The sequence below is a fragment of the Bufo gargarizans genome, chromosome 3, assembly GCF_014858855.1.
Source record: "Bufo gargarizans isolate SCDJY-AF-19 chromosome 3, ASM1485885v1, whole genome shotgun sequence".
Taxonomy (NCBI): Eukaryota; Metazoa; Chordata; class Amphibia; order Anura; family Bufonidae; genus Bufo; species Bufo gargarizans.
In genome coordinates, this window is record NC_058082.1 from 190,492,467 (window position 1) to 190,564,555 (window position 72,089).

General features: G+C 42.1%; 1 protein-coding gene across 1 annotated transcript; it reads right to left on the reverse strand.

Annotated features, from left to right (window-relative positions):
* Positions 1-6,596: 6,596 nt before the first annotated feature.
* On the reverse strand, positions 6,597-51,200 carry ANKRD10 (ankyrin repeat domain 10). Its single transcript, XM_044283894.1, has 6 exons — positions 50,925-51,200; positions 46,144-46,296; positions 44,525-44,616; positions 15,818-16,056; positions 10,750-10,833; positions 6,597-7,260 (listed from the first exon to the last, which is right to left on the reverse strand). Exons 1-6 carry the CDS (start codon positions 51,123-51,125, stop codon positions 6,821-6,823), a joined length of 1,209 nt encoding a protein of 402 aa, XP_044139829.1. The 5' UTR covers positions 51,126-51,200; the 3' UTR covers positions 6,597-6,820.
* Positions 51,201-72,089: the final 20,889 nt, after the last annotated feature.

Sequence of the window (72,089 nt, forward strand, 5' to 3'; positions counted from 1 at the left end):
GAGACCCTGAACCCTTCTGCTAGCCCACCTACTTGAGGTCCCTCCACTTACCCTCCCTGTCAGAATCCCAAGTAAACTCTTTAAATCAACCCCCCCCCCCCCACCTTGGAGGAACTCTCCCTAGCAATTAAATCCCTACCAGCCCATAAGGCCCCTGGCCCAGATGGGATTCCTAACTTTACTAGCAATTCCAAGATGTCCTGGCACCGCACTTATTGAACACCTTACAACACGCAATAGAGGAGGGTGGCTTCCTGAAAGAAATGTTAGAAGCAGGTATTGTTACACTCCCCAAACCTGGTAAATCCCCAGATGTCCCACAAAATTTTAGACCCATCTCCCTACTAAATTGTGATGTGAAAGTGTATGCAAAAATCATAGCCAACCGTTTAACGGGTATGCTCCTGATCAATGCGTTCGACAGAGTCAACTGATCCTTGCGTTCGACAGAGTCAACTGATCCTTTGCCTTTTCCGCCCTGCAACACATGGGGATTGAAGGGATGTTTCTGCGAGCCATTAAAGCACTCTACTTCAACCCTTCAGCTTTTCTTAAATAACACGCAGTGTGACCCATTCAATATTACAAATGGGACCAGGCAAAGATGCCCCCTCTCCCCTCTAATATTTGTACTGTCCATAGAACCCCTGGCACAAGCCATACGATTAAACCCAGACATCCAAGGAATTAAGATAGGGGGTCGCATACATAGCATCTCGCTATATGCGGAAGATATAATCTTGTCTCTATCTAACCCAGGAGTAGCCTTAAAAAAAAAAATCTATGGCACTCATTAAGACATTTGGAGAATTGTCATATCACAAACTTAAAGAGGACCTTTTATCGGTCCAAACATTGTAAGATAACTATCAGGCTGTGTAGAGCGGCGCCCTGGGATCTCACTGCACTTACTATTATTCCAGGTAGCCGTAACTATGTCCTCTTCTTGCATACTATGTCTACTGCCCTGAAGTCCAGGTCTCAGACTGAGCTTTCCTGGGTGGGGTGAATTGCAGCCTTTCAAATAATGACTCTGCCCAAATTGCTGTACTTATTTAGAGTCCTCCTGATTTTAGTTCTTAATTCCTTTTTTGTCAAAGCCTCCAAAATACTTAAATACTTTATTTGGACTTGATGTAGACCAAGAATGGCAGCATCACTTCTACAGAAAAGGAAACAATGTGAAGGTCTAAGTCTGCCAAACCTTTATGATTATTATTTAGCTACGCAGATACATCAGGTAAAGGGCTGGTGGGTAGATACTAGCAAACATTGGGTACACATTGACTCTATTGCAATCGCCCCAGTCTCTCAGAGAACAGGCTTAATGACCTCTCTCCTTCCAATGACCTCCTCCCAACTTTAACATTAACCCTTTCTCATGAATGCCGCCTGACAAAACTGGAAAAAATTCCATGACTTGACATGCAGATCACCAACCACCATTATGAAATGGCTTCCACTTGAATCTTTAGATCTCCTTGTCCTTGACCTAAGTTCCTGGATATTTTCAGGGGTTATAAAAGTGGCACAACTAGTATCACCTGAGGGGTTATATCCTTTCTCGGAAGTTCATGACCGGTTCAATAATTCTCACAGACACTGGGTCCAATCAGAGGGATCTGCAACAGCAAAACTGAGCTGTCATTTACTAGTGGTCTAATCACGACAACAGTGTCTTCTCTAAGGCTCATCTATGTTATGCTAGGGGACAAGAAGACCTTTGAAAAATCCACTTCATTCCTAACATGGGAGACAGAACTTGATGAGACTCTCACAGCCCTAAAATTGGCAACTCAATATCCGAGATGTGCCTCACATTTTGAGTCTTGGATGAAAACCGAAAACCGTCCTTAGAAGGCACTTTATACCAGAAAGAATATCTTGTGTTCCCTGGATCATCCCATCTATGTTGGAGGAACGGTGGAGGTAGGGGAACCTTAATGCATATCCTCTGGTCCTTTCTGCTAATAACACATACAGTGAAAAATGGCAAAAAAAAATCATATTTAGCATGGCTGGATCTTAACAAGGTTCCAAGTAGAGCTTCAACATGCAACAAGAAGAAATGAGAGTGAGACAAAACATTTTTTGAGCATTCAATTAATTAAAAATAACGATTAAACTGAAACAGGCTGTTTTTCAGCTGATCAAAAGTTTAGGACCACACTTCCCCCAAAAAAAACTAAACCCCCCCAAAACAGAAATCCAACTTCCAAACATGAACCCAGTAATGAGTAGCTCCGCCGTTATTGTTCCGTTTTGTTGCACTGGAATAGCCTTATGCTATAACTACTATGATTTAACATTTACATGTTCTCTGTTGTTACTATGAACCTTTAAGAATGTACTACTTTTGTATGCTCTACCTAAAAATATAAATTTATTGTTCATAAAAAATATTAAGAATGTCATGTAACAATCACAAAAATTTGTGCTTACACAGTGCCAAGATCTGCTTTTTTGCTGGAACCACTCCTACGAGGGGTGTTTAAGAAGTTATGAACCTGAATATGAAAACATTTTCTGAGAAAATTGAACTTACTACTTTTTAATGTAATCCCCCTTGACTTCAAGACACGTATTCCACTTCACCTTCAGTGATTGGATGCCCTCAGAATAAGAGACTTCTTGCTGCTGCAGGAACCCTGTTACCAACGCTTTGACTGCATTATCATCAGGAAATAGTTGCCCACCCTGGCACATTGTCGTACACCTGCTGACAACTTCCCACAGCGTTTGTTTGATTGCCTCACGTAATGCCTTCATTGTTGACGCATATGTGTCTCCAGTGATTGCAGCCTTGTGTGGCATGAATTCTAGTAATAAAACGCCTTCTGTATCCCAAAAAACTGTTGCCATGATCTTTCAAGCTGACTACTGCGCACAACATTTCTTTGGAGTTGGGGACCCATTGTGCTTCCATTACATGCACTCTTGTTTGGTCTCAGGATCATGCTGGTGGACCCATGTTTCATCACGTATAATAATTCGAAAATAGAAATCTCCTGGATTTTCTGTAAGCATATCTAAAATTCTCTCGGTTAAATTGCTGGCAGCAAGTTTTTTGCCGTGGCAACCACCAGGAACTGACCTTTGACATAATCAAAACATGAATTATACTGGAAACTATGACAACTGAAATTCCTAATACATGAGCTATAACACTGACTTTGACCTGATAATTTGATACAATCATGGCCTCCAATTTATAGCACATTTCCTCCGACGATACTTTGACAGGTTGACCTGAACAGGCAGGTCATCTTCAAATTATTTCTTACCCCATTTAAACTGCTTGGCCCAAAACTTTACTTGATAGTAGTGAGGTGCATCATCACCATATACAGCAATCATCCTTCTTTAGGCTTTTCTTCCTTCGTAAGGAATTTAATCACGGAACAAAGCTCCAAATCCTTCACTTTCTTTGTAGATTTGTACTGTACTGCACTTGCCATCCTGTCACTTCCAGTGCCTTTATCAGACTGAAGTGCTACTGTGTGTGTTGCATGTCCAGACATGTCTCAACCTGCACACTAACAGAACATGCCGGGGTAGATAACTTATTGAACACCCCTTGTACCATATTAGAGTCAACCTGTCACCTCTTCTGACATTTGTTAATTAGTGACTGCTTGTAATCCCATGCAAGCACATCTCTGAAGCATATATTCTTATGATTCAATAGTGCAATTTCGCTATTATTTCTGCTAGAAGTGTATGAATGAATTGGATACCACTTACAGCATTAGGTCAGTGTCATCTAATACATTCCATAACTGTAAGGGTTACATAGCATCATAAATCAATATAATGCTATGTGACACTGGCAGCGCTGGATGTTCAGGCCGGGTGCTTCGCTGCAAGTCTGCAGCGAGACCCTCGCTCATGTGCAAGGGGCCTAAGCCCCCCTTTCCCAGACGTTACTCCACTCTCTATATGACCCCTTTATTGGAGTAAGGCCTCATGCACATGATCATATGTATTTTGCACTCGCGGTTACCGACAAAATGGACAAGAATAGGACACGTTCTATGGTTTTTTTGCGGGCCGACAGAATGGACATTTTTGCAGCTCCCATTGAAATAAATGGTTCTGAATCCAATCCGCAAAAAATATAAAACGGATGGAAAGCAAAATTACAGTTGTGTGCATGGGGCCTTACTCAACAGGCTAACCTCGCCCGCTTTCCCAGTTAGAAGTGAAAAAATGCTGCATGCTTTTTGCACAAGTCTGTCCAAAATGTCACAAAACTCTATTTTGTGGCTTTTTGATGCCAGAATTCTGGAGGGTTTCATAAATTGCATCCTAAGTTTCACACATGGAGGCTGTAATAGGGTGTAGACATGGGGGAGGTTTCAGCATTGTATCATGGCCTAGAAGCTTTAGCTAGGAGACTTGCCACCTATTCTAATTACCATATGCAATATTCTATAATCCAATCTAACATTATGTAATACCTACCACCAATAATATTTAAAGCAGCTCAGGTGACTGAAGACGTTTGCATGTTTATTTCAGCATTTCATTACTGAGCATAAAACTGAGGGGGGGGGGGGGGGGGGGGGCACACAAAAAAAATGCAAAACAAAAGCTTTATGCAGTAGCTTAATTTTTTTATTAACACAAATCTCAGGGCACATGCTTCCCCTCTGCAATGCTGAACTGTATATAAACTGAAAAACAATCAATGAGAAAAAGTCAGTTTCTGCGTAAAGAAAATGTGTATGAGCCACTAACTCAGAGGAGAGGAAGTGTGTTTAGAACACCGAAATTTAGCATAACGAAGACTGGACTTACAGTCTTATGTAGTCAAACACATGGCTTGATATATTTTTCATTAAGGTCTCATTCATATCATCCATAAAAAAAATAAAAAAGAGAAAACAATGTAAAGCAGTGTGTTCAGTAAAGTACACTGTCACAATCCAGGAGATGAGTAAGTGGCAAAATTAGATGTAACAAAGCATTTGCAGCAAATGTTGATACTCGGGGGCTTTACACAAATACAAAATGAAAATGATTTCAAGCTGGTTATAAAGAAAAATGTACAGACAGAAGCAATGACAAAACGGGTCTAGATACAATGCAACTTTGTTCATGCCTGGTCCTGTTTGTGGCTTATACAGAAAAACAATGATCAGGACTTAAGTGAAACAGCACATAGATCCAAATGAAAGGTCACCTGCTTTTCTGGAATTGGTACAAGCTGTCATTATTGAGCCTATACTCTTTTCCACCCAACAACAGTTATATTATTGCAAAGTACAAATCATATTCCCTCGTTCAACCGTAGACAGTACAAAGGTCTCTAGAAAAAAAAAATATCAGCTACAAACACAAAAAGACCTCTTCACAATAAAAACCTATATAACGAAATGTCAAGTTTACCTTCAGCAGAAAGTATTTAAACATTAAAGAAATGGAAAAGCTTCACGTTTTAGAAGCCATCTTTTCAAAAATATACACTAACTCTTTAAATTCAACTTGAATTGATTCCCTTTTTCTTGCTCTAAGAAAGTTTCAAAAAGGTAGCTTTTTGCTATTTCTTAACTTGTTTGGTTAAAATAGGCTATTAGAAAAAAAAAAAATGGAATGGGTAGGCTAACAGTATACACCTAGGATGGGGCGAGTAGAGTTAGGGCAATCTTTCCTATAGGGGGAGAAAAAAAAAAAAAAAAAAAAAAAAAAAGACTTCCTAGATTAAAAAAAGAATTCTAGTTGCATTAAAAAAAAAAAAAAAAAAACATTTTAATGCCTAAAACTGAGTCATATTTGACAAAGTGGAAAGAAACAAGTATTTTTTTTCATAGTGTGACAGTGTTGCTCATGCCTCTTACACTGTCACATATAGTAACATCTGGACGCCCATCTTATGGCGCACTGTTTTGGAAGCTAACAGCTTGTAACTTGCATACATATCCTGTTTCTGAAAGTGCTTCTTAGTTTCCATAAGAAACTCTTCTGTGTGCAGTCATTTATTAAAAGCTGTCAACTGCAACTGGCTACATAGGGGCAAACATTTCAAATAAAATAAGAATTGTACTCAGTTATGTTGCCTGTTTACGGCGCTGCAGGTCTCAAAGTGAAGTGGGTCCTTTCCACATAGACAATCAGTAAATCATAGTGAAGATCAAATAATCCAGAAGGCATGCAAAAATAAAGGCAGTCATGCACAGCGTTCAGATATAGACTAACATCGAAACCATTAACAGGGATTCCTTTGGCTTCCACCTCTATCCTTCTATAGGGACCAAAAGTTGCACAAATAGTGAAGAACCACCAACAAAAAGTACAATAAAAAATGTATTTACAAAAGGTTTGTAGGCATATCAAAAAGCTGCATCAGCCCTCGTGTCTCTGCCCGACCTAGGTTTCGCTTCACCAGGGGCACAGACACGAGGGTTGATACAGCTTTTTGATATGCCTACAAACCTTTTACCTTTTGTGAGTATAATCAATTATTTATTGCACTTTTGTTGGTGGTTCTCCACTATTTGCGCAACTTTTGGTCCCTATAAAAGGATCAAGTTGGAAGCCAAAGGAATCCCTGTTAATGGTTTCGATGTTAGTCTATATCTGAATGCTGTGCATGACTGCCTTTATTTTTGGATACCTTCTGGATTATTTGAGCAGCGCGGTCTTCACTATGATTTACTGATATAGGCAAACATGCTGACGTACAATTTTTCCCACGCAATTAGAAAAAAGTATATATAAATGGGAGACAAAGATAATTTTCTTTGTAACAGTTTGCATTTTAGATGCCAGGTTTTAGGAATAAACTGGTTAACCTTTCTTGCACATGGATATATAACCATTAAAATCCCTGATACTGGTGAAGTGTGCTTATGAATGTACTTTTATATCTATGTTCAACATTGACCGACTCAGAATGTTCCCGAAGACTACTATACTCTGGTAAGCTTTCAGCAGAGTCTCCAAATCCATGGTAATATCCATACTGTAAGATGTCAGCAGCCCCATCACCCAAAGAAGGCCTAGGATTCACCCAACTACTAGGGCTCCCATTAACATGCAAAGAGCCGCAGGCTTGAGGACTGATGGCATCAATGTTATTTTCAGCAAAAGTCCCATGCTCATCAGGGCTCTCTGTCTTGCCATTTGTGACCGTGACATTGTTGATTTCTTGAGAGAACTGAAGGCATTTTGCAGAACTTGTTTCCATGTCTCCAAGGGGTGCATTAAATCCATTAGTTGCTTGTCCATTTGTTAATGTAGTGGGGCTACCATTCATATCTGTATCAAGAAACAAACCTGTCACAAGTCTTGAAAACTCTTATAGAAAGCTGTAACTGTGTGTAACAGGTTATGGCCCATGTCTACAAATTGTTCAGGTATATAAATAGTATAATCGCATTAAACTGCTGACTGAACTGATTTAGCTTCTTCCATTTATGGCTTGATCTATTGTCTAATTATTCAAGTCAAATTTCTAGGACCCGTTTTTGTTCAGGGAGACAGGGGAAGACTCCAGGGGTTGTCAACTTCCAAGGCCAAACAACCCCTTTAACTTTTTCCCTGCCAAGGATGCATCTTACATCCTTGCAGGATGGCTGGATCTCAGGCTGAAAAGGTCCGTGAAAGATATATACAGCTTCAGCTTTCATTCCTAACCAAATTTCTAAATGCTCTAACTTGCAACTCATCTTGGCCAGAGCCTCAATCATATTTTAAAGTTGAGATTGTCAGCTGTAAAACAAGACCTGGCATAAATTTTTAGCTGTTACATAGCCAAAGATAAGCCAGCAGAAACTGGCACTACACTGTTCAGCCAGCTGAGATGTCAGTCAGCCAACGTGGAGGAGGAGAGGCGCTTCCAGCAGGGGAGTGCGGACAAGCTGCATAAAGAGAGACGCACAGTCTTCTCTCGCATGTGTAGCTGTACATTTCCCCAAGGGGAGAATAACATGGATTTCTGTCATCAACCCCCTATACTCATGAATCAGAGAGCATACTTGTCCTCTGTCACATATTGAAAAGGGGGGGGGGGATTAGTGCTTGCTCATCTATTCATGTCTCTCTGCCTAATAATACTGTTTAATGACGTCATGTCCCATACGTTTACCAAAGCCTGGATCACAGCGCCAAATAAGCTGCACCGCAAATACACAAACATCAATAAAGCTTATACTGTCCATACCCTTTCTATGGAGTAAAATATACAGACTGCTTTTCTAGTGACACCTGTTACACACAGCAATAATAGTGATATCTATTATCACGAGAGAAACATCTAATCCATTTCTGACAGATGGAAAAAAAAAAATCTGTCAGAAGACATTTTTGCTCATTGACTGTTGCAAAAAATGATAGTTTTGAATTACTGTAGGTATACAAATATAAAAAACAGTATTCAGACAGGTGTAATACAGGGACTTTTTTGTAACAATATTATGGATACAGCACCTGGACCTCTTGCGGTTCATCAGAACTAGAAGTACAGAGCTCTAACTTATTTTCTGATGAACTACAGGAGGTTCAGATCTTGTGTGTATAACATGGGAGTAATAGAGTACCCATATTACACCATTCTGAAAATGTCTTGCGAAAAGTGGTCATGGAGGCTGTATACATTGATGACATATCCTTAAGATGGTCTGACACCCAGCAATCCCGCTGATCAGCTGTTTGAAGAGGAGGCGGCGCTCCGTGCGAGTGCTACTACCTCTTCAATACACTGCTCATCGTCTCGGAAGCACAATGTAATTACAAGTACTTGCTCAATTCACTTGAATGGAGGGAGTACTTGTAATTACACTACACCACCGCTGCAAGGGAGCCAAGGTGCAGAGTAATGAAGGGGAAGCAACGCTCTAATGGAGCGCTGCCTCCTCTTCAAACAGCAGATCAGTGGGGGTGTCGGACCTCCACCGATCAGATATTTATGACCTATCCTGAGGATAGGTCATCAATATATACTACCTTCACAACCCCTTTTGCATTTCTTTAACACATGAGGCACATCATTTATACATATGTGTATGAACTGAAATCTTAGTTTTTGCAGACTTCATTTTATTTGCATAAACACACAAATAAAATTTTAGTCCTATTTCTATTATTTTTTGCTACAAAGCTGCATGAAGGTGGTTGTTTGTATTAACTATTAAGTTATTTTTATACAAGGTATCTTTTGCACACAGTTTTTTGCTGTATACAGTATACATTTTTAACAAATATGTAGATCATATTTTTTACATGGCGTCTATTCCAGTTTCTTAAGAGCACAAGCTTTTGTTGATGTATGGGCTTGTAGTAGGAGATTGGCATACCTTAATATATTACGTTGTTTTTATGTTCAATCCGCTTTGATGCGAGTTTTCGGGGCAAAGGCTTGGTTTGATGCATTTTTTGTTAATCATTTTTTTTGTTCAAAAGTTACCTGAAGGTGGACACGGATGTCAACTGTGAAGGTAACTGCAATTATGAGGTGTGCTTTCAAGAAATATATAGGTTATTGGGGTGCACTTTTAAATGACTGTAATCCCTGTGTTTTATAGGTTGCCACTTTTTCTAGCTTAAAATCAGATTTTTTGTTTTTCCAGTTCTGGTGATTTTGTTTGTAAATTTAGGCGTAACTGGACTGTATGTAAGATGTGTGAGCCATATCATTTTCTGCTTGGGTCACACTTTTTACCCCCCAAATATCAACTTTCATAAAAAAAATAAAACATTTACTTTGACTCATAGTTTCATAAAGGATGTCCATGTGTGTATAAAGTGATGAGTGGTATTTAACAATGTGCTGGGTGTCTATTTTCAAAATATATATTTAGGGAGGGGGAGAAAATTTTAGTATGATTTTTTGGGCTATCAGAGGTGCAAGATGTCCAAACAACTCTGGCAGCAAAAGGGTTACAATGTACTGCACAGTTTGTTTCTACTGGGGAGCTCACATGGACTTTGAATCTTCCCTCTACAGATGAGAGAATAAGGTTTTCTGCAATTTCCCACATATATTACTTTAACTACTTTAAACAGCAGTATATGTACATATTCAGAAGACTGATTAAAAAAAAATAAAAAAAATTCTACCTCAATAGATATAATGATGGCAAACTAACATATATGTAATGCCTGTTCCAACAAAATGAAGCCTAGACCCACCTTCCAAAGGATTACACTGGCTGGAAATTAAAGTGCAACTCCAAGCAAAAACTGAAAGCAGCTCAATTTAACTGGATTCTTTCACCGTATCCACATTAGACCAATACACAAACGTTTTAAACCAAAACAGGCGCACTCCAATTTTGTACCCATTTTAATAACCACAACATTCATACCATTAAAAGCAAATGTCCAATGTGTATATATACTCATAAATTTACAGCTTGTTCCAAAGAAACTGAAGAAAATTACATAGTAGTAGTTGGAACCTGGAAATTGCATAACAGATCTATATAAACAGATCTATAATACTTTAAAGCAAGTACTGTATAGTTTAATGCTCCTTTTTTACCCGGTTATATAGATCCCTCCGAAAGTCTGTATTATGTTTTAGAACATATGAAGTTATGATACAATCAGAAGGATGATAGAGATACCATTACTTCATACATGAAAGCTTTTAGAAATAAGCATATTGGCTGATGCAACGAAAAGGCGTTTGCATTGGAGACACTGTGCAAATATTATTTACTGGGCTAACAGATGCGTTCTCCTGTGGTTTCAGATCTTCAACCAGTTGTGTGTTGCAGCATCTGTCAGAAAACTGCCCAATCCCACCTGATATCTCGGAGTGATTTTCTACATGCATGCTCTCGTCTTCTACCCCTCCAGCCAAATCAGCCCGGATATAAATGCTGCCTCCTGAAAAACATTAATGCAAACAAAGTGAATGAAAGGAAAAATGCAACAAACAAAACCAGCACACTTTCTGGCTTTACATTTTAACAACACTGTTGGCAGGATCCACAAAGCATGTCTAAGCACAGTTTAGAGAGGACTCGGCCCCGACATTATCATATAACTAGCTGGCTGTGTAGGGCATACTGAAGGTATGTTATAACGCTTACCATGTTTCCTACGCGCCGCTCTGGTTTCCCACCTGGTATTTAAATCATACCAATGGTACAGGGAGGAGGAGACAGCCCTATTTCTCAGGAGGCGTCTCCTTCTCCCTGGCGGTGATGCTTTCCGCTGCGATTGGGCAGCTAACAGCCATGGAGGAGACTCCCCTGAAAAAAAAAATTACATACCAGGCAGGAAACCAGAAAGGGGGGGCAGAGCGGGTGAACAGAGCAGCGCATAGGAAACATACTAGGTGTCTTAACATCCTTTCAGTATGCCCTACACAACCCGCTAGTTATATCATAAGGTCAGGACCGGTGAAAGGTCCTCTTTAATCTCTTGGTGCCAAATGATGTGCATTTATGTCACCTGCAGGTTGTATTTGCTGCCGTATGTGTACATGTACATAATTAAGTTTATGCTAGCACATGAGCAATGAAATCCTATATGTGCTGTGGACTTCGGCAGTCTGGTCAGGCATAGAAACATACTGCCAGAATTCACTTTATCTGGTATATATGCAGAAAAGCAACCGGACAAAAAAAATATACTACTCGACTTTTTCCAGCCAAAAGCCAGCATACATACCAGAAAGTGGCCGGATCCCATTACAGTTAATGTGAATCCGGCGGTGCATGGTGGTGTCCAGCTATGCTGGATACAGTGAACGCTGGAAGTCTGTTCCTTCACAGGAACAGACTGCCGGAGTTTACAGCGCGTATGTAAACCCAGCCTAACATTTAAAAGGCAGATCACAAAGCAACCTGCCACAGATCGCAAAGGGCAGCACAAGTGAGGGCTCATTCACATCATAGCTTTCCATTCTTCTGGTCCATCCCAAGAACAGAAAAATAAAAATTAACTAATTCTAACTTGGGCTCCATTCACACATCCGCAATTTTATTCCGCATTTTGCGCAACGGAATTGCGCACCTATTTACTTCTGGGTCCGCATTTCTGATCCGAAAAAAAAATAGAACATGTCCTATTCTATTAGTGCCGGCGATGTGCGGTCCGCATAATGCGGAACGCAAATTGCCAGTCTCCGTGTTAAGCGGATCCGCAAAACAAACACGGATGTGTGAATGGACCCTTATTTTTAGGCATTTCACGCATTAAGGCTTTTTCGCTTATTGTATAAAACTGATGTCTGATGGAACTGACACAAACTGATACAACAAGACGATCAGTTATTTTTGACTGATCAGAAGAATGAAAAACTCAACGTAGATGTGAACATATCCTTCGGTTAGGTGCACACCACCTGACTGCTATACAGTTAAAGCTTTCTTCACCCCATCTGTCACTTAGGGCCCATTCACACGATCGTATGAACAGATCCGCAACCGTTCCACAGTATCGAATTGGGCAGCAAAAGATGCGGGCCCACAGAAAAATGTAGAACATGACCTATTCTAGTCCACAATTGCGGACAATAGGCATTTTCTATGCTAGTGCTGGCCATGTGCAGTCTGAAAATTGCGGAACGCACACGGGCCGGTGTCCGCAATTTGCGGATCTGCAAAACACTACTTAAAGCTACTTTCACACTTGCGTTCGGAGCGGATCCGTTTGGTGTCTGCACAGACGGATCCGCTCCTATAATGCAGACGATGGGATCCGTTCAGAACGGATCCATCTGCATTATATTTCAGAAAAAATTCTAAGTGTGAAAGCTAGTCAGACGGATCCATCCAGACTTTACATTGAAAGTCAATGGGGGACGGATCCGTTTGAAATTGAGCCATATTGTGTCAACTTCAAACGGATCCGTCCCCGTTGACTTACATTGTAAGTCTGGACGGATCCGTTTGGCTCCACACGGCCAGGCGGACACCCGAACGCTGCAAGCAGCGTTCGGGTGTTCGCCTGCTGAGCGGAGCGGAGGCCAAATGGTGCCAGACTGAGGCATTCTGAGCGGATCCGCATCCACTCAGAATGCATTGGGGCTGTACGGATGCGTTCGGGGCCACTTGTGAGAGCCTTCAAACGGAACTCACAAGCGGAGCCCCGAACACTAGTGTGAAAGTAGCCTTAGAACAAAAAAAAACAAAAAACAGATCCGATATTTTGAGCATCAGTCACGATCAGTTTGTTTCACTTCTGTCACTGATCAATTAAGGGCCGACAATTAGGCACTCATTACCGATGCACCGCCGATTACTCGATGAACGAACAAAACACTAGTTCATCGGGTAATTGTCCAGCACAAAAGATCATCGTTCCTTCAAGACAATCTGCTAGATCGTCATCCCATGGAAAGGGACCATTATTTTTGACGCAAGCAAAAGTCCTGCATGCAACTGATCTATGATAGAAGTGACACAAACTGATAACTGATGCTCAAAAAATGTAAAAAAATAAAAATAAATCAGTCATTTTTAGTGCAAACTGATATCAACTGAGCACAATTGATGCTTAAAATAAATTTTTTATGTGCCTCCTACAAGTCAGAAGAACGGAAAGCTTAAAGAGGACCTTTCATCAGAATTAAACTTCTAAAGTAACTATGTAGGCATGTAGAGCGGCGCCCAGGGACCCCCCTGCACTTACTGGTATACCTGGGCGCCGCTCCGTTCTCCGGTAATTGCCTCCGGTATCTTTACAGTTAGGCTCCACCCAGGGGAACCTGCCGTCGGCTCCTTCTCCCATGCTGCAGCGCTGGCCAATCACAGCGCTCAGCTCATAGCCTGAGAGAGAGCTGAGCGCTGTGATTGGCCAGCGCTGCAGCATGGGAGAATGAGCCAACAGCAGGTTCCCCTGGGTGGAGCCTAACTGTAAAGATACCGGAGGCAATTACCGGAGAACGGAGCGGCGCCCAGGTATACCAGTAAGTGCAGGGGGGTCCCTGGGCGCCGCTCTACATGCCTGCATAGTTACTTTAGAAGTTTAATTCTGATGAAAGGTCCTCATTAACAGTGATATGAACTTAGCCTAAGGCAGGGTTCACGTGTGTAGTATATTCCAGCACTTTGATCCGCCATATACAGTACAGACCAAAAGTTTGAACACACCTTCTCATTCAAAGAGTTTTCTTTATTTTCAGGACTATGAAAATTGTAGATTCACACTGAAGACATCAAAACTATGAATTAACACATGTGGAATTACATACATAACAAAAAAGTGTGAAACTGAAAATATGTCATATTCTAGGTTCTTCAAAGTAGCCACCTTTTGCTTTAATTACTGCTTTGCACACTCTTGGCATTCTATTGATGAGCTTCAAGAGGTAGTCACCTGAAATGGTTTTCACTTCACAGGTGTGCCCTGTCAGGTTTAATAAGTGGGATTTCTTGCCTTATAAATGGGGTTGGGACCATCAGTTGCGCTGTGGAGAAGTCAGGTGGGTACACAGCTGATAGTCCTACTGAATAGACTGCTAGAATTTGTATTATGGCAAGAAAACTTTGAAAGTGTCCCCAAGTGCAGTCACAAAAACCATCAAGCGCGACAAAGAAACTGGCTCACATGCGGACCGCCCCAGGAAAGGAAGACCAAGAGTCACCTCTGCTGCGGAGGATAAGTTCATCCGAGTCACCAGCCTCAGAAATCGCAGGTTAACAGCAGCTCAGATTAGAGACCAGGTCAATGCCACACAGAGTTCTAGCAGCAGACACATCTCTAGAACAACTGTTAAGAGGAGACTGTGTGAATCAGGCCTTCATGGTAGAATATCTGCTAGGAAACCACTGCTAAGGACAGGCAACAAGCAGAAGAGACTTGTTTGGGCTAAAGAACACAAGGAATGGACATTAGACCAGTGGAAATCTGTGCTTTGATCTGATGAGTCCAAATTTGAGATCTTTGGTTCCAACCACCGTGTTTTTGTGTGACGCAGAAAAGGTGAACGGATGGACTCTACATGCCTGGTTCCCACCGTGAAGCATGGAGATGGTGTGGGGGTGCTTTGCTGGTGACACTGTTGGGGATTTATTCAAAATTGAAGGCATACTGAACCAGCATGGCTACCACAGCATCTTGCAGCGGCATGCTATTCCATCCGGTTTGCGTTTAGTTGGACCATCATTTATTTTTCAACAGGACAATGACCCCAAACACACCTCCAGGCTGTGTAAGGGCTATTTGACCATGAAGGAGAGTGATGGGGTGCTGCGCCAGATGACCTGGCCTCCACAGTCACCGGACCTGAACCCAATCGAGATGGTTTGGGGTGAGCTGGACCGCAGAGTGAAGGCAAAAGGGCCAACAAGTGCTAAGCATCTCTGGGAACTCCTTCAAGACTGTTGGAAGACCATTTCAGGTGACTACCTCTTAAAGCTCATCAAGAGAATGCCAAGAGCGTGCAAAGCAGTAATCAAAGCAAAAGATGGCTACTTTGAAGAACCTAGAATAGGGCATACTTGTTTCACACTTTTTTGTTATGTATACAATTCCACATGTGTTAATTCATAGTTTTGATGCCTTCAGTGTGAATCTACAATTTTCAGTCATGAAAATAAAGAAAACTCTTTGAATGAGAAGGTGTGTCCAAACTTTTGGTCTGTACTGTATACTAATATTAATAATAATTATTACTATACATGCAATTTTTTGGTCCATCCAAAAGCCAGCATATATGCTTGAAAGCGGCCCAGTCCCATTACATTGAATGGGGATCTGGAGGTGCACGATGGTATCCAGGTATGTCAAAAACAGTAAACTCTGGCAGTCTGTTCCTCTTCCGCATATGTGAACGCGGCCTAACTCCCATGTCGCGTGTTTATAAAAACTGCTGTTTACAATTTGTTACACAAAACAGTGAAGTAAAGTAATTTCTGACCTTCAGTTCTAAGCTTCTTGATGGCATAAGCCTCCAAATCATTGAAGGAACGCTTGCGACTTATTGTGCCTCCATTAAAATGATTAGGGGAGTTGACTTGGTGGACTCCATTTAAGGAGTTGCTGTAATAAAAACCGTTCAGCTGACTGTTCTGGAGGTTAAGGAGAAACTGCGCACACTCTTGAAAGCCCTGGGAGTGTGCAAGGTCAGCCGCTGTCAAGCCACTGGCATTCCTAAAGCTGCATAACAAAGAAGTGAATTAGATACCAATTTTGCATATGGCGAGCCCTCAGTGGCTAACTATCTGAGGACTAAGCAACCATACATCATACATACTGTAAAGATCTATAGTTTCTTTAATTTTATCTAGCCAGGCCTTTCCTTTTCCAGAAGATTTCAGCTATATGTAAGTTACGTAAAATCTCCTTTAAGCATAAACATTTCTAATTCTAAAGAAAATACATAAAATGATAAATGTTTTCTAAACTCCTTTTAACGATACAAAAGTCTTAGAATCTCTAAAGCATAAAAACAACTGTCTGCTATACCTATGCTACAATCTGACAGCAGAACGTCTATTTCTATTACCTAAGGCAGATTGTCTGTGGCATTTCCCATGTCTTGGTTTGTTTGAAAAAGGGTTTAGATCAAATGCTGGGGGTCACAATATGTTACACAGAGCTTGTAACTCCTACTGGTTGGAAGCTGGGCAGCACACACAGGACACCTTCAAGCCTTTGATGCTAAGCATGTCCAAGATCACCCACATCTGGAATCTAACAAGGATTTTATCCAGTGCCATAGTTATATTGAGAAGGCCATCTAAATCCGCCCGTCATTCTGGCTAATCAAGACGTAGAAAAGGTTGAGAGTAAAACTTAGTAACCTCAAGAATAACCAAATAACCATTTATCGACGACCATTGATTAGAATGACTTTAATATCCACCACTGCTGGAAACCAATTGCACGGCCAAAGCGAGCCAAAAGCTGCAGATCAATGGTATGAAAAGGAAATGGTGCAAAACATGACTTAAAGGGAATGTGGACCAAAATGTTTTTTTCTGCCAGTTAAAACCGGATAGCAACAAATACTCATTTTTTTGTCTGTTTTTATTTTCTGATTTTCTGTACAGGATTATGTTGGCTGCCATCTTACCTGAGCTGCTCTCACTAACATTTAGAGATATGCTTTACGGCAGCTACATGGGCCATAGACACAGTGGATAGGAGAGGACCTGAAAGAGTTTTCATGCACTACCAGTGCAGAGGTCAGGAGGGAGTAGATAAGCTGTGATCACCATCTATTGTAAATGGTGGCTCCTGTGTTTATATATACATACACACACACCCATTCTGCCATTGTAATCCTGTCAGTAATGATAAGCAGATAACTGCAGTAAAATGATCTGTATAGACCAAAAAGTGACACATAATATTAGACCTAGTGGCCAATGTAAAAACTGCAGGCTTTAATTTTTTTTTTCAATGTAGATATTGACATAGAACATGAAAAACTAAAAATCATTAAAAAAAATCTATAAATTAATGTTTTTAGCTTAAACACTTGGTCGTTTTCTGATGACACATTCCCTTTAAGCAGTTCTACATAGGGCACCAACATGTATTCCATATAGTAGGCATTTACTTCGATGTGCGTTACTCTAGAATGGCCTTTATAATTTTCATCTTAAGTTCAAAGTGATTCCATTCAATAGGGCTTTAAACCGCATCACAATGAATAAGCCAGTGATTTTTAGTTTCTAATTTAAGTATATACTATGGTAAAGCTACAAGAAAAAAATTACAGCTTTTGATCCAATCTCTAAACGCGGCCCTAAGTCCCACTACCAGGATCCCATTCTAGATATAGGAGCAGATCTCAGAGGCCCATAGATGAGATGAGACATCTCCTTTCCATTCATTTCTATGACTATCTCTGGAACTACCGTAGAGATGAATGAAGCAGCAGTGTGCATGCCCGACCTGCCCCTCCATTCATTTGCAGGTTCTCGGGAATGGTGGTGGTCCCAGCTGTAGGACCCCCAGCAATCTAACAGTTATACCATATCATGTGTATAGGAGATATAACAGAAAGTATAGCATTTGAGAAGTTATAACGTACAGTCTAGCATCATATTAGAAGCAATGCCCATGGTTAAAGACTTTAAATTACTATTGGTTTCAATTATTAGCGAGTCAGAGTAGCAGTTCATGCTTTAAAGAGGCTTAACGTAATGTAATTGGTAAGCACAGCCAATGGTTGGCTATGAAGCATAGGTTTTGGTCACTGACTATACACAAATAACAGACCCTTTTCTTCCCATCCCCGGTTAAAAAAATTAAATAAAAAGATTCTTGTATGTCTAATTTTTAGTTGCACCCAGACATGATGGACTAAAAATACAATCCTACATTATTATGACCATCCACACAAAAGCCTACAGGCTTGATCAGGGAAATCACAATGCAAACTAGCTTCTTAGCGTTTTCAATCATGTACTCAAACAGAACTCAGGTTTTACACCGTCACATGGTAGGTTAACAGTGTGCTTCTAGGGGTATCTCCAAGATACTTAGAGCATATAGAAGAGGCAATACAATGACATTACAATTCCCCACACACAGGTCTATGCGAGGCTACAGCTGTACACACCTTTTACTACATGAAATGGTAAGAGCGATAAAAATACAAGTAGCTGCGCAGGGTAGCTAATAAAACAAACTGCAACAAGCACAGAAGAAAGCAAAATGAAAAACAAAACAACCAGAAGCGTCCATGATGAATTTGGGGGAATTGGACAATTACACAGGGTTCTGGAGGTCAGGAAATCTGAAGGATATTGTCCTTGTTGTGGGCCTACAGAATAAAATGTTATATTGTGTTTGAGGTTCTCTACTATGGGCACATCCGCCCACAAGAGCCCCTTTTAGCTGGTGAAAGTTGTACTAGCCTTGCCACTTTGGAAACATCCAGTTTACACACAATTTCGCAGTGTTCTCCCTGGTGATGTCATTGGGCTAAAACACTGCAATTAGACGTTAGGTAAAAGTCTATAGTAAAATGAGGAAGTGTCTAAATGCATAAGGGGAAATTTATTATGCTAAATACGCCACAGTTCTGGCTTCATCTGCTCCAATAACTGGCATACCTGCTTTATGTCCCATTGATTATGCATATAAGACACATACTGCACTCTGTACTACAAGGGGCCATGGTATACAGGAAAAGGGGATATCCCCAGGACAGGAAATCAGTATATGATTGGTAGGGGTCCAACTCCTGGCACCTCGCCGATCAGCTGTTTGAAGCTACTACTTCCACAAAATTAAGGCTTATTCACATGACCATGCAGTGTTTTGCGATCCGCAAAACATGGATGCCGTCCGTGTGCCTTCTGTAATTTGCAGAACGGAACAGAACAGAAGGCCCCTTATAGAGAAGCATATTCTTGTCCGCAAAACAGACAATAGGACATGGCTCATATTTTTTGCGGGGCCACAAAACAGAGCAATGGAGTGCTATCCGCATCTTTTGCAGCCCTGTTGAAGTGAATGAGTCAGCACCCGAGCCGCAAAAAATGCGGCTCTAATGCAGAACCAAACCACGGTCGTTTGAATGAGCTCTTACACTGTTCTCTCGGGGACGCAGTGTAATTACAAGCGCTTTTTTTATTCACTTGAATGGAACAAGCACTTGTAATTACACATAAAATGACACTAAGTAGTGCTCGTACGAGCGCGGCCTCTATTTCAAATAGCTTAGGTTAAGTTCACATCACGCTTTTCCCATGAGTTTTAGGTCTACAAAAATGTATATGTTAAACGGATACCTCAGACTGATGCCATACAGTGGCATCCATTCACTGCAGAGTTCCATTTTACAAAAAAAAATAAAAAATTCTGTTTTTTACCGGACTGTGCAGGATACAAGAACATGGTGTGCTGTGTTTTTGTATCCTTTTTTTCCCCTAACATATACGGCAAATGAAGGCATAAAACGTGATGTGAACCCACCCTTATTGGCAGAGGTGGCAGTAGTAGCCCCCACAGATCAGATACTGATGCACTATTCCGAGGATAGGTCTTCAATATGTACTGGCTGCACGACCCCTTTAAGTTGCACCAATGTGTCAATTATGGAGCAAAGGAAGCTAGTGTAAAGTCATTTATCATCCGGTATAAGCCAATTTGATAAATTTGCTGCATCTTTACACTGTTTAGTTGACTGAGCTCATTGATTGCTGGGTATGCAGCGATGGGGAAGGCAGGGACCTGTCTCTGTCTTCTCTATGGGGGGACATGCTGTCACTGATAGCAGGCTCCCCACTCCTGCAGCTTTAAAACATCATGCAGAAATATGTGCTGACTGCCGTCAAGATGTACAGTTGTGTTCAAATAATAGCAGTGTGTTTAAAAAAGTGAATAAAGCTCAAAATCCTTCTAATAGCTTTTATTTCCATACACACAAATGCATTGGGAACACTACATTCTATTCCAAATCAAAACATGAAAAAAAAATAAAAATAATAATTAGACTAGTTAAAAAAAAAAAATAGCAGTGTTTGTATGCTTCTTTACAAACTCAAACATTCACTATATAAACTAAAAAATGTTTGGAGATTTTCCTTTCCTTTGAATAACTTAAAACTAACATTTAGTTGTATAACCACTGTTTCTGAGAACTGCTGTACATCTGTGTTGCCTGGAGTCAACCAACTGCTGGTATTCCAGCCCAGGATGATTGGACTACATTCCACTCTTCTTCTTGGTTTTGCCTCAGAAACTGTATTTTTGATCTCACCCACAAGTTTTCTATTGGATTAAGATCTGGGGATTGGGCTGACCACTCCATAATATCAATCGTGTTCGGTCTGGAACCAAAATGTTGCACGTTTACTGGTGTGTTTGGTTGTCGTCTTGTTGGAACACCCATTTTAAGGGCATTTCCTCTTCAAGTACTCTGATGTATTGAAACTGATCCATGATCCTTGGTATGTGATAAATAGGCCCAACACCGTAGTATGAGAAACATCCCCATATCATGATGCTTGCGCCACCATGCTTCAGTCTTCACAGTGCACTGTGGCTTGAATTCAGTGTTTGGGGGTCATCTGACAAACTGTCTCCGGCCACTAGACCCAAAAATAACAATCTTACCTTCATCAGTCTACAAAAGGTCTCTTTAGGCCAGACAATGTGCTATTTGGCAAATTGTAACCTCTTCAGCACGTCTTTTTTTCAACAGTGGGACTTTGCGGGGGCTTCCTGCAGATAGCTTGGCTTCACATAGGCATCTTCTAATTGTAACAGAACTCACAGATAATTTTAGACCTTCTTTGATTGTTGGCCGAGTCCTTGCCATTTGGCTATTCTTCTATCCATTCGAATGGTAGTTTTTCGCTTTCTTCCATGTCTTTTAGGTTTTGGTTGCAAAGTAGCCCATCATTTTCTGCACTTCATTCTAGGTTTTCCCCTCTCCAACTTTTTAGTCAAGATACACTGTTCTTCTGAACAATGTCTGTAACGACCCATTTTCCTCAGAATTTCAGAGAGAAATGCACTGTAACCAGCATGTACAACATTTGCTGCCTTCCTTAAATAAGGGCAATCATTGCCACCCGTTTATTAAAGAATGAATGACCTCACTCATTGAACTCCACACTGCTATTATTTTGAACATGTCCCTTTCAATTAGTGATTCAATTACACAGAATCAGCAGCATGCCATGACTGTTGGGTCTGTTGAATTTATTTTACTCTACTACACCTGCTAGTAAATTATTTGCCATGTAGAAATATCATTTCTACCAAAAACAGTGATTGATCAGGTTAGTGATGTCTGACTGCTATTATATTGAAATGGTTAAAGAGGAGTGTCTCATGACATGTATTTTAGTAACTATTGCATTCCCTATGAAATCACTGTGAAGCCTATTTCTTATTATATATGTTGTAAGATTTCTCTGTTTTGCCAACTATAAATTCATAAATAAACTGACAATGGGTGTTACCTTTTCCCCCACTGCCAGCACTTATTGGACAGCGTCAGACGGGTACACACCTCCATTTGTAGAGTTATTCATGAACTTCTAGTAGGAATAACAGATGTACAACATATGAATAGATGCTCTCAGATTGTCCTTTCATGAGGAATACACCTGCGTCCTTCCAGATTCCTCCACGGCATCTCCCCGACGTGCAGATCACAACATACGGCATTGGTTGGGTGGGGGGGGGGGGTGTAGGTCAGCGTCGTGGCCTGCTATTGGCAGCAACCCATCCCCCCCCCTCCCCCCCTTAGATGTTGTGATCTGAAAGGGAGATGCAGTGACAGCCATGGAGGAATCTGGAAGCGCACAGGTGTAGGTGGCCAGGTAAGTATTCTCTGTATGTTTGGTCCGCAAAATGCCGAACGCACATTGCCGGTGTCAGTGTTTTGCGGTAGTTGTATTTTTTCAACAGCTGGAGAGCCAAAGTTTGCCCATCCCTGGCCTAGGGCTGTAATGGCTACCCTCCGGCACTGCAGCTGTGGTAAAACTACTCTCAAGATGCACACTTCTATTGACAGTTCTCAGAAATCTATAGAAATGAATAAAGCATGCTGGGAGTCGTAGTTTCACCACAGCTGGCGTGCCAGAGGTTAGCCATCACTGGCCTAGGGCTTTATACTGTTAGAAGATTTGTGACTGTATATTTGAACTGTCTCATAATCCTGCTACTAGCAACGAGTTAGTATAAGAAGTGGGATATAGGATGGTTTTCTTCCACAGATGTGTCACTGACACGGAAATGCGGACAAGGCCTTAGTTTAAACCACAAAAATGTCCAAAATAGGACATGCACCGAGTTTCTCAGATCGGGCCAAAAAAAAATAAAAAAATTCATTAAACCTGTGAATAGCCCCACTGATTTGTGTGGTCAGTGTGCTGTCAAGTTTTTACAATGGACAGCACCTGGAAGAGAAAACCAGTTTTTGTGGGAAAAGGTTCTGTATAAAAAGTACTTCTATTAATTTCTGCTCATTCTGAGGTAAGGAGTCCACTGTTCTAATCAGTAATTTCTGTATACACATTTATATGACTGTCATTGAGTAGAGCAGGCAATTAAATGTTAGTGTCCTTCTAAAGGAGACAGGGGTTGTAAGTCAAACTGAAAGTGCAACACATACAGTACAGACCAAAAGTTTGGACACACATTCAAAGAGTTCTCTTTATTTTCACGACTATGAAAATTGTAGATTCACACTGAAGGCATCAAAACTATGAATTAACATATGTGGAATTATATACATAACAAAAAAGTGTGAAACAACTGAAAATATGTAATATTCTAGATTCTTCAAAGTAGCCACCTTTTGCTTTGATTACTGCTTTGCACACTCTTGGCATTCTCTTGATGAGCTTCAAGAGGTAGTCACCTGAAATTGTTTTCACTTCACAGGTGTGCCCTGTCAGGTTTAATAAGTGGGAGTTCTTGCCTTATAAATGGGGTTGGGACCATCAGTTGCGTTGTGGAGAAGTCAGGTGGATACACAGCTGATAGTCCTACTGAATAGACTGTTAGAATTTGTATTATGGCAAGAAAAAGCAGCTAAGTAAAGAAAAACTAGTGGCCATCATTACTTTAAGAAATGAAGATTAGTCAGTCCGAAATATTGGGAAAACTTTGAAAGTGTCCCCAAGTGAAGTCACAAAAAACATCAAGCGCTACAAAGAAACTGGCTCACATGCGGACCGCCCCATGAAAGGAGGACCAAGAGTCACCTCTGCTGCAGAGGATAAGTTCATCCGAGTCACCAGCCTCAGAAATCGCAGGTTAACAGCAGCTCAGATTAGAGACCAGGTCAATGCCACACAGAGTTCTAGCAGCAGACACATCTCTAGAACAACTGTTAAGAGGAGTCTGTGTGAGTCAGGCCTTCATGGTAGAATATCTGCTAGGAAACCACTGCTAAGGACAGGCAACAAGCAGAAGAGACTTGTTTGGGCTAAAGAACACAAGGAATGGACATTAGACCAGTGGAAATCTGTGCTTTGATCTGATGAGTCCAAATTTGAGATCTTTGGTTCCAACCACCGTGTTTTTGTGTGACGCAGAAAAGGTGAACGGATGGACTCTACATGCCTGGTTCCAACCGTGAAGCATGGAGGAGGAGGTGTGGTGGTGCTTTGCTGGTGACACTGTTGGGGATTTATTCAAAATTGAAGGCATACTGAACCAGCATGGCTACCACAGCATCTTGCAGCGGCATGCTATTCCATCCGGTTTGCGTTTAGTTGGACCATCATTTATTTTTCAACAGGACAATGACCCCAAACACACCTCCAGGCTGTGTAAGGGCTATTTGACCATGAATGAGAGTGATGGGGTGCTGCGCCAAATGACCTGGCCTCCACATGTATTAATTCATAGTTTTGATGCCTTCAGTGTGAATCTACAATTTTCATAGTCATGAAAATAAAGAAAACTCTTTGAATGAGGTGTGTCCAAACTTTTGGTCTGTACTGTATACAGACGCGACATTGGACATGTGCATCATTATATTCTAAAAAAGTGGCAAGGACATTGAGCACTGGCCGTTTTGTGTTTAAAACAAGGAAATTTTGCAAAAAAGGAAAAATTAAACAGGAAAAAAATGACTGACAGGAAAAGTGAACATGGATCGTTATATTTCCTTAAGATTTCTCTCATGTGTGTACTAGGCTCCAGAATATATATCTATCTCTTCTAGGGACAGCTGGATGAGAAATAAGACATCGAGCAAAGCTAATAGTAGTTTGCTAAGGGCTTTGGTAAGTCTTGTTTTGGGGCCTGGATCTTAATGGAATGATGGGCAGGCTGGTAGTGTGGCCTGTCATCCCTATCCTGGGCAGCACAAGTTTGCTTTGTAAACTCAAATCCAGCTAATTCCTGGGCTAAATGTGCACCATGGAGTGAAAGGATCTGAGCAGACAGAACCTGTCTGAGGAGACCGTTACTAAGGTTGCTATTCTCAAAGTAGACATCTACCTCTGGTGAGGTAACCTGTGTAATACCCAAGACCTGGGGGTACTACAACTGGTTTGTAATGTCATATTTTGTAATATTCATGTCACATTTAATGCAATACACTTTGTTTACCAGCAGATGAGGGTACAGTTGGCAGTGTTTGGCATCAGGAATGGAACTTACCATTCTATTCCTCCCCTCTTGGTAGGAGAGGCCTAGTCTGACTTCCTACCAAGGGTAGGGCAGAGGTAGTTGGGGTCAGTTGAAGCTCAGAATATAAAAGCTAGGGAGCATGCAATCCATCTTCCACTCCTCCAGGCCATGTGGACGACGGATGCAGCTCACCTAGGTCGTAATTGCCCCATGGACACTGCATTCTCCTAGGCCACTACAGCGTATTTGAGTCAGCAGACTGATCACGCAGTCAACCCATCAAGGCTATGCTGCAAAGTGGTGGATGACACGTTCAGACACCATCGGCAGTTCAGGACAGGCATAGTTGGAAGCCTGCATTATACAGTGGACAGCTACAGGTGCCAGAGTAAAGCCAAAGGGAAGGGAATCCAGATAGAGACAGCATCAGCTAGCAAATTTCAAATTATCAACTCTGCCACATTGCCAGCCACCATACCCCATCAGGGAAAGAACTTGTACTTTGTACACACTGCTGATGAATGTGCCGCTATCCGTTTTCCACTCAGTAAAGGAAGACATTTGTTCAACCATCTCTGCCCGATTCCTTTCATCACCTTTTTCACTGCATCAAACCCCAGGGAATTATGGCCTACGTCTCATCATGGCCACTACCACTCGCATCCTGTGTGCCGGCTCCTAAGGGGATCAGTGCACATGTTAATGTAATTTTGTTAGAGTCGTGGGAAGTAGGCTACTTGTATAGTCAGGAAAACTTTAATATTTTGTTAGTGCTCAGCTGAGCAGTGATCAATTTGTGTTTTGGGCCTGAACTATAAAGGCTATACATTTATTTTGTGCAACAAAATGAAGTACTAGCAAACCCTGTTTGAAATTGACTTCTGTATCTCTGACTGCATTTGATTCCATTTGCCTACCACTACAGAGCTAAATTCCCACATATGGTATCTTGGCTGCAGGGGAAGAAAAAACAAAACCAAAACAGTGTTAATGAGACATACATGCACTTAAAAGGCCTGTGCCTGTTCATGTCCTAGGTTAAAGCGGCACAATAGCTGACTAAAGAGGCAGCTGAAATGGAGGAATTTACAAACACCGATGCAGGCTAATACCCTGCAGTAAAATCCACAGGACAAGAAAAATTGCCTATTTGAAAAGAAAATGTCTGCTCTAGACAAGGCATTGTATGCTCAGCAAGGTACTAGAGGGAGCTCTGGAATACAAGTTACCAAAGGAGAGCTACCAACTACATGGAACACAGTACAAGCCGCACTTCAACCCACCAATGATGTGCTAGCATATCTTGTGGTCTTCAAGAGATTAGCAAAACGTAAGAACTTACCAGCTAACCAGTGGGCAGACATAGGGGCACATTTTTTATTTTTTAGAGTGGGGAACCACAAAAGGTATACTACGATTTGGGTGAACACAACAAGATTACTCAAAAGATCCATGCCCGATGCAGTCTGAATATGCATGCTGGTCTGGTGCACAGATTTTCCTACTCAGAGCCTGCCACCGCAGTCACAGATGCATAAGCTTATTCATCTTGTAAAGAAGAGGTTACAATCCGAGGGAACACCCCATCAAATTGACGATAGTGTTCTTAGACACATTCTTTAGATCTCTGCCTCCTAGAATTCAACACTGGGTCAGACAAGTTGAACTTACAAACAGTAACCAATTTGTGAACTTCCTGAAAAGATACAGGGCAACAGGGGAGCTACTCCAGGTGTCTTCTGGATGTGCCAGCCCCAGGGACAGCAAATCATTCAGGTTAACTGGTAATACTGTACCAACTGTTAGAGATTCAAGAGATGCCTCAAGGAGGGGGAGGCTGGAAGAGGGAGGAAGCACCCATACCTTAGTCCAGACTAGGGTCTTGAAATAGAGACTGAAGCCACATACGATGTTGGCGATGCCATAAACTTGGACAAATGGCTGCCAACTGTCTTCCTTATGACTGAGCCAATGGAACGCAACAACTCTAGATGAGTCTCCGTTTGCACGACCAGTTTATTCTGCAGACAGTCAGAGGCTCAAATGTGTACTGTGTCGATAGGAGGTTGTGCAGTCCACACACTGTTAGACTCTGGGAGATTAGTAACCTTGGTACATAGCTCTCTAGTAGACCTTGGGACAAAGTGGACATACTGTTGGAGTACTGTGCATACATGGCGACAGATGATACATTCTCAATAGAGACGCACTGTGGGTAGTTTCATTAAGTTGGTTTGATTAAGGGTGCATTAACACTGTTAGTGTTTTATCAGAGATTTCTATTAGTGATTGTGAGCCAAAACCAGGTGCGGGTCAAATACACAGAACAGGTGAAAATCTCTCCATTATACCTGATCTCTGTGCATGCTTCACTCCTGGTTTTGGCTCACAATCACTAATGTAAATCACTGACCAATAATTGACAGTGTGAACGCACCCCAAATCACCAATGCACATTGTGATACTGGGAAGAGACTTTTTATTCTGGGACTCTGCAGGGAAGAAATAACGGTTACTGAAAATGGGCTGAAGATAATGTGTGCCCTGAGATTAGCTCTGAACCATTTGACCCAGTCTGAGGTGCCAGAAGTAGGGGTGACCCTTGCAGTACTAGCTGGCGATACTGAAGAGAAGGAGCAAGTTCCTGACATGCCTGAATTAGAGGTATCACATGAAACAGCTCAGCTGAGAGATACCACATTGTTAAAAGATAAAAATAATGTGAAGGTGATAAATGGTGTACAATATTCGGGCACTGACCAAGAGTTCCCCCTTCATGGAATTTAACCAGGATCTATCGTATCGTGTAGGCAAAACCTGAGGGGAAATTGTTGAGAAAAGTGCTCCAAATGTATCGCATAGTGGCCTTATATCTGGCCTATAAACACATGCTGGGGGGATACAATGGATGTGAAAAGATGCAATAGCTCATACCCTGTTTATGTCCAGGGGTTGGTAGAGAAGTACTACTGTTCATCTAACTGCTCTTGTGTCACATTTCAGAAGTCATTTGGTACCACTGCCCATTAGAGAGGCACCATTTGAAAGGGTAGCAATGGATCTGGTTGCCCTGAGGTCGAATCTGCTAGTGTATATCAGTATATCCTGCTTGTGACTATGCCACACGTTATCCATAAGTGGATCACAGAACTCCTTTCAAAGTCATTAAAGAAATATGTAGATTCTTGAAAATTAAACATCTGCAGACATGTGTAACACCCTCAAACTGATAACTTGGTTGAAAGATTTATTAAGACTTGGAAGGGCATGTTCAAAAAAAAAAAAAAAAAAAAAAAAGGTTAGTGAGGATGAGAAGCACAGGTATTGTCTTTTGCCTTGTTTAATGTTTGCAATCTATAAAGTACCACAATCTCCACCAGGTTTTCCAAATTTTAGCTTGTGTATGGCAGGCACCCAGTCTCCTACACATTGCTAAGGAAACTTGGGAACAGAAGCACACAACCTACCTATAAAAGTATTACACAGCATAAATACTCTTTAGAGACAGAATTGCTGCTTTTATGCTGGTAGTCAAGGAACATTTAGAGCAGGCTCAAGAGTCTCAAATCCATGTCTACATGGTAGGCTTAAGTCAGAACCTTTAAACCCAGTAATCAAGCATTTGTACTCCTACCCACCGTAGAGAGTAAATTCCTGGCTAAGTAGCAAGGGCCATATGAGATTGAGAAAGTGGTAGAAGTAAATACTAAAGTAATAAGGAAAAAAGTTACACCAGTTAACTACTCAAACAATGAAAGAATAGAGACTGAGCATCCCTTGTGGTCTTATCCCAGAAGTGTTTACTGTATATCAGAGTTCCTATCCAGCTCAAAAGCAGGAAACAAAAGTCTTATGGTAGATTGTGTTCTCAAAAGTTACTTGGGCGTACCTCAGGGATTAGACATTACCAAGCCACAGGTATGAGTTCATTTGAAACTATACAGAGCACGTGAAGCTTGTAGACATGCCATGCCATATCTGAAAAGGTCAAATAGATGTTGCACCTCGGGGTTATTGAAGAACCAGAGCAAATGGTCAAGTTCCAGTGTCCCGATTCCAATACCGATTGGTATGTTTTGTGTAACAGTGCTCTACAGAGCACTAGTGAGACCTCATTTGGAGTACTGTGCGCAGTACTGGAGACCATATCGCCAGAAGGATATTGATACTTTGGAGGGAGTTCAGAGAAGAGCTACTAAACTAGTACATGGATTGCTGGATAAAACTTACCAGGAAAGATTAAAAGGACCTTAACATGTATAGCTTGGAAGAAACACGAGAGGGGATATGATAGAAACTTTTAAATACATTAGGGCAATTAAGGTAAAAGAGGAGAGAATATTTAAAAGAAGAAAAACTGCTACAAGAGGACATAGTTTAAATTAGAGGGGCGAAGGTTTAAAAGTAATATCAGGAAGTATTACTTTACTGAGAGAGTAGTGGATGCATGGAATAGCCTTCCTGCAGAAGTGGCAGCTGCAAATACAGTGAAGGAGTTTAAGCATGCATGGGATAGGCATAAGGCCATCCTTCATATAAGATAGGGCCAGGGGCTATTCATAGTATTCAATATATTGGGCAGACTAGATGGGCCAAATGGTTCTGATCTGAAAACACATTCTATATTTCCGAAAAATTAATGAAGTTTGATGCATATCAAATGCCAAGATTTCAAAAATTAATTGAGAGACTTGGCCGTGCTAGATATTTCTCTACACTTGACCTAACAAAAAGATACTGGCAAGTGTCCCTTACTGATAATGCTAAAGAGAAAACTACATTTGTCACTCTTCATGGTCTATTCCAACATTTTGTTTTGCCTTTTGGGTTAAATGGGGTTCCGGCAACTTTCCAAAGGTTGATGGAAATATTCCTTAAAGCCTATCGTAGATATCCTTCTACATATCTGGACAATATTATCCTTTTTAGCAACGGTTAAGAAAGTAATTTGCCAAAAAAGCAAGAGGTACTAGATTCCCTCAGGACAGCATGGTTAACTGCACACCCCCAAGAAGTGTGCTTTGGTCTTGAGAGGGCAATCTATCTGGGGTCCATTATAGGAAGAGGCGAGTTAAACCCCAGGTGAATGAAGTGGAAGCCATCTAAAACTGGTCACAACCCTTAAAAAAAACAAAAAACACAAGTATGGGCTTTTTCAGAAATTGTGGGTTACTAACAAATTTCACTAACATAGCAGCACACTTGTTATGGTCAAGTTGAATGCAGAGGAGGCATTTCAGGAACTGTCAGTTCGGTGTAGACAGCCAATTCTAATTATGCCTGGTTTTAGGAAGGAGTTTGTTGGCCAAACTGATGCCTTCAATGAGATTAGGTGTAGTCCTATTGTCAAATGTGAATGTTTGGGCCTAAGTGGGCTCTGAAATCAGAGTTACTTGTTGGGCCAGCGTTTTATCCTCTTACTTGGGGTATAATAAAATCTTCCAGGGAAAGCTGGATGAGATATAAAAGAATCCAGGAAGGCTGAACAAATCCTGATTTCAGACCTGGATTTTTCTGGAATGATGGGTGGGTTACTAGTGGGGCCTATCATTCTCTTCCTGGCCAGTACAAGTTTTCTTTCTAACACAGTCCAGTGCACTACTGGGCTATTTAGCACTAGGGAGAGATAGAGCCATCTGGGAAGACAGAATGTGTCTGGAAAGACTATTTGCTAGCCTCATAATGGGCATCTACCCCCGGTATGAGGCCACATACATTAATGTACCACTATACAGCCAAATCAAACAAAATTCAAAAATAAATAAAAAATTTGATACATGCTATAAAAAAAAAAGACAATTTGAAGATTTTCGGCAGACATAAAGATGACTTAAACCAGTAGGATTACAACATTGTGTAACTATTGTTATAGTGATAACCCCAGTAAATATTTTCATTCTATCTGGTTGACAAACCAAGAAACTCTACATGGCAATCTTACATTTTTATAAATAAGAACACTAGTTTTGTTACATATGTAATTTAAAGGATGTTACGTAAATGCCATCAGACAATTTTAGAGGACTCTCACACCTTACTCCCTAACAAAATGTAAATATCTAACCTTCACATAGCTATTATTAGTTAACAGATATGGCTTACACTGTATATTAGGGTAATATATGCATGCAAGTCTAAAAATTCTAGAACTGAATTCCTAAATTAGCATTAAAACCAATCACCGCAACAAATACCTCAACAGTATGCCTTGTGTGCAGAAAGGAAGCGATACTGAACACTCATTGCCACAACTGTAAGGTTTTCGGAGAAGCACCTGTGGCAGTTTCAGCAGTTTCTATTTGGGATGCTCCCCTTTCTAGGATTACTTGAAAAAATCAAGTCAATTCGAATTACGTAGCTGTAAAACATTGACACGTGTAGTTTTTACAGTTTTTTTTTGTTTTTTTCAAAAACCGTCTAATTTAAAATAGGGAAATGGCAAGTTACAGAAAAACAGAAAACTGATCATGTAAGTGATCACATATCTGTATCCAACATTGAAATGACATTGACATAAATCCCAAAAAAAGTGTGACAGAGCCCAAGTTAATATTGTGGTTTGTAGACCATTGACCATAAAAATAAAATTGATCATATGATATTTGGGCTCCTAGCTGTAGGATAAAAGGTTTATGAACTATGCTGATAAAATCATTTGTTAGGGAATATAGGTAAATGTATTGTTAAAAATCACAATTTAGGGGTAACTGCTGTTAAATAAGAAAGTCATTTATTGTAAGAAGTGACCGATATGTTGCAGTTTGACAAAACAAATTTGACTTTCATCAAAATGCTGCAAAAATGGCAATTGATTCCCAAAAGGCAATATGATTTGTGTGAAGTGTGAACAAGTACTGTACAATGTTTAGACTATGTAGCCAAGAACATAACAGGGAAAGACAGGGGGGGGGGGGGGGGGGGGGAAGACCAAACAAAAGATAAAAATGGAGACTTCTGAAGGGAAAGAAAAAACACTCAGTGTAAGACATAAAAATGTAAAGAATGGGGGACTAATGCAAGATAAAAAAAAAAAAAAAAAAAAAAATGGGATTGAAGTTGTGATGATGAAACTCTAAAGTTAAAAGATTTGAGCACAATGAATAAGAGCGGAATAAGGAAAAGATCGTACACCAACTATCCCGAAAATTTCCAAATCTAAACCTGAATAAAGGAAAAAAAAACAAAAAACTGTATTATCCCCAATGCTAATGCAAGTGCAGTTCGTAATGCTCTTATCAAATATATAGTCGACTAGTTAAACTTTGTGATATTATAGTACTTGTAGGGACAAGTACATTGTACAGTGCTGTAAAGATCAGACAGGCTCAAGTCCAACATGGCATTGGCCAGTCCCCATGGATGGTCTTCACCAAGATCTTATCGCTACTTGAATTTGCTCCTCGGTAATTTCATATAGTGTGTGTTGCAAAAGGACACATTTCACAAAATATGGAAAAATGAGTTAAATAAAATAAAAAAATAAAAATAAAAAAGTCTTAATTCAAGCAAATACTATTGCTACAGCTTTCACTTCCAGCTCAGCAACAACGTCGTAAAAAATAGTCCTTACTACCGAAGTCTTTCTCCGCTGTTACCTTTTTGAAGATTACAGGGGAGCACAGTGACTTAATTTCTGCAAGAATTCTGTAGAATTTTTTTTTGTGATTGAAAATGTAAAAAATAAATAAAATAAATAAATAAAAAAGGAGCGTGCACAAGTATATACAATAGTGTTAAAAAATAGCAGCGTAAAAATAAAATAAAAATGATAACCTATTTCCATATATGCAAATGCACTGGAAATACTACATTCAATTTCAAATCAAAACACTAACACAATTTACCCAGTTTGTGTTAACCCTTTACAGAAAGTAAAAAAGGAATATTATGCGGTTTAAAAAAATAGCAGTGCAGCATTTTTCCTTAAAAACTTAATGTATGAAATGAAAAAATGTTTGAGATTACACTATGAATTACTGAACTAATATTTAGTGGCATAACCATGGTTTCTGAAAACTGTTTGTGTTGCATGGAGTTGACCAGGCATTCCAGTCCAGGGTGATTAGACTAGATTCCACAGTTCTTCAGCATTTTTGGGTTTTGCCTGATAAACCACATTTTTTAGGTCGCCCCACAAATTCTCTATGTGATTGAGGTCAGGGGATTGGGCTGCCACTCCATTACCTCAATCCTGTTTGTCTGTAACCAAGATGTTGTTCGCTTACTGGTGTCTTCAACATGGCAATGATTCTAAAGACACCCATTTCAAGGGCATTTCTTCTTCTTCATGGGGCCGATCTATTCAAACTGACCCATGATCCTTCATATGCGATAAATAGCCCCAACACCATGGTATGAGAAACATAGGATTTTTGCACCACCATGTTTATTCCGTGCTCAGTGGTTGTCTCACATATTGTCTGCGGCCACTAGACCCAAACAATTTTGCTTTCATCAATCCATTTCTAGTCAATGTGTTCCTTGGTAAATTTTAACCTATTCAGAACACGTCTTTTTTGTAGGGACTTTACAAGGAGTTGCTGGAACCTTGGCTTCACTGAATCACCGTCTGACTGTAGCAGTATTCACTGGTAACTTCAGATTTCCTTTGACCTTTCTGGAGGTGATCATTGGCTGAGCCTTTGCCATAGTTCCCCACTTCCTCCCACGTCTTACAGATTTTGGTTGCCACTGAGGCATTTGAGATAGTTTTTCCCTCTCCAATCAACTTTGTAATCAAAAGCATGTTCTTCATCAGAACCATGTCTGGAACAACCCATTTTCCCAGTATCTCAGAAGGAAATGCACTAAAGCTAACATGTGCAACATTTGCCACCCTCGTGGCCAAAACTGGCACCTGTTATTCAACAGATTAAATGACTTCACAAATGTAACTCCTCACTTCTATTATTTTGAGCACGCCCCTTTGAATTATTGATTCAATTACTTAGAACGAGGGGCGCGCATGTCCTAATTGGCGGGTCTGTTTTTACTCCGTTATACTTACAAAAGAATTATTTTCTATGTAGAAATACTACATTTTCCAAAACCATTGATTATTCAGGTTAATGATGTTGGACTGCTATTTTTAACACTACTTTCGGTAGTAACCAGCATTGCAAACATAATTTGGGGGCATGCAAAGACCATCTGACTGGGTTTCCACATTGTCACCACAGGGATGTTATGTGGTAGACAGCCCAGCAGTTTTCCACAAACTGCAGCTGTTGTGTGGCAAGTACATTTGAAGCAGGTTGTCTTAATGTACTTACCGCAACACCGTGGCTCCTCACAGTGTAACAGTTTTGGGGATTAAATGGCCAATATATATATATATACACACACTGTACAAAGTATAATTCTGTAAAACGTCTGAGGGCTAAAACTACGGAAAAAAAAACCAAAGAGGAAATGATGACATGGGCAGTGCGCTCTCTAGGAACAAACACTTGTGCTTGTATGGTTTCATTCTGAAAAATAATTTAGATAAGAAAGTGTAGACAGAGTGGGAGTATAGAGAAAGCAAGACATGAAAAAATGGGGGAGGTGAAGGGGAAATAAAGTTACCAGGACACATTAAATAAGATTGTATAGTATTGTTCACAAAAATAAATTAGTTTCTTTTGGAAATCAATGATTGAAGAGTTTCTTCCCTGGTTGTTCACAGGGTTAAATGTACGCTTTGCCACCAAAGGCAGCTCTAAGGAACTGAACAGGAAGGCAAAGTCATCCCCAGTGCTACAAGGATGGAGCTGCTCAAACAGAACTGGCAGAAGCTCCATCCAGTGAGTGATAACAGCGAGCAGTCTAAGGGCTGAGACTCAGCTGTGAGGAAATACGCCATACCTGCTTGACCTTAAGGCCTCATGTGCACATGACCATACCAGTTCTGCTGCCCGGAAAACACGGATCTGCAAAACATGGGTGAAGTTCGTGTTTTTTTTTTTTTTTTGGGGGGGAGGGGGGGGGAAACCAATTGACTTCAATGGGTCTATGGTTCACATTATGCAGCCTAGAATAGGACATCTTGGCTATACTTTTGTGGAACCGAACAACGGATGACATCTGTGTGTGGTAGGTTTTCTTTTTGCGAACCCACAGAAATGAATGGGTTTGTGTGCGATCCGCAAAAAAGGTAAATCGGATAGGAATACAAATACAGTCGTGTGCATGAGGCCTAAGCCACAGTTTCTCAGAGGCACTTCAGTAGCAAAACGTTATCAGGGTCTTTATTACACTGTGTCCACTGCATGTGCTACCACCATTTACATCCCGCTGCAGATAACTAAACCTGCACTGCATGTCATCTATTTTGGCAGTGTTGAGATGTAATTTTGTCTGCATTCACAAATTAATTTGCCAACTTGAATGCCTACAAAATAATTTAGGAGCATTTAATTTAGAACTGATCACACATAAGAGTATGTTATCTTGAATGAAGACGGTCATTATGACAGACCTGTTTAAAGAGCACCTTTCAGCAGGATCATCCCTGTTAAACCAGACATACTGCAGAATAAAACAATCTATTGTTTCTAGCTTACACCGCTGTGGAGATATCATTACTTTTAGGTTTATGCTAATTAATCAGTTCGAGCACCGAGGGGTTGGTCGTAGCGCTAGGAGCACTGCTACAGCTACTCACTGTCTTCTGGTGCCTGAGCTCTAGATTGGCTGCAGCTTGCTGAGCAGTGCAGCTTCCCAGTGCGCTGGCACAGATGACACAATTCTTACTGGAAGAGGAGGAGTCAACGAATTCAGGGGAGGAATGCTTCTAGATGGAATGATGTCATTGATACCTGCGCACTGTGAATCTGATCTGCTAGGCCAGCAGCAAGAGATCTAGAGGACAGGCACCAAAAGACAGGGCAAGACAAAATGAATGGGAAGAAGGGGGGAGGACTATAGTGGGCATCGAGGCAAAGCTGTAGCAGTGTTCTTAGCACTACAGCCAGACCCTCAGTGCTCAGATGTAATGACATCTGTGCAGCAGTACAAGCTAGAAACAAAATAAATATATTGTTTTAATCAGTATGATCAGGCAGTATGCCCGAGTTATGCTGACAGATGTTCTTACAACATTTCATATAATTCTTCTCAGCCATTTAGCAGCTCTGAAAAAGACCATGTAACATCCATCCAAGAACGCCCCAGAAATAGGAGCTACAGACTGCACCACAGGATCCTTCTCAGAGCTGCCGACTGCCTGAGTGAACACATAGGATACACCACAGAATCATGAAGAGCTTTGTCTTCAGTTCCTGTTTGGCGGTTTTGGGGGCTCATTTAGTTAACCGTACTTAATTGTAAATTGAAATTGCACCCTCTACAATAGGGAATAGCAGTGAATCGGTCAAGCAGAAGACATGCTTGACCGCCATCAATTTAAAGAAGAGGAGCAGGGGCCCCTATTTCAGTGATCATTGGGGGCTCCAGCTGTTTAACCCCCACCGATCAGACACTTGTCTTAAGGGGACAACTCCTTTAAAGGGGTTATAAATGAATCATTTTCATATTAAAACTACTGAAAGGCTGCAAATAGCTCTTTTAAAGCGATTTACAGAGGTTATAGTATAAAAACATCCTTTCAGAATCTTTTGCTTCTGTATGTCCCCCTCAGTGCTGCTGGGGGCATAAACTAAAGAATATAGGTCTCCTTTCCCTTCTGACAGATGACAATACAGTCCCTTCTTAGCACCCCTGCAGAAGTCTTCTCAGCTATACTGCCATGCTACGGCAGAAGCTTGGTGCTTACCTGGCAAGAAAGCCATTTCTGGTGCAGAAAGTTATTTCTATTGGCTACTTTGCAGTGAATAGAGGGTCATTATGCAGAGAACTGGCTGTGGGGAGACTGACCCAGTATGCAGCACTGGTCTCATTAGGTGGACATAAAAAATGCTATACATATTGGACACCATTTGGTTCCATACTATGAATGTATGTTCCAGTGGATTGATTTTCAACAGCCAATGGCAAATATTCTTTATGTTTTATGATCAATGATATTAATATTGGAACAACCCCTTTAACCAGCTCTTAAGAAAAGGGCATGGTACATCAAACATGTAATTTATCCTTCTGGCATCAATATTATGTGCTGGATTATTTTCTTAATCATGACTACTTAAGACGGTCAAAAGAACTAAGAATCTAGATGAGTACATGAAATTACCTTTCCCATTTTTGTCTGCCAGGCAGTTAACAGGTGGGGCTTGGTCAAGGAAGCGGGCCTGCATTTCTTTGTCTTCTACTGCAGACAGTGGGGGAAGGCTCCTTCTGCAGCCAGTTATCTTACAGCCAAACATTGGAATTTGGGAAGGGGAAAAGCGTTGATGAGAATTACTGTAATAATTCTCAGTTTCACAATATGAGAGAGTGTAAGATGAAAGCACCGTGTAGTTTCTATATTTTGCGCTCCTTTAACGATTGTGTCAAAATACAAATTTTTTTTACTTTTGTGGCGTTACTTTTTCTTTTGCTTAGAAACAGGACTGATTTACATTAATTTACCTCTATAACCTGATGATTCATAAATTCAACTGCTCTACATAGAACCATTTGACCATCTATTATTCGATAAATGTTAAGCAAAGACACTAATAATGTTGATACCTGAACAGTTTGCAGCATAAAGTTGAAAAAGTAAAAAAAGAAAACCCTTTGCTTTAAAGTCACATGACTGCAAATATATACCGGTCACTGTTGGGATTTGTATAAGTAAATACTTCTACTTGAGTTGGTAGGAAGCACTTTAGAAGAAAATCTATAAAACCTTCAAGACAAAAATGGTTAAACAATGTACATAAAACAGCACAATAATGTATCTATGATGTTACTAATACAGAAGGCATTAAACGGGTATTCCCATCTCAGACAATGGGGGCATATCGCTAGGCTATGCCCCCATTGTCTGATAGGTGAGGGCCCCACCTCTAGCTGGAGTGTGAAGTCTGACTTTGGAGGCTTTCATCCAGCCAGGATAGCAAAGAGGCAAGTTCGCATTAATCCTTTGGGACTGGGAATAATCCAGCTAATAACTAGTTAATCCAGATACCCAGCAACCCCTGCAAACCTGGTATTTGGCAATTTGCACTATAACAACTATTGCTTGCATGTTTTATTAATGAACTGGTGTACTTCGGGTGCTAATTACTAGTGAACTGTCAAGGGTCTGCGTGAGGAAGAGTCTGTATCTGGCATCAACTACTAATTTTCATCTACTTGTGAACTGATATTTCAAGTGTTAACTGATAATGAACGGTTGACGATTTGTGTGTTTGAGCTTGGTCTAATTTTAGCAATTTTACTGACTAAGACTCACATTGTTCAAAGGGACTTCTACTGTTATATCTTTATTGGATTGGTCCGAGTTAGTGCAATTGTAACAATGGTTAAGAAGGAAGATGACAAAAAGAAAATGGGGGAGAAGTGGGGAGGGCAGAGGAGATCCGGTGCCTAGGGCTCTCCTAAACAGGATATGTCTAGAACAAAAGTAGATCGGGATGGTAAATTAGATAAGATTCCTCCAAGCTCTGACTCTTATAGCGAATAAGGGACAGACTAGATCCAATACACAACCACAAAATGCGGATGAATGTATTGAGGATACGGAGGACTTGGATGTGACGTTACCATCCCCAACAGATCGTTCACAACCTCCCACATTAGCAGACATTATGTCAGCTGTGAGTAAATTAATAATGTGTTGGAGATGGTAACGAAACATATGGGAGAACTGAAATCTGAACTACAGCTTGATCAGAGGTGATTGCAGAAAAATCAGGGAGAGAGTAAATCTTGCAGAACAAAGAATAGGTGACTTAGAAGATCAAGTTCAGGGAATCACTAAAGATCTTAAAATTTTTAAAGTGGAGAAGGATGCTAATAGATTTGGAAGACAGGGATAGGAGATCAAATATAAGATTGATGGGGATACCTGAAAAGATGGAGGGTGTAAATTGGATGCAGTACATTTAGAATTGGATTACTGAGGTTGTGGGGGAGGAACCCGTCTAATTTGTTTACTGTTGAGAGAACGTGTAGGATACCAGAGAGGAATGCGACGGGTAACTATCAAAAGGACAATAATAGCAAAAATTACTCTGTTTAAGGATAGAGAAACTTATGCGTAGAATATCAGTATTTCCGGATTACTCATCTACTACTCAGAGAGAGAGAGAAATGTATTGATGTAAAACGCAGACTTCGCCGTGCTGAAATGTATCCTGCTAAACTTAGTAGTGCATAAGTAAGAGACTTGTTTTTTCCTCCCCACAGGAAGTGAATAAGTGGATGGAAACTTTGGGACTAAGTGAAGGGGGTGGAGGGATGGGGGAAAGCAAGTTAGAGATGGGCTTTTTTTTCTTCTCTTTTTATTATTGTTTTGTATTTAATATAAAGGATAACAACAATAAAACTTTTGCCATGGAATGTAAGAGGGTTGGGAGATAAGTTGAAGAATTTTGCAGTTGTTAGAGTTAGCTGTAGATATCTCCCAGCTATATTTTGTTTAATGGAGACTCATATGTTAAGGGACAGATTGGGTCTTTTTAAAAGGAAATGGATAGCTCATCAGTTCCATTCTGTTTATAGTGGGTATAAAAGAGGGGTTGTTATTATTCTTTCACAAAAATATACCATGCTCAATTTCCCCCAAAAATTGATGCAGAGGGGGCGATATGTCTGTGCATGGGCAGTTTGAGAATGTAAAGATGTGTTGATATTTCACCACCTTATAGGCACGAGGTGTTAGAACTAAATGAGTTCCTACTGGATAAAAATAACTGTCCACTATTATTGTTGGGGGATTTTAATTGTACTATGGATGAAGAATTAGATAGATTAATAAAGAAAGATAAGGTTAAAAAAAAAAAAAAAAAAAAAACACAGGGACTACTCCTTTAGAAAAGCTAATCAAAGAGTTTGATTGGTGGGACATATGGAGGATTCATAATCCGCCAAAGAGACAGTTTTCATGTTATAGTAAAACATATGACTCTCTTTCCAGGATTGATATGGTATTTGGAAATCAGGTGACTCTTCAGAGTAAAGTGACAGTTTCATATGAGCCAAAGTGCATCTCAGACCATTCTCCAGTTTTATTAAAAGGTATGCTTGGGGGGGGGGGGGGGGGGGGGGAGAGGATACTGCTCGTAAACTCTATTTGGTTAATCCTATATGGCATGGCTTAATGGGTCATGAGGAGCAATTAGAAAGAGATTTAACCTTCTCCTTTGAGATAAATAAAGATTCAGCTGAGGTAAATATGGTCTGGGATGCATCCAAAGCTTTTGTGAGGGGGTTGCTAAATAAAAAGATTATGGAGTTAAAAAAGGCTTTAAGGAAAAGGAAGATGAATTAAAATTAGCAGTCAAAAACCAGGAGCAAAAGATGACCACTCAAAAAGCGGAGGAAACAAGAGAAGCTTGGTTGCAGGCGGTAAAGGAGTATAATAATTATCTTAGAGAAAAGGCACAATTTAGACGCATTTGTTACATCTAGAAGATATTGGGAAGGGGACAGACCAGGTAAGTTTCTGTTAAGGATGGTTAGAAAGATGGAAACAGCTGAAAATATTGCGGCGATTCGTGATAATGGGGGTATAATACATAATGAACCAGATAAGATAATGGGTGCATTTAGGGAATATTCTAAGAACTTGTACTCCATACAGATTCAAATAGATTATAGTAGGTTGGCAGTTTTTTTTGGCAGTTTTTTTGGGGTGGGGTATTGATATTTCTAAACTTAGCCTTGATCAACAGGCAGATTTAGATCGACGCATTTCATTAAACGAGGTACTTTCAGCAATAGCGGAAACACCACTTGGTAAAGCTACAGGCCCAGATGGACTACCTGCAGAATTATATAAGAGATAGAGAGTTCTGGGCAAATAGATTAATGGAGGTCTTTACATACTCAAAACAAGTGGGCCGCTTACCTATCTCAATGAGGGAAGCAACAATGAACGATGATTGTAAGATATTGGCCAGAATCTTGGTGAAGAGATTGAAGGGGGTAATCACAAATTTAGTGCACAAATATCAAAGTGGAATTATCCCTGGAAGATCTACAACTTTGAACCTTTTTAGAATCTTCGCCAATATTCAATAGGCAGAGAATGATTTAAAGGGGTTGTCCGGGATCAAGATTTTTTTAAAACCAGTTAAATTACTATTAATAGCAGTTTGAAGGTCCCCCCAGATGTTTTCAGATATTTTTACACTTCAGCAGGGCTCCTACAGTCCCCCACTGATTGTTTACCTTTCTGTTTATGTGTGCGGTAACTTCCTGCCTCAATGCTTTCTGGTTCCCAGCGCAGCTAAACGCCTCCTTCCTTACTAAGAATGCGCCCTGCTCGGCGAGGGGCGTGGCTTCGCGCTGTGAATAATTAGAGGCTGGCTGTGACATCACCGGGCTCCTTGTGAAGCGGAAGGAGAGGCTTCGCTATGCAGAAAGGGACCTGGTACGTCACTGACTGTGATAGAAACTGCACTTCCGGCTGAAAATTTGTGAAGTGAAAAAGGGCCATCAGAAATGTCTGGTAAGAGAAGGACAGGCATGAATGTAATATTTAGGGGACCATTGTACATGTAGACCCATGTCCCCAATCCCGGACAACCCCTTTAAGTTCCCGCTCCATTCTGTTATTGGATGCGACAAAAGCCTTTGACAGCGTGGATTGGTTTTTTTTGTGGGAGGTTTTGGTTCAATTTGGTATAGGTTTGAGAATTTATAAGGTGGTTGAGGATTATTTACAGTGATCAGAAAGCAAGGATATCTCTTAATGGCCAGTTGTCTGAAAGGGGTGTGAGACAGGGTTGCCCTCTCTCTCACCTACTTTATGCTCCAGTTGTTGAACCATTAAGATCAGAAAGGAATTAAGGTTTGGGGGGAGGGGAGAGGACAAAATATCACTTTATGCAGATGATTTTTCTTCCTCTTGGTGATACTAATAGGGATTTAAATTATGTTATGGATATAATGTGAGAATTTGGTAAGCACTCAGGTATAGTAATACATCGGAGTAAATACATTTTACTCCCGTTGAGTGATAAGGTTGTGGTAAGAGATAACAATTTAAAGATACTGGACCCTCATGATAGTTTCAAATATCTGGGGATAAAAATAGCAAATGATCCTTCTAGATTTATAGAGTTGAATCTGACGCTGATGTTTCGGAAGATGAAAGGAGGATTAAGATACAGAATAAACTCCCTATAAATAAAGCAGATAGGATAGGTCTGACAAAAATGGTCTTGCTGCCCTAATTACTAAATACCATTAGGAATTGCCCTATTTGTTTAGGAAAGCCAGTTTTCAGAGAAATGGAGAAAATGTTTAATGATCTATTGTGGGCGGGTAATCGAGTTAGGAAAAAAATAAGTTGGTTTACGATCAAGGAGGAAGAACGGATATAAACCTTTATTATTGCATTGTTAATGAAATGGGAGCAGGTGGACGTCTTACAATATTTGGTGCGTAATAGTGAGGGCTTATAGCCAAACATGTTTGCATTACTTGAATCTGAACAATTGTATAGTAAGGGAGTATATAGACTGCCAATGGTAGAGTGTTTGGTGAAGGTTTGGGTCACAGTTAAGATACACTTGGGTTTGGCGGGAACCACATGAATGACTCCCTTATAGTATAATAGGACAATGGGGGAAAACTACTTTTGTTGGTGATGCCAAGTATTGGACAACAAAAGGATTGTGGTATATCTATCTATATATCCATCTATCACAGTATATAAAGGAGGGGAATTAAAGTCTATGGAAGAGTTATTATGGAATTTAGAAGCGGATAGTTGAAAATATCTAAAGAAACTCTCCCTATCTGCAATCTTTAAAGGAATTAAAAATTAAGAAGATGATGGTATTATGTTCACATGAATTGATGAATTTTATTTTTTGGTGGAGAGGTAATTATAGATTTGTTTCAATTTTATATAAAAAAATTAAGGGATAGAATTAATAAATAAAACCACAGAAATAAGATAATAATGCACTTAGTAAAGTAGATGCAAGCATTATATATGGACAAAGTCCTCACTCTGATATGATAATATCTGAGACACTTAGCCAATATGTTTTGATCAAAACACATCTGAGCCCGCCTACCAAGCGCCAAGGTGGTCTCAGGTCAGGCGGGTCCTACGCTAAACCTACCTAAGCCATTGGGCTTCCATGTTCAGGAGCGCAGACAGTGCTTGCTCCTCCTCCCATTGGTTGCTTGATGCACATGGAGGTGACTAGGAGCAGCACACCATATGTGCGGCGTCTGCGCTCCTGAACATAGAAGCACAATGGCTTAGGTAGGTTTAGCGTAGGACCCGCCTGACCTGAGACCACCTTGGCGCTTGGTAGGCGGGCTCAGATGTGTTTTGATCAAAACATATTGGCTAAGTGTCTCAGATATTATCATATCAGAGTGAGGACTTTGTCCATATATAGTGCTTGCATCTACTTTACTAAGAGCATTATTATCTTATTTCTGTGATTTTCTTCAATAATATGGCCAGGGACATCCGCACATTTGTATATCATATAGTGCAGGATGTTTTTCATCTTAGTGTTTTTGTGATTTTTTTTTGTCTATATAATTAATAAGGAGGTGAGCTGTAAGAGTAAGACTGCATGGGAAATCCTTTTTTTTGGCTCGCCTATTGGTGGCCAGAAGATGGATGAGAACTGATGTACCTACTGTGAAGGAGTGGATAAATATGATGAACTTGTACAGATCCATTGAGAAAGCAGGTTATATTAGGAAAAACAAAATTCATAACAGGTTATGGAGGAAATGGGAGACTTTTACTGACAAATCTACCTGCTGATTAAGTAAAGATAATTTTTTTCTTACTCTAAGGTGGGGGGTGGTGTTAGGATGGTCGGTAGGGGTATATGTATAAAATATTTATGCATTTTTATTTTCTTTTATGATGTTTTAATGTATGTACATACAAAAAAAAAAAAAAAAATGTACATAAAACAGCCCCCATTGTCTGATAGGCGCAGGTCCCACCTCTAGGGCCCACACCTACATCGAGAACAGATCCCTGAAACTTGTTGAGGACACACTGCACAAGCGAAGCTGTCCTCCATTCATTTCTATGGGGCCGCCAAAAATAGCCTAGCGCTGGCTGAGCCGAGCGGTAAGCATGGTGCGCTCCCATTCACCTCCATGGGGAGAGTGTGATTAGTGGTGGCCGGACCGGGGAAAACTCAGGGCCCTCCGGCCACCACCTTTTCCGCTCCGTTCTCAGTGCAGGTGCGGGTCCCAGAAGTGGGACCCGCATCTATCAGCCAATGGGGGTATATCCTAGAGATATACTCCCATTGTCTGAGATGGGGATACCCCATTTAACTTGTTTCTAAATGTAATTTGTGCGAGTTAATATAAAGCACCATGCACTATTTGGTCAGTAATGTGTAGAAATAACACAAGCCCAAGCTTGGGCTCCACATGAATCTACTCATTTATTGATAGAGAATGTCTATGTGTAGTACTTGATTGGCCTTAAAATATGAAAATGCATTAGAAATCAAAATAAAAAGGCACATACTTTATTTGGGCTCCATTGGATACAAGGGCCTTAAGGCAGTCCATACTACCAGCCCTTGCAGCTTTGTGGACAGGGGTCTCACCCACATAGTCCTAAAAAACAAGAAAAAATATAAGTGAATAAATAAATAAAGTAAACATCAGAATAATTGTTTGTTTTTCTAAAACTATACTGACTAGTTCCAAAACAGCAGGGAGAATCTATGAAGCCCTGTAAGCTGTTTCTGGAGTAAAAAAAAAAAAAAGAAAAAAGTTTTGAGGAACGCTATCTGATCGGCAGGGGCCCGACAACCCCTTTGATTAGCTGTTTCTGAGTAGCTCCTGGCACTGTACTACCCAACTCCATCCATTTTGTAGTGGATGGGGCTGGTAACTGCAGCGCTGCCCACACTGGAATCCGTGGCAGTTGTCGATCAGAAGGGGCTGCAGAAAGTGGGGGTAAGTTCACACTTCCGTTAAATGGATCCAGCAGGCTATTCTGATAGAGAGCAGCCTACCGGAGTTCACCAGAGCCGACCTAGCCAGATACTGACGTTCACTATAATGGGAACCGTTCATTTTCCGGCAAAAGTGCTGGTTTTCGGACGGATTCCTGCAGGATACCATTAAAGTCAAAGGGATCCGGCAGTATCCAGTTAGGCTGGATCTGGTGCACTCTGGCAGGCTGTTCTCTGACAGAGCCGTTAGATGCAAGTGTGAACCACCCATTAGGGAAGGTTTTTTTCCACAGTTTTAGCAGCATCCCGGCAGGTTAGATCTATAACATAACTAACAACCCCTGCAAGCATATAGGGCACGTAATACAAATGCCTGATCGGTTCAGGTCCTCCACTGTCACCCTTGTGTATCTAGAGAATGGAGATCTAGTAAACCTCCTTAAAGAGGTTCTGCACTTTGCTTAAACTGATAATCTATACTCTGAATAGATCATCAGCACCTGATCGGCAGGGGTCCGACACCCAGGACCCCCGCCAATCAGCTGTTTGAGAGGGCAGCGGTGCTCCAGCAGCACCACGGCCTTCTCACTGTTTACCACCAGCCCACTGACGTCACGACTAGCATCAACTGGCCTGGGCGGGGCTAAGCTCCATTCAAGTAAACAGAGCTTAGCCCCGCCCAGGCCAGTGATACTAGCTGTGATGTCACTGGGCCGGCGGTAAACAGCTTATCGGCGGGAGTCCCGGGTGTCAGACCACTGCCGATCAGATGATCTATCAAGAGGATAGATCATCAGTTAAAACAAACTGTAGAACCCCTTTAAGTGTGAACTGTTCCCAACTCTCCCAAATGGCCAGACTTGAGCTCGAATTACAGCTGCAGTTTTTTATTTTTAGCCAAAGCCAGGAGTGCATCCAAAAACAAGAAGATAAGTATAAAGGAACAATGACTGCTTTGCTTAAACTATGAAAAACTCACAAAAACTGACTGCAAGTGTGAACATTCCTTTACAGCTGACTACATAGGACTATAACCGACATTCATTAGCAGTCTACATGATCGTGGTACACGGAGGATTTAGGCACTTTTTGTCACTGCACATTTAATTAAAAAAAATAAGAAGACTGGGAGAAAACCATTTCTGGATAATTATCCAACATCCATTGCTGATCTCTTGGTTACCTGTTTATTTACATGGGCACCTGCTTGAATTAGCCATACCAGGCAGTGTGGATGTCCCCCAAACGCAGCAATGTGAGCTGGAGTTTGAGCAAAACGAGTTGTGCTGGCATTAACAGAACAACCTGCTCCTACCAACTGTACCAGGCACTCCAACTGTGAAGATAAGGCAGAAACGCCAGCAATTAATACACAGAAATGATAGAGTCAATACAAGTGCACCTTAAAACCTACAATTTCAAGTGACGTCTGTGAGCTGGTGGCAGGTAAATGAATGAGACAGCCCTCTGCCAGTTAAGGGGTATTCTAGTTAGGCCTCTTGCACGCAAACTTTCCCCGTTTACGTTCCATCTTTGCGTTCCGTATACGGAACTATTCATTTCAACGTATCCGCAAAAAAACTGAAAGTACCCCGTATGCCTTCCGCATTTCTGTTCCGTTCAAATATAGAACATGTCCTATTATTGTCAGTATAACGGACAAGGATAGTATTGTTCTATCAGGGGCAAGCTGTTCCGTTCTGTATTTTTTGCGGATCGCAAAATACTGAAAAAGCCATACGGTTGTGTGCAAGAGGCCTTAGATTGTTATCCTCTAACCACAGGATAAAGGAAGAACTATTAGATCTGTGGGGGTCCCACCACTGATCACAAGAACAGGGGACGCATACCCCCTGAAATAAATGGAGCTGCTAGTCGCACATGCCAGTGTCCGCTCTATTCATTTCAATGGGAATTCTGGAAATAGCCAAGTACAGCGCTCCACTATCTCCAGAACGCCCATAGAAATGAATGGAGCGGCCTCATGCATGCCCAACTAGCTGCTCTGTTCATTTCAGGGCGGCTGCAGGGCCCCAGTTTTCGTGAATGGTGGGGGTCCCAGTGGTAGGGATAACTTAATCTAACCAAAATACCACTTTAAAAAGGAGTTTGTTTTAAAATATTGATGACCTATCAAGAGACTCAGGATAGGACATCAATAACAGATCGCTGGGGTCCAACTACCGGCACCCCAGTCAGCTGTATGAGGACACCAGGTTCATTGGTCACATGGCTAGATGCCACTCAGTCCCATTTAAGTGAAAAGGCCTGGCATAGCCGTAATTAAACGGACTGCGCCAATCTTGTTAGGGCTCAGTCAGACGGCCATAAGTATTTTGCGCAACACACTGAGCCAGCACTGTATAGAAATGCCCATGCACACTCTCTCTATAATATATATATATATATATATATATATATATATATATATATATTTATTATCTGCGGAACAGAACTATGTGTGCCGTCTGCATCTTTTGCCACCCTATTGAAACCAATGGGTCTGCGGAATGGATACGGACCCATACATACAGCGGTCTGAATGAGCCCTTAAACCGAGAGGAGACTGGCCTCTTCAAACAACTGACCAGCAGGGGTGCCAGGTGTAGGACCCCAACGTTCATATATAATACCTGGAAACCCATTTGAATAGCCTGGTTTCGGAGATTTCGCTCACAGGATATCAAAAATGTCTTCATGAAACCCATTTCCTAACCTTTGTTTCCAGATAACTGATAGAAGATTTGTAAAGAGATTTTTACCAATCATGGCAGCGATAGAGGTACCTCCAAATTTTAGGTCAGAGATCTCCAAGCTAAAATTTACAGGAAGAAGGATCCCATCACAGCACTTCTGTAACCTCCATCAGCCCCTAGCTGTAGGAGAAAGGTGGGATTACATGGAGCCCATTCACATGAGTAGGTAAAGAGACAGCACAAGTCACATGGAGTCTGCCGGCAGCTAATCAACCCAGGGAGCGCTCTTCTGGAACCAGACGCAAACCCGAAAGGCAGGATTCCAACCTGTCGCCTGCTGAATGGTCTAACCTCCCAACAATCACATTAAAGCTGGAAAACATTCCCGAAAAAGGTCACTTCTTTATTGCAGATTTGTAATGTGTGCCAGCAAGATCTACTTCAGACACACGACTCAGGTGACGGCATGTTTAACCCCTTAGTGACTTGAATTCATTTGAGCCTTAAGGACCAGTAATATTTTCCCCCTCTGTGTTCCAGCAGTAATTTTTTTTATGTTGCAGTTTTTTACTAACGATTTTGGGGTAGGTATAGTTTATTAAATAACCTACTAGTATTTTAATTTTAGAGGGAAAAATTAAACAGCAATTTTAAAAGGGTTTTCCGGGATTTTTATACTGATGACCTCAGGATACATCATCATCATTATCTGATCGGTTAGCGTCCTACACCCAGGACCCCCGCCAATCATCTGTGTTGAGGAAGCAGCGAAGCTCCTGCGCCTTCTCGCAGCTTACCAATCACAGCGCCGTACATTGTATAGTGGCTGTGCTTGGTATTGCAGCTCTGAGCTGCGCCTAGGCCACGTGAAAGATGATCATGTCACTGGCCTAGGAAAAGCAGACAGAAGGCGTGTGAGCGCCGGTGCCTACTCAAACAGTTGACCAACAGGGGCCCTGGGTGACCCCCACCGATCAGATACTGATGACCTATCCAGAGGATAGGTCATCAGTAAAAAAATAAAAATTTGTGGAATTTATTTACCGGGTTACATATCTCGGGATTGGTAGCTAGAGGTATGGGCCTGGTCTTGTTTTAAAGCCGACAGTCCAAGCTTTCAAACAATGCCCGAATCACAGCATTATCTCCACTGCCTCGGAAGATATAGCCATTAGTCTCACGGCCTTCACTCCAAACTCGATTTCTAACAGATACGGGCACAGATATAATCCTTTTTACCAATGTTTAGGATTGCACCGCCAGGGAACGCCCACTCAAGAGCAGTGTTAGCCATGCCCATTTTAGACCCAGGACAGCCCTGGCAAACTCAGGACAGTTGGCAACTATGCAAATATGGATCACAAAACTAAGTGAAACGTTGCAACTAGTGTTGAGCGAACTTGTGTTTTACGTTCAGTGTCTAAAGTTTGGGTTATCGAAGAATCGACGGACCATAACGGAATTTAGAATCCATAACGGGATTATTCGATAACACGAACTTTAGAGGCCGAACTTAAAGGGAGTCTGTCATCAGCATTTCACGTTTGTAACCCTTCCCATAGCTTTCTAGCATGCTTACAGTTAATAGAAACATTACCTTTAGCATCAATCCTGGACTTATAAACCCGTCAAAAACATCATTGTAACATATGCAAATGAGGACTTGCAAATGCCCAGGGCGCGGCGTTACCCTTGTAGGTGCCCTGCTAGCTCAGCCTTTTCTTCGCCCCTTCCTTCCCTCTGCCTGCCCATCCTTTCCCTCTGACCACCTATCTACTAACTTGTAGTTTCGCCGAGATCCCGCGCCTGCGCACTCAGTCCGTCGGCGCATATGATGCCCATTCCTTGTACGGCATCACAGTAATTAATGCTAATGTGCCGGCGCATGCGAATTAATTACAAGGAATGGGCATCGCAGTGCAAATGACAAAGCTGAGGCGATACGCGCGTCGGGGTCTTTTGCCTGTCCTGTACCTGTTGTCTCTGCCCTCCATCATGTCTCATGGTATGCTATGATTTTCCATCGGATATCCACAAATGAGTTTTGTTCACAGCCTTTATTTGAAGGTCTGGTGCATGGGGTCTCATTTACTTTGAGGATCCCATATGGACATCATCTTATGTCTATATTTCCACTTGTGAAACATCAGGATCCAGCACTTGAGACTCATCCTGCAGCTATGCACTAAGGTGATGATCACAGCTATTATTATTTTTTAGTGGTATGTATTTTATACCCCTCCTTTTTTCTGTGAATCACCATACGGCATACTTTATACATACCTTACATGTGTTCCAGAGACACCGGCCGGGGGACTGCGGCATCCGGGGTTTTCTGCTGACTTCAAACCTTTTTTGTTATCTTAAATATCCCAATAATTATGAATTGTTTACCATTATGAAATAAAATATATTGGGCATTCATTTGTTGTTTGTTAGACAACATTTTAGGTTTATATAGCTGTTTTCTTGTTTGCCCTAGATCACGGCATTATAAGTGAGGCTTTTTTCTTGTTTGGTTCTATGTGAAATGCTGATGACAGACTCCCTATAAGACACAAGTTCGCTCAACACTAGTTGCCACCTATTTGGATCTCATGCCACAGTCATTTATCTGTGTGATCTACACATACTAAAGATTAGACATTTATGGACTATTCCTGCTGCATATGACGTCGGAGTTACCCTTTAGCTGAGAAGGAACAGATAGTTTCCTTTTCTCTGCACAGCCCTTCACATTAGCAGCTACCAGGAGTGTGCCCATTTTTCGGCATACCCTAACCATATGGCATCAGTGTCCCAGATGGGAACACCCCTGAAGCATACACCCTCTAATAAACTTGGCACAGGTCGAGCAGCAGTGAGGCACACTGTCCTCAGCACAACCTGCGACTGTCTTGTGCTCATACTGTACATTGATTACTTTTTTCTCTCAGAATCAATGTCCAGCCCATGTGAATAGACATGGAGCCCCGGACCGCTGTGGAGAAGCAGACACTAGACCGCAGCGTTTCCCGCCCGTGTGTAGTCAGACCTCCCACCTTTGTTCTCTAGTACTGGAAGCCCCTCCCTCCTCTGGCAGCCGCCACGCCCACTCCCCGCCCCCTTTTCTTTGTCTCTGGTCCCTTCACTTGTCATCCCGCCTCCATACAGAACGGGAAGGAGCTGGAGAAAATGGCGCTCTCTCCTCCCACTTTCCATCGCCTCAGTGATTGTCCCGCTCTACGCCAGGACACACAGCCACCCCTCCCCCCTTCCTAAACGTCACCTTCCCGAAGTGAGCGGCCCAATGTATCGGAGTCCAGCCGTAGCACGAGTCTTCCTTCCCGAGCTGCTGCGCGGTGGGGCCTTGAAGCAGAGACTGAAGGCAGCCGAGGTCTCCATCCCTGCAGGCCCGGTGTAGGGGAAAGCGGAGGTTCAGCAGCTCCTCGCTGGAGAAGCCGGGCTCCGAGCACACCGACATCATCATTCTGAGAGCAAGCACCAGAGCGCACGCAGCCAAACACACACACACACACCGGGGCTGGGGGAGGAGCAATGCATAGCCCCGCCCACTACTAACTCACTGCCGGGGCGGGCGCACGGTGGCATGGCACTGTGTACACGCACCGCATAGCCACGCCCAGTATGGTCATGTGACCAGTCCTAGCCATCGTTATACTGGAGTACGTTATAAAGAAGTACTATAGGAGGGAAAACGCATGTCATTGTCACAATAGCTTCCATTCCATGCGGTTTCCGGATGGAATCTTTTTCCACGTCACCTTTACACATGGTCACTTGAAAGATTCATTAAATGGGAATCTTGCACAGAGTTGAACATTGCTGCCACATGACAACATACTGGGGGAGATTTATCAAACTGGTGTCAAGTAGAACTGACAGTTGCCCATAGCAACCAATCAGATTCAGCCTTTCATTTTCCAAAGGAGCTGTTTAAAATGAAAGGCAGAATGTGATTGGTTGCTACGGGCAACTAAGTCAGTTCTACTCTCCCCCAGTATGTACTAGTGGCCTACCAAATCTCCCCCTTTGAAGGCAGATAAGGATCAGGCAGTTGAATTTCAACATGTCTGATTCTTTTGTTCTCAGTCTGGCAGCTGCTTACAATATTCCCCTCTCTCAATGAAATCTGAGTGGGAGTCAGGAGACACATACCGTATTTTTCGCCATATATGACGCATTGGCCCATAAGACGCACCTAGGTTTTAGAGGAGGGCAATAACAAAAAATATTTTTCATTACAACTCAGATCAGACTGATAATCAGACCCCCACTGTTACTCAGACCTCAGCTCAGAGCCCCAATGTTAATAAGACCCTCAATCAGACATCAGCTAAGACCCCAATGTGAATGACCCCCAATCAGATCTCAGATGAGACCCCCATACCTTATATCAGACCCCCATGCTTTAGATCAGACCGCCATACCTCAGATCAGCCCACCATGCCTCATTTGATCACCCCATACCTCATTTGATCAGCGCCCATGCCTCATTTGATCAGCCCCCATGCTTCATTTGTTCAACCCCCATGCTTCATTTAATCCCCTTTATATCTTATTTGATCAGCTCCCATGCCTCATTTGATCAGCCCCCATGCTTTATTTGATCAGCCCCCATACCTCATTTGATCAGCCCCATGCTTCATTTGATCAGCCCCATACCTCATTTGATCAGCCCCCATGCCTCATTTAATCCCCTTCATATCTTATTTGATCAGCCCCCATGCCTCATTTCATCAACCCCCAGCCCCATTTAATCAGTCCCCAGCCTCATATCAGCCCCTATGCCTCATTTCGATCAGTACCCAGCCTCATATCAGCCCCCAGACTCAGATGACATAAAATAAAACACTTCTTCTGCTCAGGACACCACCGCTCATCACCTCCAGTGCGATCTTCTTCCTCCTGCCGCGGCTGAGCTATGATATGACGCACACAGCATGAGGTCACAGAGCGCCCTCACGCTGTGCGCAGCCGTCAGCCGAGGACCAGGAAGCGGTGAGTACAGAGTCTTCACCGCTTCCCGGTCCTCCGGTACTAATGAGCACTTCCATAATAGAAGCGGCTCATTAGTATTCACCCCATAAGAGATTTTTCTCCCACTTTGGGGCAAAAAAAAACTGTCTTATGGGGCGAAAAATACGGTACCTCCCAACTTTCTAAAATAAAAAGCAGTATAAGGGGGAGTTCACATCACCGTTATTGATCCGTCAGAAGAACAGAAAAAAAAAAAAAAAGATCCTGTGCATCAGTTGTGCACATCTGGCATCCGTTTAAGCCATGCACTTCTTATTTTTATGTTCTTCTGACGGAACAGAACAGTAATGTGAACTCCCCCTTAATTAGGTTGCAAGTTCACAAGATCTTGGAAACTACAACTCTCAGCATGTGCAGCTTTCAGGACAAGTTGTTTCTTTGGAACCTGCACCTATCTGGTGGATGCAGTGAATGGAGATGTGGTCACACATGGGAAGATCAGGAGGATAAAGGGGGTCTTGATATCTGCTGCACCACCGGAGAATGGGTTTAAAGGGAGTCTGTCCCCAACTTTTCAATAATAAAACTACCAGCAATGGCCATCAGTACACGGTGTACGCATTCTCAACATATCTGCATGTCATTACCTTTGGTGGAGGATTACCTCAGGGATAAGTTCTGTGCAGGCGCCGAGACAATAATCCAAAGGGAAGGTAGTGCGCAGGTGCCAGAAGGGCAGAAGAGGGCACTTGCACAAGATGTCATGGCACATCACCGTAACATCAGGGGGGGAAGTTAGGGGAGGAATGAACATTGGGGGAAAGCGGCAGGCCTGGGCACATTGAAAGGAAAGCCTGTCCAGCTGGGCACCTGGGATCCTATTTGCATATGGATGAAAGTTATTTTCCTGGACATTGACTGAACACCCAGATGACATACAGGTATGTTGAGAATGGCCATTGGTGGTATTAGTGAAAAGTCGTGGACAGAATCCCGTTAATATAGGACAAGGGGCACTCCGTCATAAATTAAGTGCATCCTCCAGCAGTCTGGGCGCCTAGAATGAAATCTAGTTGCTGGCGTAGATTTTCAGTCATTTAAACCAGAGAACTGGTGTAACTGATGACACATCTGTGGGGGATGCCATGCCATGCCCCTTTTTGGAAAGTAGTGAGGGCAGCTTAAAAACACCATTTGCAATTTTGCGCAAATGGCATTTGAAAAGCTGCAAACCTATGGTTATCAATTGTTTGACTCTGGTTTAATGCAGTGTGGGGTTGTGAAATTAGGGAAATCACAGGACCTATAGATGTTACTGATATGCAAATGATTAAAAATGGAAACAAAATATTCAAAACATCCTGTTTTATTCAGTATTGCATATAAACAGAAATACATTCACTTACACACCTTGGCATGCTATCATTGAGGTTATTAATGGTTTCTTGAGGAATGTTCTGCCAGTTGAATGTACTTGGGCACGCAAATCATCAAGATCCACTGCTGGCAGCTCCCTTTGCAATTGCTGACCAATGACGCCCCAGATGTGCTCCTTGGGAGACAAGTCCAGAGATGCTACAGGCTATGGTAGCACATTTACGCCAAGCAGGGTGCTCACAGTGGCATGAGCAACATGCAGCCTGGCTTTGTCCTGTTGAAAAATGGCTTCTTGAACACTTTGGAGAAATGACCCTACCACTGGTTTAACAACCAAATCAATGTACCCCCAAGCTATTATTGTACCTGAAATAAAGACTAGAGGGGTCCGGCTGCCGTACATTATGCCACCTCACACCATAATCACAGGAGTAGGACCGGTGTGACGTTCCCTTGTGATGGCCTCTTCATGGTGTTGTTCCTGTAGTCTCCAGACCAATCTCCGGCTATTAATGTGTCCAAGACAAACTGAAGAGGACAGACCACCTTTGAAGCCTACATTGCTGTCTTGCTGTGCACCATGATAGCCTTTGAGAGCGGCACTGGCAGATCCAGGGGGGGCAACGGGGCAATTGCCCCCTCCGCCCCCCCCCCCCCCGAGCTGGTGGCGCTGCTCAGAAGTGGGGGGTGGCTGTGGCAGGGCACAGGGAGATGAGCGCTTCCATTGTGGAAGCGCTCATCTCCATATTCATCTGTATCGCCGTCCTCAGGACAGCGATACAGATGGATGTGCTGCGGCGGGCCAGGGAAGGGAGAGGCGTGTCCCTTCCCTTTTTCTCTGATAGGCTGCCGGCAGCCTATCAGAGGGCGGCGCGATGACGCCATCGCGCCGCCTGAGCCGCACAGGCCGGAAGAGGCCTGCATCGCATCGCTGACATGGAGGTATAAGTGGTTTTTTTTATATATGTGTACAATAGTTTTACGGGCACATTGATGGGGGGTTCTTATTTCTGGCAAATTATTGGGGGGCTCTTATTATTGGCACATGATGGGGGGCTGCTTTTATCATTGGCACATGATTAGGGGGGCTCTTATTACTGGCACATGATTGGGGGGGCTCTTATTACTGGCACATGATGGGGGCTCTTATTACTGGCAAATGATTGGGGGGCTCTTATTATTGGCACATGATTAGGGGGGCTCTTATTACTGGCACATGATTGGGGGGCGCTCTTATTACTGGCACCTGATGGGGGGCTCTTCTTACTTGCACATGATGGGGGGGCTCCTATTACTGGCACATGATGGGGGGTGCTCTTGTTATTGGCACATGATTGGGGGGCATCTATAGGGGCACTTATTACTGGCACATTATTGGGGGCACTTATTACTGGCACATTATCAGGGGCACTTACTGGCACATTATTAGGAGCACTTATTACTGGCACATTATTGGGGGCACTTATTACTGTGCACTTCTTACTGGCACATTATTGGTGGGCACTATAGAGGCATCTACTGAGGCCATAAAGAAGGGGTATTTTATATGCAGGGCTCTGTACAGTAGCATTTTATACTGGGACATATTATGGTGGGTACTATGGGGGGGAGTACGGGGGGCACTAAGAAGGGGTATTTTATACTTGCAAATTATGGGGGACACTGAGGTTATCTACTGGGGCACTATATATGGGGCATTTTATACTGGTACATTATGGGGGGCACTAGGAGGAAGGGGGGAGAGTAGCACTATGGGGGCATTTACTGGGGCCATTATATAGGGGTATTTTATACTGGCACATTATGGGGACAATAGCTCAACTAGGGGCATTACAAGGAGGTATTTTTTGCACGGTCACATTATAAGGAGAATTATTACTACTGGGGGGCATTATGGTGGGCTTTATTACTCCCCCATGGTATGACCCCCTAGTCGCAGCACCAGCCTCTCCCTGCTCTGCCATCCCTCTGCCCCTTCTCCAAATCCTTATAATGAAATCTTTCTCATTAGGATAAAACACAACATCAGCTCCGCCAAGCCCCCTAACCAAAGTGTTGAAGTGGCGTCCGAGATCCCCAAAGGCCAAGTAACTAAGTTTTTATGTGGAATATGTTTATGTTATACACATATAGCGTACACTGTGCAACACAATATACAGTATACCGCTACACTGTGCCACACAATATACAGTATACCTCTACACTGTGCCACACAATGTACAGTATACCTCTACACTGTGCCACACAATGTACAGTATACCTCTACACTGTGCCCCACAATGTACAGTATACCTCTACACTGTGCCCCACAATGTACAGTATACTTCTACACTGTGCCCCACAATATACAGTATACCTCTACACTGTGCCCCACAATATACAGTATACCTCTACACTGTGCCACACGATATACAGTATACCGCTACACTGTGCCCCACAATATACAGTATACCTCTACACTGTGCCACACAATATACAGTATACCTCTACACTGTGCCCCACAATATACAGTATACCTCTACACTGTGCCACACAATTTACAGTATACCTCTACACTGTGCCACACAATATACAGTATACCTCTACACTGTGCCCCACAATATACAGTATACCTCTACACTGTGCCCCACAATATACAGTATACCTCTACACTGTGCCCCAAAATATACAGTATACCTCTACACTGTGCCACACAATATACAGTATACCTCTACACTGTGCCACACAATATACAGTATACCGCTACACTGTGTAGTCTGTTCTATAAGCACCATTGTTTTGTGGCGGCAGACAGAAAATAATCTGGAAGTGCCCCTCCCGAGACCAGGTTCTGGATCCGCCACTGGAGAGCGGTGGTGAGAGGTCAGTGCAACACCTGTATCTGGACATCCCACCCATAAGCCCAATGTCATGCAAATGCCTTCTGGTGGTTTGTGTGGGCACTGTTTGCCACCCCAGGGTTTGGATGTGACATCCAATTTCACTTGCAGTACAGAATGGATCACTACACGCCATTCATCTAAACAGACAATCCGTCCGTGCAGAGGCTTACGTCTGCGCACCTCCTACTGTCATTCCAGTTTAATATCATTTTTCCAACCACTGGGACACACAACGTTGAACAGTGATGACATCTCAGGCTAGCTGCATAGCAATCTGCCGGAGTGATAAACGAAGGTCTCTCAATTCATGTATTCTGTCCCTCGAAATTTGTGACAAGGGGCGATAACTGGAAGATCAACGAACAGGAGACCGCAGAATCATCACACACACAGCTTGATCTGATTTTTTTAGGTTTCATGTGGCTAAAAAAACACTTTGCGTTCAATTTGGCTTTTATGCCTCTCCCACATGCCACAGGTTGGAGCTAGGTGCTTGAGAATTTGATCATCTGCAGATCTTAGCGACATCTGCTACTCAATTTGCAGAACCTTATGGCTTGTCCTTCTTGGTGTTTCAGTGTTAAGGAATGTATCCTATAGATAGATAAGACAATGGGAAGGTTAATGACGGAGGAAATGGGTGTGGCCTAAGATGCGACACAGTTCTGGCATAACATTCGGTCTCAGAGTAAGGCCTTATGCACACGACCGTTGTTTTATTCCGTGTCCGTTGTGCCGTTTTTCATGATTTTCTGCGGACCCATTGACTTTCAATGGGTCCGTTGAAAACTCGGCTAATGCACCGTTTGTCGTCCGTGATCCGTGGTTCCAGTCCGTCAAAAAAATATAACCTGTCCTATTTTCGCAGAAAACGGGTCGCGGACCCATTCAAGTCAATGGGACCGCAAAAAAAAACATGGAGGCACACAAGATTGTCACCCGCGTCCGTTTTTTTCCTATCATTTGCATGGCAAACCTGTCTTAGATTTTTTTTTTACTTTTCTTCATGTCTGGTGGTCCTCCAAAAATAAAGGAAGACACACGGAAACAAAAACTGATCACGGAACAACGGAACTCCATTTTGCGGAACGGAACACAACAACGGTCGTGTGCATGAGGCCTAAGGGTCCATTCACACGTCAGTATTTTTACCTTTCCAGATAAACGTTCCATTTTTTTGCGGATCCGTTTTTCATTACAACCTTCTGTTTTTTTTAACTAAAGTGCTTCCAAATCCTTTCCGTTATTCCGTTCTTTTGGGGGGTTTCCATCCATTTTCCTGTCAACGGATCCGCAAAATCGGATGACATTCGAAAGGTTTTGTGCATGTCATCCGCATTTATGCGGATCCATTGACTTGAATGGACAGCGGACCCGAAAAACCGACAGAAAGTAGGACAAGCTTAATTTTTTTTCAGGATCCGCATACTCGAAAATAGGAAAACGGAACGGATTCCATGATTCGGACAGCACTACGATTGGTGTCCGCATTTTTGCAGAGGCAATTGAAATTAATGGATCCGAAAAAACGTTCCAATTTAAATCGGAATGGAAACGGAGTGTTATAACGGATGTGTGAATGGACCCTAAGGCTACTTTCACATCTGCGTTGTGCTGTCTGGTTTTGAGATCTGGCACAAGCTCTCAAACCCGCAGCACAACGCTTCCGTTTTGTCCTCACTAATTGTCAATGGGGACTATACTGAACAAACTGCGTTTTTTTTGTGCAGTGTTTTTGTTTGCGGCATGGAAAACTGAAGAAGCCGGATCCAGAACAAAAAAAACAAGTAAGTCAATGGTGCTAGATCCGTACAATGGTTTTGGAGAAATAATTATTTCAAAATAATACAACCGGATCCATTCAGAAAGCATGCGGCCGGTTGTATTATAATAACTGAAACGTTTTGCTGTGCTTTTCAGATCCCATGCCGGATCTCAAAACCGGACAGGAAAAATGCAGATGCGAAAGGGGCCTAAGTCAATCAATAGTTGTATAGAGAGACCCAAGTGTCTGTCCCTGCACCAGACGTATCCTCCAGCCTGAGCCCCTGTGATAAATCCGGTGCAGCTTACACCATCTACAGGACAAGGACAGATAGAAGCTGCGATAAGGGGAGTCGGTGAAACACCGCTCAATTGAAAAGCGCTTCACGTGAGAGCAACAAAGCAGTAACATTTTATCATTCATAATAAGAGAGTGCTATACAATGTATATAACATAACAACTGAAACAAATCATCAGATATCCACATTGAAAAATGGATGTAGATTGGGAACATTGATCAACTATATTTGGAGGAAGCTTGCCTAATTAATTATTCTATACATGGATTCATGAATCAGATCGAACTGCTCCATTATACTTTTTCTTTATATATTTTTTATATTATTCAGTAATAATCACGGACATTGATTTCCTCATATCAATCATGCATATTGAGTTATGAACGTTTGGACTCCAACAATTTTACAATCATGATTATTGATTAAGGGTGCAAAAGGAATCATGAAATATTAACATCATTTTGGGACATTTTCTTTGGGAGGGACGTTTTATTCAGGTGTATTTTATTGATATATATAATTCCGGAGTTGAAATGAAATAATAGTGGTATTGATAATACATTCTTCTTTTGGATTCAGCAGTTTTATGGTTTTTGGATTGGATGGACTCCTGTCCTTCTCAGCTATACCAACTACACCGAGTAGGACAGGAAAACCACCATATCCAACGACTCATGTGAGATTCGATTCTTAAGTATAAAGGAGGCATTTTGATACATTGTTTATATATGACAGAGAATCAATACGGTATCCTCTAAAAGGGTTTCTACCATCAGAAATGTTATGTAGCTGACTGATATAGCGATGCGCTAATGTCAGCAGTACATAACAGTGTGTTTTTTACCTTTCTCCCTGCAGCCGTTCTGATAAAATAAGCACTTTTATAATATGCTAATGAGCCTCTAGGTGCTATGTGGGCGTAGAATCAGCACCTAGAGGCTTCGTCTGCTCACCCTTTATCCAGCCCAGGTCCCCTGTTCTGCCCGCCCCACTGCTCTTGATTGATGTCACGGTTCGCAGCATCGCTGACGAAATCGTGCGCCGTTCACTTCTGTATTCGGTGCAGGCGCAGTGAGCGAAGGACGCTCTCCTGGTGCCGGCTTCCTCACTGTGACGTAGTCGGCGTAGTGAGAAATCTGGCACCAGGAGCGCATCATTCACTCACTGCGCCGTATACAGAAGTGAACGGCGCAGGCGCGGGATTTCGTCAGCGATGCTGCGAACTGTGACATCAATCAGGAGGAGCGGGTCGGGCAGAACAGGGGACCTGGGCGAGATAAAGGGTGAGTAGACGGAGCCTCTAGGTGCAGATTCTACGCCCAGATAGCACCTAGAGGCTCATTAGCATATTATAAAAGTGCTTATTTTATCAGAACGGCTGCAGAGAGAAAGGTAAAAAACACACTGTTATGTACTGCTGACATTAGCGCATCGCTATATCAGTCAGCTACATAACTGTATTTCTGATGGTAGAAACCCTTTAACTGTATAATAGTGTAGCTATCCCTGTCCTCTTGGGTTGCAGAGATAATTATCGTGCGCACCACTGTTGCTGAAGCGGACGTGAAAGAAGAAATCTATGTGTTGGTTTTATTAATAATATTTTTTTATATTTTTTATGTTCTATATTCGAGTGTAATAAACTATTTTTTATACAGTCCCGGTGACTGAGTGCCTGTTAGTCCACTTGTTATATATCTATCACTCCACTAGCGGCGCACCGAAGTCCAGTGTCCAAACAGGTTGAGCCACTATATTTCTATATATCTTTTCCAGATTTAGTAAATCCACCACGTTATATGGATTTTCATACATTCACTATACTGTATATACTGAACATTCATACATACATCAGCGCTACATAGGGGAACCTGTCAGATGAATATGACAGGAGAGAAGTTGATGCTGTAAAGGAAGGACCGGCACTCGCACTGGTTTCTTTATGCAGAATTTAATTTCAGTCACTTATTCATTCATAGTGACGCGGCGTTTCAGCACTAACATGTGCTCCAAGGAAGACACGCTCACAGGTACGCAACAGAACTTAATATTGAACCTATCTTCTAAGAATTTAACTCCTGTGCAAATGAACCTGTTAGCGAAAGGCCTGTCTTTCAGTCCCACAGGGACTTTGGACACATTCACTCTGGACATGGACTTGCAACGCTTTTATCGCAATATGCGACTTAAAGCCCATTTCCATAAGGAGAAGGAGGACACTGACCAGTATGTCTCCACAGACTGTAGTTCACTAACAGCTAAACAATTTAATCTTAAGATTAAGAGTAATTTTATGCCTCCCAAAACACACCACCCAGTGGAGACCTTCATTCACCTGGTACAAAAAGATGTGGATACACTATTGTTACAGTTTAGACAAGGGGGCTTTAAAATTAGAAACAATTTAAATAGAGAGGAAACATCTGCACTCAAACACATGTTGGATGACAATTCTCTTATCTTTAAGCCCGCTGATAAAGGGGGTGCCCTAGTTGTACTAGATAAGGAATACTATATAACAGAAATCCTGAGTCAATTGAGAGATATCAACACATATCAAAAAATAGACACTGATCCGGTTTTTCGTATTAAAGGTCTCATTCAGAATGTTGCTGATAGGGCCAAAGAGGATGGAGTCATCGATGCCAAATTAGGAGAATTCCTGATTAATCAGTACCCAATCACTCCGGTGTTTTACACCTTACCCAAAGTACATAAATCTATGACCACTCCCCCAGGGCGACCCATTGTGGCGTCGACTGACTCCATCCTCTCTCGTCCAGCAATCTTTCTAGAAAAAGTGTTGACCCCTTTGACTCAAATGTCATCATCATATATACGTGATACAGGTCATTTTTTATCTGAGATTCACCGTTTGACAGTAGATGGGGACTGCATATTAGTCACATTTGACGTATGCAGTCTCTACACTTCCATAACGCACGAAAAGGGACTTGCAGCCGTTGCAGAACTGTTAGATGTTAGCACATATATAAAAAAGAAAAAGATTTTTTTCTATCACTTTTGAATATAGTGCTTGAACAGAACTACTTTCTATTCCAAGATTCTTTTTACCAACAGCGCCGCGGGACCGCGATGGGATCGAATGTCGCGCCGCCGTACGCAAACAGCTATATGTCATATTTTGAGAGTCATTTCGTTTATCCTGACCCACTGTACACACAGCATTGTATCTTTTGGCGCCGTTTCATCGACGACATTTTTTGCGTATGGCGGGGTGACATTCGATCCCTCACGGAGTTTGCCATGCACCTGAACTCAATCTGGACGGAGCTACAATTTGTCATGCATCAAGACATGGATAAAATTTCTTTTCTAGACACATGGGTCCTGAAGGGGAAAGAGGGTCGACTATATACTGATCTGTTTACAAAAGAGACGGATCGCAATAGCTTACTTGCGTTCTCCAGCAGTCATCCGGTCTCTACAAAGAAATCGATTCCCTTTTCACAATTTCAGCGGGTCAGGAAAATTGTTAGCAATACTGAAGTCCGTGAAACTAGGCTAGAAGAAATGGAGAAAATTTTTTTAGCCAGAGGTTATCCTAGGCCACTCCTACAAGAACAGAGAAAGAAGGTAGACATTCCTGAAAAAACCAAGACAGTGAAGCAATCACGCATCCCACTGGTGGTCAAATATCACCCATTGACCCAACAACTAAGAGGCATTGTCAATAAGCATTGGCATACAATCTCAAAATCATACCCTCAGATTGAGGAATTTCAAAGACCCCCCATGATGTGTTTTAAAAGGGCTGATAATATCAAGGATAAAATAGTCAGAGCCGACATTGGTAGCAATAAGCGAGATTTGAGACAGAGCGTGTTATCTTCTCCCAGACAGGGTACATTCCCTTGTCTGAATTGTGTGAATTGCTCAAGCGTGATCAAGGGGTCTTATCTCTCACACCCACATTCTGGGGAGAGAATTCCCATAAGAGGTGTGTTCACGTGCGACAGCAGATTCGTCGTATACATTCTAAAATGTCCCTGTGGACTATTATACGTGGGGGAAACCTCTATGAGGATCAAAGACAGGTTGAGCAAACACAAGTCCACCATCAGGAAGGGTAATTTATTGCTCCCTATACCTTATCATTTCCATGAGAAGAAACACACAATAGCACAATTACGTTACCAGGTGATTGAGGGTGTACCATTACCTCGCCGTGGTGGTGATCGAAATAAATTACTCCTGCAAAAAGAAGCATATTGGATCCATCGTTTACAAACGATGGATCCAAAAGGCTTGAACCGAGAGTACAATATAAGTGGTTTGATATGATGTTATATATAAAAAAAATTTTTTGTTTTATTTTCCAGCGGAATTAATCATGGGACTCCTCTCATTGTTAAAAATGGAGACACATGGAGCTTTCTTATCTATCCTTGTATCTTGTCAGGGGGGAGGAGCCAGTGGTATGACGTCAGTTCCTCTATTTTTTTCTTTTTTCTGTTATTTAAGACATGTCTTGAGGATAAGTTTGTATAGTCTGATGAAAGCACATGTTAGTGCTGAAACGCCGCGTCACTATGAATGAATAAGTGACTGAAATTAAATTCTGCATAAAGAAACCAGTGCGAGTGCCGGTCCTTCCTTTACAGCTGTAACATTGGGATGCCTGCCCGTTGACACGTGCACCGCCGAGCAACTTTACAGAGCAGTGCCGGCCATTTCACTTTACATAGGAGAGAAGTTGATGTCTGTGATGATGCTAATGATTTGGAGCAGGATTTCTGAGTAAAAAGAGTCAATCCTGACAGGACTCCTGGGGGAGACAGAGTCCTGATTGCCCAGCCCCCACACAGTGACTGAGCCTTCTCGGTACACACGCTGAAACGTGGAGAGCTATCAATCACTGTGGATGGGATAATCCGGACTCCACTGTCTCGCCTAGGAGTCCTGTCAGGATTAGCTTCTCTCCTTCTACTAGGTCCTGCTCTCAGATAGGGCAGCAGAAATCACCTGAACGCGTCCCTTTAGCCCTAAAAATTAGCTTGTCTGCGATCCTATGGACTGGAGCTGTCACTGAATGGTTAAAATCAGTAGTGTTAGAAAAAGTCACAGGGGGTCATTTATCATGGGACTTGCAACTTTTTTAGTCGTAAATAAAGTTCTAAGGGGGTCATTTATCAAACTGGTGTAAAGTAAAACTGTCAGTTGCCCATAGCAACCAATCAGATTCCTCCTTTCATTTTGGTCAGCTCTTATGGAAAATGAAAGGACGAATCCGATTGGTTGCTATGGGAAACTAAGCCAGTTCTACATTACACCAGTTTGACAAATGACCCCCCTAAGTCTCTTTTTTGTATGCCGTGTTCAACAGTGCAGTGGGACGGGTGCGTGTTGCCCCAGCAAATTTACTAACATTCGAACCAGGGGCTGGAGTCGTTTTTACGCCACAGACTGCCGTAGATGCGCCTAGATGCAGGCTTCATCATAAATTACCGTATCTTACTGCAGTGTAGGGGGGAATCTAAGACCATTGTAAAAAGCCGGTCTTAGTCACCCTCACAGTGTAGCCCAGGCTTTACACAGAATGGCCTCCAACAGCAGCATCACATAAAAGTGACTTTGCTGATATTACACTGATTCATCGGTAGTAACACTGCTCGCTGTCATTGGCAGCCGGTGCAGGGAGTTTTCTCACTGTGTATCTCGTGTTGCCATAACATGGGATTGGCTTGGGTGTTGTTTTTTTTTTTTAGCTTGCAAGTTATTATTAAGAATTCCCTACATGTCATCTCTGCAGAGTCTTCTTTGATTAATGTAATTTAATATGTGTTATTGCACGTTACGGTTCTGTATTTTTGGCACTATCTTCATCTATTTTATATTATTTTGTATGATAATTGTATTTATTTTACTTTGTACATTATGTTTTAGAGGGTCTATTCACATGTGCCATTTTTGACATGGATTTTGCCACAGATTCTGTGTCAGATCAGGCTACAGCTCACATTCCAAGCATGTGAATGAGTTTTCGGTAACTCCGTTCACATGTAGCAGAAACACTGTCGATTCGTCTCATTGATCGACTATGGGGCTAATATCTTCTTACGGATCTGCTACACACCCACAGCACAGGCAGTAGTATAGTGGGACATGTCTCGTCAAACTCAAAGTGACAGGTGCCCCGCCCATTTATTTTACACCATAACCCCACCCAGATCCGCCCATTTCTCTCCCCTCGCCGCCCCAAACCACGCCTAAATGCCTCCCACTTTTATATGATTTTCATATCATTTTATAAGCTTTAATATAAATTTTTTCTAAAATCACTCGTAAACATTTTTAATACACTTTCAAAAGGTATTCCTTTAGCTATACAATGTAAGATATAGATGCAGTAATGGCCGCGGACCGAACTAGCGACGTCCTGTATTTGTCTGTTTTGATACCTTATAGTCTTAGTATTTTTGTATACAAATTTTCTAAATTCAGCAGAAAATAGCTGACTCGACGGCGACAATCCATAACTAGCAAAAAATATAGATACGTCAGGCTGTAATATAATTAACATGCAGTGTCGTCCCCGCTTATACGAATTGTCCGTATTTACAATGTAGGCCGCCGGGCGGTTGATGATTTTATTTTTAGGTAATAAATCGCACGGCTATACAGCTTTAAATATGCGATGAGCGTGAAAGTCGGTTTTAATAACACGTGTAATTTCATAATTAGTCATTTTTATTGAAAATCATAAAACTTCCCTTCTATTATTTATTTCAATAATGTTTTCATGAACTGAATACACAATCATGTTAATAGTGTTTACAACCGGCTCAGCAAATCTTATTTCAGATCTGAGATTTCCGCTTTTTACTAGCGAGAGATGACCGCTGGGTTCTTGATCCTGCGATAAATCAAAAGCGAACAATGTGTAGCAGTTCAAAAATACGGACCGGTCCACGGATAAAGCGTTGTCAGCTTTATGCTTTCCCGAAATATGCACGAGTGACATATATATTCTCGAACCGCTGATTCGTCTTGGAAATTAGGTTGAAACCGTCCAAATATAAGCCAGCATAATTCACATTATAGTGGTTGAAACACAAAGGATTTCTTTGGTAATGACCTGAAAATGACTCGTTGTCCACAAACATTAGTATTACTGTTCTCGGTATGTTCCCTAGAAAAAGATTCTCGTGGTTAGATATGCGAGTAATGGCTGGTATACTATACACTTTAAGCGACGCGCGATCGACCGAATACTTTGCGTTAGCAGTTAACAGAGCGCGACTGTGCCCAATTCTCACAGCGGGCGATACTTGTACTCTTTTGAGAAACAGGGAAACTTGCTGTATTTGGACTTTAAAATGGGGCACCTCGGCGGACATAAAGTCTTTGTTTCTGGTAAATTTTATCTTTAGATCTAATCCGTTCAGTATTAACTTTGGTTGATTAAATATATCGGCGTAAATGGGTCCCATTAATTCCACACTTCTAGAGTGAGCGGTATATTGCGCTCTCTTGGCGAAGCCGACATTACGACCGTCGAGAGCCCGGTCATCATGATGGCTGCTAAAGTTTGAGAATTAGAATTTATTAGGGCCTCTATATACGGTCTATACGTATAAAGGTTGTCGCTTCTTGAAATCAATGTGTCGCTGAGCGTTATGTCCAATTGGTTAAAGAGGCTTGCGATAGGGTAGTTAATAAGGGCTACGTGGGAGCCTGTCAGGTATGGCTGTGTTATCGGGACTAACGATTCTGCAAACGACGTGTAACAGAGTTTTATTTAGGTTGTAATAATATTCACCGCTGCCCGAGATGAAGAATTCCAAAAGGCGCGTTGTCGGCTATTGCGGCGATCGGCTACATAAAGCGATTTTTCAATGCTTGTTTGCGTAGGCGGTATTTGAATGATATCCAGCTCTGATTTGGTGTACTCGGCTGACGCGTTATGTACAAAAGCCATAGCGTTTGATTAGAAGATGTCGCCCAGTGAACGACTTCTTGTTTTCTGGCAACGATGTCTCTTAGGTGGCAATACTTTATTCTTAAAATGTGGCAGGGCTATGGCGTCGCGGACGCGCTTTCTTTTCCACGTTTTCTTGCACAACGCCGGAGCCTTCCTGCGTTTGCGTAGGCCTATTTATTCGATCCATAAAGGCAGTCGACGCTGTAGCGACAACATCTTTAGCTATATTTCTAGCGGCCATTTTTACATGCGGTTTTACAAGTTCTACGCCTTTTCTGAATAGGGGAACAAATCGTCGGAACAAACCACGAAATAAACCCGCGAGACCAGAACCGTACATTAATTAGTCGCTGTCAAACCCTTTCAAACCATGACCGGCTTGCGTTATGTAATAATGCTTATATGCCTCCGGGTCGCCTTACACTCTCTGAGACAACATTTTAATACGTCGTCGCAGCGCGAGGTCTAAAGTGTAATCGTACGATAGTTTTACCGTATTTGAATACCGACTTTCACGCCCGTCGCAAATTGAAAGGTGTATTTCCGTGCGATTTATTACCTAAAAATAAAATCATCGACCGCCCGGCGGCCTACATTGTAAATACGGACAATTCGTATAAGCGGGGACGACACTGGATTTAAATTATATTACAGCCTGACGACGTATCTATATTTTTTGCTAGTTATGGATTATCGCCATCGAGTGAGCTATTTCCTGCTGAATTTATAAAATTTTTATACAAAAATTCTAAGACTATAAGGTATCAAAACAGACAAATCCAGGACGTCGCTAGTTCGGTCTGCGGCCATTACTGCATCTATATCTTACATTGTATAGCTAAATGAATACCTTTTGAAAGTGTATTAAAATGTTTACGAGTGATCGTGTTGTGCGCTCCTTTGTAGCGAAGCGCATGAAACAATTATGTATATGCTGTTGTAGTTACACACAAACTTGTCGTTTCTGGGAGGGGTTATGGTGCAAAAAAGGGGCAGGCACCTGTCACTTTGAGTTTGACGAGACATGTCCCACTATACTACTACAGGCATTTCAGATATCCGAGTTTCATCCTTTGGTTTATGCCGTTGTGAAAAAACAGGTCTGATGTTAATCTGACGTTTACCAGTTTGTATTAAGATGATCACAGACATTTTGATTAACAATCCTAACAATTTTACAATTAAAATGCTTCTCCTGACTCTCCCTGAGACCACAAAAACGAATCCGCAAAAAATACGGATGACATCAGTGTGCATTCCGTATTTTGCGGAACAGAACAGCTGGCCCCTGATAGAACTGTACTATCCTTGTCCGTAATGCGGACAATAATAGGACATTATATTTTTTTGTGGAAAGGAAATACGGACATACAGAAAAGGAATGCACACAGAGTAACTTCCGTTTTTTTTGTGGAACCATTGAAATGAATGGTTCCGTATACGGTCCACAAAAAAAACGGAACGGACACAAAATGAAAATGCGTTCGTGTGCATGAGGCCTTATTAAGAGGAGGCTGTCACAGGAAAGCAGTATGTGGAGCCTGCAGCGTGGCTGCACATAGTGCAGATTTATGTGGCATAAATCAGCATCAAAACAGCACAGAAATCTTCACTATTTATTGTATTTTTATGATTTTTCGCAGATCTCAGTCTTCCATTGAAAAGGGTGATATCCGCACAAAATAAACGCAACAGTTGACATGCTGCAGATTTCAAAATGCGCACAGCAGGTCAGTTTCTGCACCAAAGGAAAAAAAGCTAAGTGTACAGTCATGGCCAAAAGTTTTGAGAATTACGTAAATATTGGAAATGGGAAAAGTTGCTGCTTAAGTTTTTATAATAGCAATTTGCATATACTCCAGAATGTTATGAAGAGTGATCAGATGAATTGCATGGTCCTTCTTTGCCATGAAAATTAACTTAATCCCAAAAAATTGCTGTCATTAAAGGACCTGCTGAGATCATTTCAGTAATCGTCTTGTTAACTCAGGTGAGAATGTTGACGAGCACAAGGCTGGAGATCATTATGTCAGGCTGATTGGGTTAAAATGGCAGACTTGACCTGTTAAAAGGAGGGTCATGCTTGAAATCATTGTTCTTCCATTGTTAACCATGGTGACCTGCAAAGAAACGTGTGCAGCCATCATTGCGTTGCATAAAAATGGCTTCACAGGCAAGGATATTGTGGCTACTAAGATTGCACCTCAATCAACAATTTATAGGATCATGAAGAACTTCAAGGAAAGAGGTTCAATTCTTGTTAAGGCCTCTTTCACACTTGCGTTGTCCGGATCCGGCGTGTACTCCACTTGCTGGAATTACACGCCGGATCCGGAAAAACGCAAGTGTACTGAAAGCATTTGGAGACGGATCCGTCTTCAAAATGCTTTCAGTGTTACTATGGCACCCAGGACGCTATTAAAGTCCTGGTTGCCATAGTAGTAGTGGGGAGCGGGGGAGCAGTATACTTACAGTCTGTGTGGCTCCCGGGGCGCTCCAGAGTGACGTCAGAGCGCCCCATGCGCATGGATCATGTGATCCATGCGATCACGTCATCCATGCGCTTGGGGCGCCCTGACGTCACTCTGGAGCGCCCCGGGAGCCGCACGGATGGTAAGTATGCTGCTCCCCGCTCCCCACTACACTTTACCATGGCTGCCAGGACTTTAGCGTCCCGGCAGCCATGGTAACCATTGAGAAAAAGCTAAACGTTGCATCCAGCAATGCGCCGAAATGATGTTTAGCTTAAGGCCGGATCCGGATCAATGCCTTTCAATGGGCATTCATTCCGGATCCGGCCTCGCGGCAAGTGTTCCGGATTTTTGGCCGGAGCAAAAAGCGCAGCATGCTGCGCTATTTGCTGCGGCCAAAAAACTTTCCGTTCCGGAACGGAAGACATCCTGATGCATCCTGAAGGACGGACTGTCCATTCAGAATGCATTAGGATAATCCTGATCAGTATTCTTCCGGCATAGAGCCCCGATGACGGAACTCTATGCCGGAAGAAAAGAACTCAGATGTGAAAGAGCCCTAAGAAGGCTTCAGGGCGTCCAAGAAAGTCCAGCAAGCGCCAGGATCGTCTCCTAAAGAGGATTCAGCTGCGGGATCGGAGTGCCACCAGTGCAGAGCTTGCTCAGGAATGGCAGCAGGCAGGTGTGAGCGCATCTGCACGCACAGTGAGGCGAAGACTTTTGGAAGATTGCCTGGAGTCAAGAAGGGCAGCAAAGAAGCCACTTCTCTCCTAAAAAAACATCAGGGACAGATTGATCTTCTGCAGAAAATATGGTGAATGGACTGCTGAGGACTGGGGCAAAATCATATTCTCCGATGAAGCCTCTTTCCGATTGTTTGGGGCATCAGGAGAAAAAGCTTGTCCGGAGAAGAAAAGGTGAGCGCTACCATCAGTCCTGTGTCATGCCAACAGTAAAGCATCCTGAGACCATTCATGTGTGGGGTTGCTTCTCATCCAAGGGAGTGGGCTCACTCACAATTTTTCCCCAAAACACAGCCATGAATAAAGAATGGTACCAAAACACCGTCCAACAGCAACTTCTTCCAACAATCCAACAACAGTTTGGTGAAGAACAATGCATTTTCCAGCACGATGGAGCACCATGCCATAAGGCAAAAGTGATAACTAAGTGGCTCGGGGACCAAAACGTTGACATTTTGGGTCCATGGCCTGGAAACTCCCTAGATCTTAATCCCATTGAGAACTTGTGGTCAATCCTCAAGAGGCGGGTGGACAAACAAAAACCCACTAATTCTGACAAACTCCAAGGAGTGATTATGAAAGAATGGGTTGCTATCAGTCAGGAATTGGCCCAGAAGTTGATTGAAAGCATGCCCAGTCGAATTGCAGAGGTCCTGAAAAAGAAGGGCCAACACTGCAAATACTGACCCTTTGTATAAATGTCATGCAATTGTCGATAAAAGCCTTTAAAGCGTATGAAGTGCGTGTAATTATATTTCACTACATCACAGAAACAACTGAAACAAAGATCGAAAAGTAGTTCAGCAGCCAACCTTGTGAAAACGAATATTTGTGTCATTCTCAAAACTTTTGGCCACGACTGTACATAAGATTTATCTAATCTCATATTTTGCTGGAACTGTACAGCGCTGCGGTTTTTCCACACAAAATCAACGTGGAAAAAACACACGTAGTCCGCACTGTATGAACTTTTAGGGTATGTCCACACGGTCAGCTTTCCTGATGCAGTTTTGGAAGCTAAAACCAGGAGTGGTTAAAAAAAGGTCATACATGCCCTGTACACTTTTTCTCCTTTTATGATCCACTCCGGATTTTGGCTCCCAAAACTGCATGCAGAAACATGACCATGTAGCTGTACCCTTAGGCTATCGGCACACGGGGGCAGGGTTTCAAAGAGTTTCAGGGGGACAGTTATCAAAACTGGTGAAAAGTAGAACTGGCTTAGTTACCCATAGCAACCAATCAGATTCCACCTTTCATTTTCCAAAGGAGCTGTGAAAAATGAAATTTGGAATTTGATTGGTTGCTGTGAGCAACTAAACCAGTTTTCCTTTTCACCCCTCTGTGCGGATTTCTCTTTCTGCACAAAAATTCACATATGTCAGACCTCTTTAATATGAGTGATACGGATTGTATCAGGATCCATTGAGGGAAAACCGATTGGGGGTCATTTATTAAGACTGGCAATTTGGACATCAGTCTTATTCCTCTGGGCTGGCGGCGGATGCACCAAAGTTTTGTAGAGGTGCAGGCCTCTATATAACTTTGGCACTTGGTGCCGCCGGCCGCGTGACATGGTTTAAACTATGCTAGCTCCCTTGCTGGCGTAGTTTAAGACCATTTTCACACCATAAACTGCAGTCGAAAATTATGAATGAGATGGGCCGGCAATGAGGCCAGGGAGGCGAATTCCTCAGGCAGCACCAGGTAGGGTCAAGAGGGGGGCAGCAGAAGGGCCATGGGCAATGAGAGCTTCCATTGTGAAAACGCTCATCTCTACATATTCAATTTCATCGCTGTACTCAGGAGAGCAAGACTGTTGAATGCCACGACGGGCATGGGAGCAATGTCTTCCTGCCCCACCGTTTTCTCTAATAGGCTACAGGAACTAGGACTAAAACCTATCAGAGGTGTCATCATTATCGCTCCGCCTGAGCCGGGCTGCACAGAGCTCAGGGCACAGACCAGAAG

Excerpts from the sequence above, each read along its gene's own strand:
- ANKRD10 (XM_044283894.1), bottom strand. The coding sequence starts at position 51,125 with ATGATGATGTCGGTGTGCTCGGAGCCCGGCTTCTCCAGCGAGGAGCTG. Across the intron at positions 46,297-50,924 it reads GGGCCGCTCACTTCGGGAAG|TTGGAGTGCCTGGTACAGTT; the intron begins GTGACGTTTAGG and ends TTATCTTCACAG. Across the intron at positions 44,617-46,143 it reads GTGCCCATGTAAATAAACAG|GACTATGTGGGTGAGACCCC; the intron begins GTAACCAAGAGA and ends CTTGTTTTTTAG.